The 72089-nt window shown below is 37.1% G+C and overlaps 1 protein-coding gene across 6 annotated transcripts; it reads right to left on the bottom strand.

Annotated features, from left to right (window-relative positions):
* Positions 1 to 21055: 21055 nt before the first annotated feature.
* GALNT3 (polypeptide N-acetylgalactosaminyltransferase 3) lies at positions 21056 to 67627 on the bottom strand. Of its 6 annotated transcripts, XM_033231259.1 has the most exons (13): positions 67395 to 67533; positions 51018 to 51084; positions 47476 to 47518; positions 42731 to 43351; positions 38128 to 38300; positions 35151 to 35300; positions 32597 to 32831; positions 32010 to 32127; positions 30318 to 30518; positions 28194 to 28325; positions 27886 to 27987; positions 22992 to 23144; positions 21056 to 22157 (listed from the first exon to the last, which is right to left on the bottom strand). In XM_033231259.1, the coding sequence occupies exons 4-13, from the start codon at positions 43243 to 43245 to the stop codon at positions 22035 to 22037; spliced, it is 1902 nt and encodes a 633-aa protein (XP_033087150.1). In that variant the 5' UTR covers positions 43246 to 43351; positions 47476 to 47518; positions 51018 to 51084; positions 67395 to 67533; the 3' UTR covers positions 21056 to 22034. The 6 variants fall into 6 exon arrangements, with proteins under 6 accessions (XP_033087150.1, XP_033087149.1, XP_033087151.1 ...); XM_033231258.1 differs by lacking the exon at positions 51018 to 51084 and having other exon boundaries at positions 67395 to 67494; XM_033231260.1 differs by lacking the exons at positions 51018 to 51084; positions 67395 to 67533 and adding an exon at positions 56182 to 56203.
* Between the last annotated feature and the right edge of the window lie 4462 nt (positions 67628 to 72089).

The raw sequence follows: 72089 nt of genomic DNA, 5'->3' as shown, positions 1-72089 counted from the left end.
AATAAATTTGAATGCCAAAGGGCAGGCACACTTCCACTGTTGAGACAAACAGATCTAAAAATAAGTAGCAAGCAGACAAGAACGAGCAATGAACATGAGGAGAACCATGGTGTCTACTTTTAGGATAACTATGGAGGCATGTAGGCACAGATGGAGGAAGTTAGTTTATCTTTGCTGCTGCACTTAAAAAATAAAAACCAAAAATATAAATGCCATCAAAACGTTGACTCTTCTTTAACCAAAATGTTTGGTTTTATATTTAAGGCCAAGCCCATTTAGAAGAAAAGCACATTCATTTGGGTTTTGTGGTTTGGAGAAAGGACTGCCATAGAGGAGGTAAAAGCCACAGTGGAGCATTCCTGGACAATCCATTGCAGGCTTGGGAGATCACCATGCAGCCATGCAGGCAGCTCCTGCTCCGTAATAGTCAAAATAGCAACATGACCACAAATAATTCAAAGGTCGAAACATTTTGTTCCCACCAGTTCAAACTCTCCTGTTTCTGTCAAATGGCTGGTAATCCTATCTCCTCTACTAAGCCTTTCCTAACTGAAACAGTGGCAACTTCTTTTGAATTCTACTATTTCTTACATAAACACACAATTCCTGTGGTTCCCTTATCACTCCATTAAATGCTCTCTGATTGAAACACATTGCAAATCCTTTTATGCTACATTTGTTCAATGCTTGTTGCCTTGACTGTATATAGCCTTAATATCCGGTAGGTGCTTCTAACTAATCCTAAGTTCCACATCTAATTTACAAAGCATTTTGCTTGGCAATGCCTCTTATGATGCAAATAAACTAGTATTTATCATGAATGCTTTAGGATATAGACAAGAAGACTATTTTAGAGAAAATAAGAATTAAATAATGGTAAGGAAAGCAAACCAGCCCTGTGATGTGCATGCCCTCTGCCACCCCCACTTTTCCCTCCTTGGGCGGTGTCTCACTCTCCACCTTCTCTTTGTCACTTGTCCTCAGTCACACATCAATCTGGCCTCCGCCCTCCAGAGAAGACTTATTCTCCCTGCCTAAAATGTTATTTCTGCCTTCTTCATCTAACCTTGTTCCTTTTCATTATTAAATGCTTCCTATATACAGAAGACTACATAAATTATGTCTTCACGGTAAATAATAGTAATACAATGAATAGCTGTGCATCCACTTTAATAAACAGAATGTATTTTTGAAGTCTTTGTTTGTACTGTCATGCTCGTGTCCTTCCACGTTCTGAGGTAACCATATTCCTAGTTCACTAGTCCAACTCTTACTGTTCTTTAGAGTTTTACTACCTATTTCTCCCTAAAAAATACATACATTTAGTTTGAAAAAAAAAAAAAACTCAGAGCAATCGCAAGCCTAGTGGAGTAAGAGAAAGATCAACATTGTCACTAAGAGAGGACATCTCCCAGAAGATGAACTGACAGAGGCTCTCCGTTACAGCATGGCTTCAGTTTCCCTGGGAGTTTACAAAAGTCATTTGCAGGGAAGTCAGGAGAGAGACTGGGGATGTAGGGCTCTCTGAGGCAGGGCATTGAGGTGTGAATGTGAATCTGCAGCTGGAGGTCTCCAACCATAAGGCCAGGAGAGGTGGCAACTCTGCCTTCTCTGCTTCGGAATTCACCACAGCCCACCTCCTGCTCTTCAGAGTAAGTGGAAAATCACCCTCTTTTGTCCATCTGAAGAATAAACTCCAGATTACTAATGGGAAGCTGAAGGGCAGTCAGCCAGGCAAACTCTGAGTTGTCCTTCAAAATGCAGCTCAGGGTTTCCTCTTCCAGTGGAACTTCTCTGACACCCACATGCAATGACCAGGGTCAACCTTTTAACCCCCTGTGCACTCTGTGCTAACCCCTATCAACAGCTCTCCCTCCTACTGTGATCATAGCTTCAGCTGTCCCTCTTCCTCTTCCAACTGGATGTTCTTCGAGGGAAAAAATTATTTTATCAATTTTACTAATAATAACAGTATCATCTGATATTTGTTTTATTTTATAAATGTGGACAAACCTCATTAACATTAAATACCAATATTTAAAAATTGTAAGGCAGAATATGTGTTCTTGTTATTCCAAATTTATTGGAAATAAAGAATTTAGAGTGTTTCTTCCGTTAAAGAAGTTCTGTGAGTGCTCCTTGCATTTTTCTAGCTTCAGACATGTGGCATCTCATAACATTTCGGTTACTGTGTCATTTGCGCAGGTGAGGAGACCTTTCCACATGGATACATGTGAAATAATGGTGTTACAAAAAGTAGTACTTTTCACTTTACTTTGTGCCTAGAAACAAACACATGTGCATGGTGCTACATAAATTAAAAATATGATTTAATTCTCTTCTACTTTTTATAACACAACTGGAAATTGTTTTTACTTTCATAATTAGGAAGTGAACAGCAGGTCTACAAAATATTAACAGAAAAAGCTAGTAACTTTTAATTAACCTTTTCTAACTATAACTTTCAAGATAAGCCCCTATACTGTTTTCAAGTAAGCTATAAAATTAAAGTTAGTAAAAAGAAAAAAAAAAAAGACATTAAAATATCAGACATTACCTCACCATCCAGAATTAACCAGGTTATAATGCTGCACATCCTCCCTGAATTCACGTATTTTTAAATAAAATAATTCTGAATATTCTGGTCTTTTACCTGATTTGTTTTATTCAACATATCCTGGTTATCTACCCATTTCAATAATTACACTTCTAAAGCCATAATGTTTAATGTCCGTATATGAATCTCTAAGCATGTACTACAATCACAATGCAAAATAAATAAAAAAATTTTTTTTCAGAAGACTGGGTGTTTTGTAAATGAGAGAATTGAATTTGTTAAGGGTTTAGCCATGATTCCAAACACACAAATATTTTTTATTATTTATATACCATACATGTTTTATATGTAAAAATTTCCATATGAATATATTATTTCATAATATATGAAAATACATTAAAGCAGTCTCATTCCAATAAGGGTTTGTATTCTTTCCAATCTTCCACTGAACAAACCCCTGACAAATATTCTTCTGTTAAAATGTTGCAAATATCCTCTTTTTTAATTCTAGGATAAATTTCTAGAAATAGGATTGCTGAGCAAAATGGTTTGTACAATTTTAAGGCCATTAATATATATTGCTAAACTGCCACCCAGAAAGGTAATGTCAGTTTCCATTCCTGCCAGCAATGAATGAGTGTCATTTTCTCTCGTTCTTTGCCTACACTGAACATAATGAAGAAGAAAAAAAATCTCTGCCAATTTGATAAGTGAAAATTTGTGTTTCATATTTTCTCTAACTTGCATTTCTTTAACTACTAGTGTGATTAAACATTTTAAAAGTTTTTACCCATTTTCTACTTTTTCTTTCATTAATTGTTTATCAATCTTTTTTTTCTGTTAGGGTATTATTATACTTATGTATTTATGAGGTTATATAATTAAAGATTTCAAACTTTTGTCTGTCTCACTTGTGGTAGGCAGAATAAGACTGCCCCCAAATGTCCACATCTTAGTCCTCATAAAGCCTCTGAATATCTTATGTTACATGACAAAAGGAAATGGAGGTTATAGATGGAATTGAGGTTGCTGATCAACTGACGTAAAATAGGGAGATTACCTTGGATTATCCAGTGGACTAAATGGAATTATAAGGTTTTTAGAAGTAGGAGAGAGGTGCAGGAGGGATCACAGACAGAGAGAGGCTTGAAGGTGCTGCACTGCTGGCTTAAAGATGGAGGAATGGAGCCACAAACCAAGAAATGCTGGGGGGCTCTAGAAGCTGGAAACAGCAAAGAAACAGATTCGCTCTTCGAGCTTGCAGAAGAACACAGCCCTGACAGCATCTTGATTTTTTTTTTTTTTTTTTTTTTGAGGCGGAGTCTCGCTCTGTCCCCCGGACTGGAGTGCAGTGGCCAGATCTCAGCTCACTGCAAGCTCCGCCTCCTGGGTTTACGCCATTCTCCTGCCTCAGCCTCCCGAGTAGCTGGGACTGCAGGCGCCCGCCTGGCCACCTCGTCCGGCTAGTTTTTTGTATTGTTAGTAGAGACGGGGTTTCACCGTGTTAGCCAGGATGGTCTCGATCTCCTGACCTCGTGATCCACCCGTCTCGGCCTCCCAAAGTGCTGGGATTACAGGCTTGAGCCACCGCGCCCGGCCTAGCATCTTGATTTTTGTCAAATGAGACTCATTTCGGACTTCTGATCTGCAGAACTGTACGATAAACAGATTTGTGTTGCTTTAAGCCACCTATTGTGTGGTAATTTGTGTAGTGGAATCGGGAAACTGATTCACATGTTGCAAATGTTTTCCCGATTTTTATATACATAATCTTTACAAAGCAATCAAAATGTCCCTTATATTTAGTGCCATTTTAAGATGTATTCAGTACATCTCTTCTATGCTCAACTACAGCGATGCAGATAAAATTTGACCAAAAATACAATTTCTTTTTCTTTAAAAAAGGAGGGTGTTTCCTCTTGGCCCTTTCTTTCTTCTTTTCTTTTCCCTTTGCTTGGAGGTGACTGGGGGCTGAGGAAGTTAGAAGAACAAGGAGAAAATGGCTGAGGAGATAGTCATGAGGTCAGGAGCCAAAAAAAAAAAAAAACTGATGACATAGTCAGTAGATTGGTTACATGCAGGGGGATTAAGGAAACAAGCAAATATTGAAGATAATGACAGCCAAGTTTCTCACTGTCAAAGAAGGGATTCATAAAAATGCAAATGAGCTAGTGCTTTGGCTCATGCCTATAATCCCAGCACTTCGGGAGGGCAAGGTGGGTGAATCACTTCAGGTCAGGAGTTCGAGACCAGCCTGGCCAATATGGCGAAATGCCATCTCTACTAAAAATACAAAAATTAGCCTATTGTGGTGGCACATGCCTGTAATCCCACCTACTCAGGAGGCTGAGGCAGGAAATTGCTTAAACCCTGGAGGCAGAGGCTACAGTGAGCTGAGATCTCACCACTGCACTCCAGCCTAGATGACAGAGCAAGACTCTGTCTCAGAAAAAAAAAAAAAAATATATATATATATATATGAAAATGCAGAAGGCTAAGGTATTAGGCTGTCATTGAGGAAGAGGAGGGAGGGAGAAAGGTACAGATGAAACATATATATATATATATATATATACACACACACTTTTATAATTAGATGGATATATATATATAGAGAGAGAGAGATGATATATAAACACAGCTCTATCAGCCTGGTAGTAATGAGTATACTAAGCACCCAGATCCGGATTTATAAATGCCTCTACTAAAAGGAACCAGACTGCAGAGAGAAATAGTTGATTCCAAGGTTGGTACAGGGAAAGTACAAAATTAGCCCGAAAGTATGGAAATGTTCTAAGAATGATGGAAACATGCAAAATAAACCCACAGAACTTAGCTTGAAGAAGCTCTCATGGCCAAATCTGAGACAAATAAAGTATCAGAATAAATGATGATAGTAACCAGATTATAACCCATTGAATAATGTAGGAATCCATCAGACCATAATGAATAAATAAATGAATTAAAGGAAAAAATTCTTGCAGTATAATGCCAACGAACTAATGTAGAAGATGACATGCGTCAGAGAGGAAGTTAAATCAGGTAGGAGTCATCAGTGGATACCAAAGCCAGTGGGCAGAAATTTGATGAAGAATTATATATTTGCATAGTCTTGAGTATCTCCCCAAAAAACTTTCACTCGCAAAGGGGAAAATGGTGGACCTATGGTCCAGGAACCTGTCAGACACCAACTTGAACAGGTTGTCAATGTTAACATCTCCAGGGTTCAGATGAATTAACATTGAAGGATTCCTGATATACTACTGGAAGTACAGTATCATTTCAGTGCTATTCCTGATAAGAATGTATGGTCTGATTGTGAACATGAGGAAATATTAGATGGCTCCAGGTTGATTGACATGGCTTATACTCTAAAACTGAAAACTATATGAAAGTCAAGGAAAAGACTGTCAAGTCACTCCATGTTGAAGGAGACTAAAATATATGACAACCAAATGTAATGCATGATGCTGTTTTGAGTTCTAGAACAAGAAGGAGAAAGAAACATTATGGGAACAGGAATATTTGGATGAGATCTTTGGAATAATTGGATGCCAGCATTGTATCAATGTTTATTACTTGATTTTAGATAGTGGTATCTCTATTACGTGGGAGAGTGTTTTTTGTATGAAATGTACTATGGGGTGTTAGGAATCATGGGACATGCTGACTACAACTCCTATGATCCCAAAATGATTCAGGAAAAAAAAAAAATGAAGTGTGCCTGCATGTGTGTGTGTGTGTGTGAACTTTCATGCCACAAATATTTATTCAAGCCTATAAGAGATGCTAATCACTGTAAACTAAATATTGAGAATCCAAGAATTTTTAAAATGTAATAGTTACTCCTTTATCTTAGTGGGCAATTAAAAATATAAACAATGCCTAGAAAAGTAGTTTTACACAAGAGGTAATTTAAATGGGCCTAGAAGACCATAGATTTCAAACATTAAGGAAAGTAATAAACAATGGGCAAAATATGGTAGTGTAAAAGTGAATGGCATTTCAGGGAATAATGAGGTCAGTACATTAGATGTAAGTGACGAGAAGGAATATAGTGAGGGGAAGAAATCCCTTAAAAAAAAAACAAAAAACTAGAGGCCAAATTATGACACTGGAGCTTTTGGACATTATCTGACCAAAGAATAGAAAGCCACTGTAGCTTGGCATGGTTGCTAGCGCCTGTAATCCCAGCACCTTGTGGGCAAACGCAAGAGGATCACTTGAAACCAGGAATTTGAGACCAGCCTAAGCAATATAGTGAGACCTCACCTCTAAAAAAAAAGAAAAAAAATTTTTTTTAAATTAGCCAGATGTGATGGTGCACACCTGTGGTCCCAGCTACTTGGGAAGCTGAGGTGGGAGGTTGAGGCTGCAGTGAGCCATGGTTGCCTCCTCACACTTCAGCTTGGGTGACAGAGAAAAACCTTGTCTCAAAAACGAGAAAGTCATTGTAGGCTTTCAGTGGGCAAATGATGTATTCAACTCTGTAAGTTATTAACCAAAAGCAGTTTCAATATAAAAGCCCATATAAAAATACAGTTTAAGAAATAAGCACCAGAACAAATAATTTCTGAAACATTTTCAGTGGATTATTCCAATGGAAATAGATAAAAATGTGTCCAAGTAAAGAATCTGTTATAAAAATAGGTTATAAAATAAAAATGTAAACATTCTTCACACTCAGCATCTCCAAGTACTCAAAGATCCCAGAGTCATAGTACTTTAAAACTAATGTGATTTTTAGAAAGGAGTAGAAAATGTGCTTAGCATGCAGCTTAAAAACATAAAAATATTAATTTGTGCTTTTTTAATATGGCAGAGAACATCTATTCTTTCATTTAAACTGGAGTCTCGCCTTCTCCACAAAGACACAGGGAGAGGAAAATAATTGGCAAGAATAGGAAGTGAAGAATTTATGATTCTCAATAAAAGTATGTATTGAAACAAAGTCGGTACTACATATCTTTGAAAAATTGCTGCTGGATGGCCTAATAAAGGCTAGGTGCACGTAAGGCAGCTGAAAAATATATTTGTTACCACAAGAGGGAAGGTGTTTCTCCAAGTGCTTTGCAACAATCTACCAAAGTTTGGAAGTTGGGGCAGTAGAGTTGACTGACATATCCTGAAGCCATCTCAGGTATCAGTCTAGGGGTAGGGCAGGCAAGCTGAGAGAAGTCCCTCTGATATGCACTAGAACTTCACCTGCTGCCCATTGAAAGTAGTTGCAGAAAAGTGGGGGCCATACTACAGAGAAAATATAACTCCCAAGTGACCTAAAGAGCTGGACAGTCTAGTTGTAAAACAGAAAGACCTCTTCCATGATTTGAAAAACAGGTGTTTGTGCCATAAAGTATAAGGAGATCTGAAATCTCACTGATATACAATCCTTAAGCTCTGCTGAAGACCCTAATTCTGCCCTCAGAATGTCTTTATACAATAGTGAGCTGAATCTTATTAGAGTTATAAAAAAATTCAAATGTTGCTTAAGAACAGATTAGATTGACCCAACTCCAGCAGCTTAATAGAGGAGCATGCCCTTTTCTATAGATAAACATTGTCAGTCTCTACTGTTTTTCATACACAATGCTCAGTATGAGATCAATAACAAAAAAGACAAACAGAAAAGTGTTACCCCCATGACATACAATTTACTCATGTAACAAACCTGCACATGTACTCACTGAATCTAAACTAAAAGTTGGAAAAAAAAAAAACAAACCCAACAATAAGATATTTAGAATATCATCAAATTTGGAAATTAAGCAATATACTTGTAAAGAGTTCATGAGTTGAAAAGATAAACTGAAAAATAATTTGAACAGAGTGATAATGAAAACACCATATATCATAATTTGTGGTGTGCTGCAGCTGAAGTATTACAGGAGAATTTACAGCTTTGAACAAGAAAAAGGGTTTAAAACCAATTACTCCAGTTTCCACCTTTAGGGATGCACCACCATGCCTGGCTAATTTTTGTGGGTTTTTTTTTTTTAAGAGATGGAGTCCCACTATATTGCTGAGCCTGGTCTTGAACTCCTGGCCTCAAGTGATCTTCCTGCCCCAGCCGCTCAAAGTGTTGGGATTTTAGGCATGAACCCTTACATCAGCCAAGAAATAATATTTGTATTACACATTATCTTTCAGAAAATAAAGGTTGAGGAAACAACTTTCCAAATGGTTCTATGTGCAGCATAACTTTGATAATAAAACCTGGCACATTAAAAGAAAATTCCCAACTAATATCTTTCACAAATACAGACACAAAAGTACCACACAAAATCTTAACAAATTAAATCAATCAAAATATAAAAAGTATTTGTAACGCAGGTTGTAGTCAGGGCAACTAAGTGAGAACAGAAATAAAAGGTATCCAGATTAGAAAGAAAGAAGTAAAACTATTTCTACACACAGATAGCATGATCTCATATATAGGAAGCCCTAAGGAATCCACTAGCAAACTATTAAAACTAGAAATTCAGCAAGGTTTCAGACTACAAGATCAGTATATAAAAATCAATTGTATTTCTATACACTTGCAATGAATTAAAAAAAAACTCAAAAACAAAACTAAGAAAATTTATAATTGCAGCAAAAAGAAACACAGGAATAAATTTAACAAAAGAAGTGCAAAATTTATAGTCTGCAAACTATAAACATTATTGAAAGAAATTAGGTATTACAATAAATGGAAAAGCATCCCATGTTCATGGATCAGAAGACTTAATATTGTTAAAATGGCAATCTCTATCAGAATCCCAGATATCATTGTGGAAATTGACAAGCTGATGCTAAAGTTCATATAAAATTGCAAAGGATATATAAGAGCTAAAACAATCTTGAAAACACAGAAAGCAAAGTAGAAAAAAATCACACCTCTCAATTTCAAAATTTACTCCAAAACAATGGCAATCAAAATAGTGTGGTGCTAACACAAGGACAGAATATAGATAAATGGAATTGAATTGAGAGACCATGTTTCTATGGTCAACAGATTTTGACAAGAGTGCCACAACCATTCAATGGGAGAAGAATAGTCTTTTCAACAAATGGGGCTGGGACTATTGGATATCCACATGCAAAATAATGAGGCTGAGCCTTTACTTCAAACCATATACAAAAATAAACTTAAAATGCATCAAAGACCTAAATTTAAAACTGAAAACTATAAAAATTAATTGAAGAAAACATAGACATAAATCTTCATGACCTCAGATTTGGCAAAGGATTCTTACCTATGGCATGAAAAGTATGAACAACAAAGGAAAAAAATTGATAATTTGAACTTAATAAAAATTAAAACCCTGTCCTTCAAAGGAAACCACCAAGAAAGTGAAATGACAATTTCACAGAATGGAAGAAAATATTTGCAAATCATATCTCTTATATGAGACTTTCCAGAATATATAAATAACACAACTTACTAATAAAAAAGACAATCCAAATTAAAAATAGGCAAATAATCACAATAAACATTTCTTCAAGGAAAATATACAAATGACCAATAAGCACATGAAAGATGTTTAACACAATTATTCATCAGAGAAATGCAAATATAAACCCAAATGAGATACCAATTCAAACACACAAGGATGGCTAGAACCAAAAAGTTAGATAATAAAAAATGTTGGTAAGGATGAGGAGAAATGAGAACCCTCATACATTGCTGGTGGAGTTGTACAATGGTGCAGCCATTTTGGAAAATAATAGGTAATTCCTAAAGTGATTAAATATAGAGAGACCATACGACCCAGCAATTCCACTCCTAGATACGTACTCAACAGAATTAAAAGCATGTTTTCAGCTAGGTGTGGTGGCTCATGCCTGTAATTCCAGCACTTTGGGAGGCCAAGGCAGGTGGACTGCTTGAGCTCAGGTTTTAGAGACCAGCATGGATGACAAAGTGAGACTCCATCTCTAAACAAAATACAAAAATGAGCTGGGCATGGTGGCATGTGCCTGTAGTCCCAGCTACTCAGGAAGCTAAGGAGGGAGAATGGCAAGGCTTCAGTGAGCCGAGACTATGCCACTGCACTCTAGCCTGGGCAACAGAGCCAGATGCGGTCTCAAAAAACAACAAAACAAAACAAAAACAGGTATTCAAGCAAAAACTTATGAACTAATGTTTTTGTGTATACACAGTAGAATTATTCATAAAAGTCAAAAAGTGTCAAATGTCCATCAGGTGATTAATGAATAAACAAATGTGGCTTATCCATATAATGAAATATTATTTGGTCATAAGAAAAAATGCTGATACTTGCTGCAATATGCATGACTCTTAAAAACACTGTGCCTAAATTAAATAAGCCAGTCACAGAAAACCATATATTACATGACTCTATTTATACAAAATGTCAAGCATAGGAATATCTCTACAGACAGACAAGTAGATTATTCTTTTTTTAATCCTATGTTATAAAAGGAACACTTGTTTATGACCAAGTGTAGGTTATCCCAAGTATGCAAGGTTGGTTTCACACATGAAAAGCACAACATGAGTAGGATAAAGGATAAGATCCTATCACGAACTCAATACAACAGAAAACATATTTGACAAAATTCTACACTTATGCATGATAAAAACTCTCAAACTAGGAATAGAAGGAAATTTCCTGAATTTGATAAGTGCAAAATCTATAGCAAAGACCACGCTTAAGGGTAAAACAGTGAATATTCTCCTCTTAAGAAAAATGCAAGGATGTTCACTATCACTTCTATTCAACATTGTGTTACAAGTTCCAATAAATGTAACAAGGTAAGGAAAAGAACTACAAGTCATAAACATTGTGGGGGAAAGGTAAATTAACAAGTAGATTCCAATATTTACAGGAAAAATGCAAATAATCTAAAACAGTCAAAATAATGTTGAAAACAGAATAAGAAAGTAGGACAATACACAATCTATAAAACTACAGTAATCAAGACTGCATATTCCCATAAGCAAAGACATCTAGACCAATAAAATAGAAGAGTCGGTTCAGAAATTGACACACACAAGCATAACATCCATTGATTTTTAACAGTGGTACCGACACAATTCCTATATTAGTCCATTCTCACATTGCTATAAAGAACTGCCTGAGACTGGGTAATTTATAAAGGAAAGTAGTTTAATTGCATGGCAGGAGGGGAAGCAAATGCATTCTTCTTCACATGATGACAGGTAGGAGAAGTGCAGAGCAAAAGGGGGAAAAGCCCCTTGTAAAACCATCAGATCTCATGAGAACTCACTCACTATCACGAGAATAGGATGGAGGAAACCGCCCCCATGATTCAGTTATCTCCAGGACATGTGGAGATTATGGGAACTCTAATTCAAGATGAGATTTGGGTAGGGATACAGCCAAACCATAACAATTCCTTTGAGAAAGCAAGTTCCCAAATGGTGTAACATTTTACCAAAAAAAAATGACTGTTTAATATGAACATAAAAAGGTGCTTATTAGGGAAATAACAATTAAAACCACCACAAGATACATACTAGAATGCTTAAAATAAAAAAGACTGAAAATACCAAGTTTTGGCAAGGATGTGAAACCACTGGGAATATTGCTGGTGGAAATGTGGAATATCAAAACCATTTAAAAAGACCTATGGCAATACCTTTTAAAGTTAAACATACATGGTATCCATGAATCCATTCCTAGGTGTCTACCTTTAAAAAAAGTGAAAACATTTTTCACTGGAAAATGTTAAAGATGCTTCACTGTAGAACTTTTTCTCCAGTGAAAAAGTAAAACCTTTTAATGTCCCCCCTCCCTTTTCTTTTTTTTGAGACCGAGTCTCTCTCTGTCGCCCAGGCTGGAGTGCAGTGACGAGGTCTCATCTCCGGGTTCAGACCATTCTCTTGTCTCAGCCTCGGAGTAGCTGGGAGTACAGGCAGCCGCCAACACGCCTGGCTAATTTTTGTATTTTTAGTAGAGACGGGTTTTCGCCGTGCTAGCCAGGATGGCCTCGATCTCCTGACCTCGTCCTTGTGATTCGCCCGCCTCGGCCTCCCAAAGTGTTGGAATTACAGGCGTGAGCCCCCACGCCCCACCACGTTTTCACTTTTTTTAAAGATAAAAAGACTTGCATATGAATGATCATAGCCCCCGTATTCAAAATATTCAAAAATTTGAAATAACTCAAATGTCTGTCAATGAAAGAATGGACAAAGAAACTGGTATATCTATATATGGAATAATACTCAGCAATTGAAAAGAAAGTCTACAAATAGACAAAAACTTCATGGATTCATATCAAAAAACATTATAATGAACAACCAAAAGCAGGTACAAAAATATGTAATGTATTATTCCATTTAGGTGAAACAAACGAATAATTGGTGCTAATGCATGCTGATAAAAATCAGGATGGTTGCTTTCAGGGTTGAAAGTTTGAGTAGAGGGAGATGCAAAGCACTTTCTGGTTTGAAGGAAATATTCTAGATCTTGTTTTGGGTGGCAGTTATAAGGATGTCTGCAAGTCAAAACTCATTAAACTGAACAAATTCTGTGCATTTTATTATATATAAATTATTTTGCAATAAGAATTAATTTTAAAAAAGCAATAATAATTGCTGCTTGGAGAAAACAAAATATTAATATACTACCTAACACACTTTGTGGTGTGAAGGAAATATTCTAGATCTTGTTTTGGGTGGCAGTTACAAGGATATCTACAAGTCAAAACTCATTAAACTGAACTTTCAAATTCTGTGCATTTTATTATACATACATTATTTTGCAAAAAGAATTAAAAAACAATAAAAATTGCTGTTCTGAGAAAACAAATTATGAATATACCATCTAACTGTGCAGAGTACAAAATAAAAAATATAGTAATATCTTTGACCTATTTGAAAGTCAACAAAAGAAAAGCAAGAAAGTGCCTACAATATGATAAAGTGAATGGCATTTATATATGTGTATAATCATTTAAATGTTTACAGCTTAAAGGAAAAAATAGTGAGGAAAAGTATGCTATGGTTTTCGAATCCTAAGGTTTGTACTGAAGTTGTTTGTCTTTTTTTTTTTTTCTTAGCCACCTGTCATCTGAACTCCCTTTCTGTGTCTGTGAAATTTCCACCTTCAACTGCAGAAGCTACAAAGCCAGATAGATACTTGCTTTCATAGCCTCCAGTGCCTTGAGGGCAGGGCACATGAATAGGCTCAGTTACTCTGAATTCAGTTTGGATACTGACTTGGGAACTAGTGAGAAAAGAAGCACTCAGTGGAGAATTCGTTCTGGCAGCAATAATGGTAGCAGTTACTTCGAGGATCTAGTCACAGCTATAGCAGGGGGGTCATCCAGTAGCCAATGTCAGCAGCAAACAATGCCAATGCCAGGGAAATGAGAGGTACAAACCATTCATCTAGCGTTTGCTGGCAGTAGAAAGAAAGAATATTCTCACCAGTCAAGTTCTGCAGCATAATTTTAGCTTCAAAGCTATGCGCTTTGTTTTATCCTGCCTGCCCATTTTTTAAGCCTTTTCTCTAGTGTTCCAAATGACTCTGCGAACTACTCAATATCCTTTCAACAAACTTCTTTTCCACTTAAATCATCCAGAGTTAATTTCTATTGCTGGCAATACTAACTCTGATGGAAAAATAAAATAATAAATGCACTCTAACACAAAATAACAGAAATAATGCTCCACCTAGTTAACAAGGATTTTACAAACAAGTAGAAGCTTTTGGTCTTCTTTTTAAAAATACATACTTAAATATAACTTTTTTGACACCATGAATTCCACGTGTGCTTTCAAAGAAAAGTATTTTTCACAGTTAACATCATGTTTTAAAGGAGATACATTTTCAAAAGATCCACTGGAAAAAAAAAATAGACTTCTCCTATAATACTTTACACAATGAGTGGCTGAGATTCTAAAGGAATATCATAAAATTATGATAATATTAAATAAAAGCAAATACTCTAATAACTAACATTCAAGGGAACATGCTATGACTGATGTAGTATCAAAGGGATATGTTTAGGAAGATGCTCTCTTCTATGTGACTCTGAAAATAGGGGGATTTGTTATACATTCTATTTTTTCTTATTGTGAATTTGTTAGTCATCAATTTTGTTGAGTCTATTCAAAATTTCCACTTACATAAACTCTTTTGAGTAATGAGTTTCATAGATATATTGTGTGCTATGCGAACTAGTACCTCTATTTCTTGGTTCCATTATTCTTGTACTATAGGATATTGTAAATAAACCTGTTTTTTGTAACATATCCTTTGAAGAAATAATGCATCCTCTCAGAAAACTTTTCCTATCAAGAATTTTTGTTGTTGCTCTTCATCAGTCTAAGAAAAATCTGTCTTTTTTGTCCTTTTTTATTTTTGCCCATATTTTTCTCTTCATCCTCCATTCCTATGCTCATAGTCCATCCTCACTGGTACCAATTCTGTGTTTATTGTAAACATCCTTGAAAAATAGTGTTGTTTTATTTCGAGGATATACTGAAGTTACCTAAATTTGAACATGATATGGATTTCATTATTTCTTATCTTGCTTTTGTGAAGATGACATTTAAGGAGACAAAAGATAAGTTCACGCATAAAATTTCAGGTAGTGGTAAATGTAACAAGGAAATAAACACAGTGATTCAGTAGTGATTGGGTTACTTTATAGAAGAAGATGGTCTCTTCTCAGTGTTTTATTTGAGCAGAGAACAGAAACATGTAAAAGATACTGTTACTAGGGACATCCAGACAAAGAAAACGTAGGCTCTAATGCAAGAATCAGTTTGATACATGAGACAAATCCAGGAGGCAAGTACTCTGTCTGAAGCACACTCAGCACAGATAAGGTGGTCCTAGATGAGGCAGGAGAAATTGGCAAGGAGTTGGTCACATAGGTCCTTGCAGGCTATAACCAGAAGCAAGAATTTTACTCCAAGAACAATTTGAGAGCCATTGGAAGGTTACAAAGCAGAGGAGCAATGTTGTTTTTTATTTAAAAAGTTAAGTTGCTGTGAAAAAATCAACTAGGGGAATGACCCAAAAATAGAGCAATTAGTTAAGACATCATTTTAGTCCATGTGAGATTGAATGATGGTTTGAAGCAGAGGTGAAGATAGAAGCTTGTGGTGCCATAGAATCCCAGAGGGGAAAGAGTCTCAGAAATTTCAGAAGTGTTAGCACAATCAATTGTTTCAAATGCTGCAGAGATTAAGTAAATGACAGCAGGAAAGGGGGTATTGAATGTAGCAACTTGCAAGTTGTTTGTGGCGGAAGATATATTGGAAGTCATGGAAGAATTAATGGGGATTTCTTGTCAAGAATATCAGATTCTATCTCATTTTCTTCTGCTCTCTTCCAAAATCCCATTAAAATGACAGTAAAGATGTAGGAAAAAAAATATATCCATGGGGAGAAGAGTAGGAGAAGTTTAATGACAACATCATTTTGAAGCCTGGAAAGCAAATTAATTAGTAGTTAGTCCAAAGCTATCATTGGAGAAAGCAGGGTAGTAATGCATTTCATACTACAGAACCACAGAAAGAATCAAGAACTAGTGGAACCAGGAGCCTCCAAAAGTGAGAAAGATTGAGTTGGGGAGGAAGAGGAGTTGACACTCCATTTACGAATCAGTTAGACTCCTCATTCCTCTCCCACACCCAAACAGAAGCTTAGACATTCACTCACTGGAGAGGATAAAATAGAGTATTTGTAGAACAGGGGCTACCAGCACAGTTAAGGACAAGAATCTTATGCTGAAAATGTATCCCCAGTCCTCTTCGCCCAGTGATACTCAGGTTTACACCTTCCAGGGTGATTGGAAGATTCTTCTCTGGGGATCTAACTTGTCATTTTGTTTTCCAGCACAATGGCTGCAGTTGGGTCAGCCTACAGGAAAGACTATAGTCAATAAGCCCTCCTCAGACTAAAGAGCTTTTTAGTATGTATTCAATCCTCTGTTCAATATAAACAATTATAAATCACCAGACATTAGAGGAAAGCATCTGTTATGAAATGCAAAGAGTAAATAGTGGGGAAAAAGCAGCTTGGAGGAAATAGACTATGCAAGTAGATGAAACCTTTAAGAAAAGAACTACCATTAATATTTTTATTGATAATCTCAGAAAGACAAAAGAAAAAAAGTCACATTCACAAAATAATAGTGGTATACAAGAAAAATTCAGAGAACAAGAATGTGCTCTTGGAAATTACAAATGACAGAAAAGCTCAATAGAAGGCTTAAAGGAGTACATTAAGAATACATCCTGGAGTATGCAAAGATATGAAATATAGGTCAGAAAAGCTTCCCTCCTATATAGATTAGAGAATCAATATGTTAAGGATCTGATATAATAAGATTCCCAGAAAGAAATTGAGACTACAAAGGATAAAATTAATAAATATTTGGAAAAGATTTTCATAATTTATATACATGAGTATTTAAAGAGCACAGTAAAGCATACTGTAATATGAGACTTACAGTGAAATTTAACACATTGGGGCAAATGGGATATCTGTAAGTATTCGGAGTGAAAATAATAAAATCACTAACAAAGAATCAAGAATCAAAAATAGACTGGAGTTTTCAATACTGAAATTTAGAAAAAAAAGAAACAAACAAAAAAGCTTTTAAAATACTGAAAAAAGAAATTTCATCCAAGAAATCTATACTCAGCTAATCTTCTAACTGTGAGGGTAGAATACAGGTATTTTGGATATAAAGGTTTCAAAAACTGTATGCATCCTAAACCGTTTCCCAGAACATTACTGTGTAATATACTCCTCCAAAATGAGGAAGTTAACCAAGAAAGACGAAGTTATAGTATACACAAAACAGGAGACCTAACATATGAAAGAGAGAGAGGAGACAGGATATCCCCAGAAAGATGGTGAATGTGCCCAGCATGACAATTGTTTGGATGCAGAAGTAGTGGTTGCAAATATTTTGGTTTATCCAGGGTTTGGGGTTTTCTAGGTAAGCACGATGGAAAACAGACACACGAATTGACAGTGAAAAAGAATTGTTACAATGATGAAATATTAAAACCATTCTGGATAAGAATAAAAGTATAGACTAGAGGAGAATGATGGTGAACAAGTAGCAAAATCAATCGTTTAGAAGTCCTGAAGAGATATAAAAAAATTTCTAGAGAGCAAGAACTAGCATAAATGAGCTAGGAAAGGAGGTGGTAGTCAGAGAGGTTAAGGTGATCAAGATGTTAGAGAATATATGGTTTCTAGTGATGACTAGCGAATGTATGGTTGAGGGAAGGAAATGTGGATCAAATACTGAGAGCTCAGAATGCTGGAGTTATCTGCACCGATAATGAAGTCACCCACAGAGTGATACAAGTAGAGGTATAAAGAAAGAAAGACCAACAGGAACTAAAGTATTCAATTAATGCAGGGAATGAATTAAGATAAATGACCTATAGATTCATGGTTGACAGTACCACGAAGGGGCAGGGCATAATATATCCACATGACATGGCTTCAAATAAGCTGAGGCATTTTTGAAGGACACACCTATCCCAAATCCTAGCCTTGAAGTACAAGAGGAATGACAGAAAACAAAAACAAAAAACAATAACCCTCACTAGAATTGGAAGATGTATCCTTAATTAATGTCCAGTTTCAGTTAGGGCAAGAAAATAAATAGAATTTTCAGAGACAAAACTGCTGATATAAAAGAGTTTTCTAATCAAAGAAGTTTGCAGAGCAGAAGGTAATCAGAAGGTGGGGGATTTATCAACTTAGAGATATACAAAGGATGTAGGAGCTACCAGGGGAGAATAATTATGATAATGGTTGATAGAGAGGCATTGACTTCTGGTGGTACTCGAAGTAATTATGGATGTCAAGCATGGTCAAAGTCATCATGGTAGTCTCAGAGAACCCTGGGCATTAGTTCACTGGGTAGCCTTTCTATTCAAAGTGTGGTACCAGGGCCAGCTGCTTTGGTATCACCTGAAAGTTTGTCAGAAATACAAAATTACAAGCTCTATCCCAGGCTTAATCAATCAGAATCTTATTCAATCTGATTGATTCTTAATCAGTCAGAATCTTATTCAATCTGATTAATTCTTAATCAGTCAGAATCTTACTATTGTGTGTACAATAAGGTTTAAGAAGCATTACTTTAATTATTTACCTCTAAAATATGGGATGCGTGTTTTCTCCTCTAGCTCTTGTCAGTGGACTCACCAGAAGGTGAATATGCTGAATTCATCATGAGACTATTTCTTTTTAAAACATCATTATGAGACCACACTGACGAGCACATTACTAAACTCTAACTTTCTCTGCCTTCAGATGTGGACTATTTTGTGTATTATTAGTGCCTGGTGCCTAATAAAATCCCTAAAACAGACACAAAAAAATTTCCTAGATATTGTGGAAGCCTGGAGAGGAAGAGGGACTATGTGTGCAGGAGGAATCTCTTTAGCAGCAGGGCTGGTGATATGGAGAAGGTAGGACTGTAGGATTGCAAAAGGGAAGATTGGGTAGGCTGATAATTTGGAAAAGGTAATTAAAATATAAATTCATAAAAAAGATGTCAAATATTTTAATTTCAAATATACACACTACACACACACACATACACACACACACCGCTACATTTGTATGTATATTAATTCCTTCACAGATATTCTATTGTAGAGTCAAGGCCTTTTATTGGAGTATGAACTGGTTTCTGAGAGTTCTGCAAACATCTTTCCTGCACAAAGCGTACTAAAAATGCATTGTCTAAAGGTATTCATTTCTGCTGTCTTTAAAGTGAATTGTGAAGCAATCTGAGTACAGCATCTTTCTAGATTTTTGTTTTCCCTATCTTTTAAAATTCTCATCTACACATAACAGCATTTTAAAAATGATTTGACTTTTTTCTAGCCTTTCTTATAAAGTCAACCTTGTTCTCTTTGCACTTATATTTTGATGGTATATAAAGTACTTAACTAAATTGTCCAAGACTAGTCTCTGGTAATATAGGGGCTTAAAAAAATCCATCATCATTGGTTATAGTAATGGGCAATTTTAGTGTGTTGCTTATTTTCTCCTATAGTTAACTGTGTGATCCCCTCTCAGATTTCAGTGGACGCCCATCAGGTTAACCCTAGTGGATTTGGCAGTGCAGCTTACCAACCTAGAGTTCTTAGGACTTGGTCCTCTGAAATGAAGGCAGCATGCCAGGTCTTCTGTAGCAACCAGACCATTTGCCATGGCAGTTTCAAATTGAGCAAGAATTCCACAATTTCACACTTGAGTGCAGTTAAGTCTCAGGTGGATGGCAGCCAGGCTCCATAAATAACTCCCTGTTATCATTGTTCCAAAACTCAGACTTTTAAAAGGCACTGCCTACCCTAAAGGTCCAGTCCTTAATGACATGATTTGTATGAAACTTGAGCAATAGCCTGAGGCTGCCAAATCAGGTAAGAAGGACTTTCTCATAATAATATCAACCTAATCTAAGTAGATTTCAGTTGGATCATGATATGACAACATATGAGTGATACATGCAGGGAACTCACTTTGGCTTTTTTTTAAATATTCTTAAGTTCATTTATAAAATATATTTGATAAATAATTTTGTGTTCAGGGATATAAGCTCTAAGAGAAATATATGCTCATGGATATTCATGCCTTCTGGTACTATCTACTTTAAAATTATTTGCCTTTCTTTCTGACCCATGAGACATAGCTCAAAAGCAGTAACAAGTCTTACTCTGCCTACCAGCACTTCTGATATGGTTTGGCTGTGTTCCCACCCAAATGTCATCTTGAATTGTAGCTCCCATAATTCCCACATGTTGTGAGAGGGGTCCAGTAGTAGATAATTGAATAATGGGGGTGGTTTCCCCCACATTGTTCTTGTGATAGTAAATCTCACGAGACCTGATGGTTTTATAAGGGGAAATCCCTTTCACTTGGTTCTCATTCTGTCTTGTCTCCCAACATGTAAGACATGCCTTTCACCTTCCACCATGACTGTGAAGCCTCCCCAGCCACACCGACCTGTGAGTCCATCGAACCCATTTTTCTTTATAAATTATCCAGTCTCAGGTATGTCTTTAACAGCTGTGTGAAAATGGACTAATACAACTTCTGGTAGAAAATTAGGCACATAATACACATTAGTTGAAATAATCAATTGGAGAATGTAGGCTTTGTTGTTTTTTTTTTTTTTTTTTTTATTTAAAGAGTCTTGCTCAGTCACACAAACTGAAATGCAGTGGTGTAATCATAGCTCACTGTAGCCTCAATCTCCCAAGCTCAAGCAATGCTTCTGCCTCACCTTTATGTATAGCTGGAATTACAGATATGTGCCATCACACCTATCTAATTTTATTTTTAATTTCATTTTTTTTATTTTTATGTTTTGTAGAGATGAGATTTTGCTGTGTTGCCCAGGCTGGTCTGGAACTCCTAAGCTGAAATGATCCTCCCACCTTTTCTACCAAAGTGCTGGGATTAGAGGCTGAGCCACCATGTCCAGCTCAGAATGCAGGTTTTTTAATACAAATTCAAACACTTAATCAAATAATTACAATAGTGTTGAGGATTTTTTATTGTGTTTTCCATATAGATAAAAAATAAGGCTTTTTGATGAAAAGAATCCATTACAAAGTCAAAAATCCATTACAATTATTATTAAATCAGTAACAAAATTTAGCTTTAAATGAGTCAAGTATTCTGCATTTGAAACTTAATATCACAAACATTCAAGATTAGTGAATTTTGGTAAGAAAAAAAACGCTAGCAGAAAGGAAAAGGGCACCTTTTCAACAGATAGTAATTTATAAAAGTGTTTTTAAAAGTGCTTTGGGAAAACACAGTATCGTTACTTAAGAAAAGTCATTTAAGGAAGACTTAAGTGCTTCAAGTGGAGTGGGTTGCAGACTAAAAAATGTTTTAACAATTGCCAAGAAATTTAAGTGTTAAAAATACTCCTCTCCTTATTCAGTTTCATGTTTAAAGAAACATTTAACAGACAAGTAAACCAAAGGCAAAAAAAAATTCACCTGCATTTTAAAATAATAAATTCTGGATCTGTAAAAGCTCTTGGTTTGTACACAGAGGCCAATGCTGACCTTCATTGATCTATTTCTATATAGTTAAAAAAATACAGTAACAAATCTTTCTTCCTATCCCCCAAAAAACTAGGGGAAATATTTTAAATTGTGAGTGTGTGAATGTAGCTATATATATCCCTAAGTGTACAAAACACACAAACATCACTTTACTTCGAAAATTATTTTCATCATACTGTAAACATCTCTTCCCCTACATCTGGACATTTTGAAATAGTCTTTGGTATTACTAGTTACTGTGCTTTGAAACAGAAACTTGCAGAATTTCTGTAGTAGTGCTACATAGATATTTTAAGATATAAATAAGAAAAATGCACTTGGAATAAGTTACATTTAGCTGCTTTTGCATAATTTTCAAAACCTACAGTGTATGCCTAGTCACAGTTTTATGAGAAAGAATGTCTCCTTTTTCAACTTAATTTTAAGGAACACTTAATCATTTTGGCTAAATATCCATTTTTGGAGTGGATCTGATGGGTTGCATGACACTAAACTTGGATGCTCTCCATTTGCTGAAAGGCACATTTTTAAGAATGGATTGTATAGAAGTTGATCCTAGAATAAAAGGAAACGACAGACATTAAATTTCAAGACTCATAGTTAAGTGATAAATATGAAAAAGATTTTATGGCTTCATTGAAGCAAACCTAATAGTAAATCTTTCTAAGGTGAGCCATGTCTGATAAACTTTTTGGCTTCTAGTGTAAATGTCACCTTTTTAAGCTACTACTGTTCAATTAATAAGGTATGACATAATGAAGAGAGGCAGACAGAACAAGGTTTGAATCACATTTTCAAACAAGAAGTATTCCCTTGATATATCCGTAAGTGACAAACTCTTAAAAACATCATAAATCATAAAAGCTAGTGTTAAGGTTTTCTAGTATTGCACAAAACAATGTTCAGGTAAGAATTGCTACGATACAGCTAAGCCTTAAACATGTTTAAAAACAGAATAGACCTGTTATGTATTCTCTCAATTCTAGGTTCATGAAAAAGTGCTAAAACAGGGTAGAAAAAAATTAATCTCTTCAAGCGAGAAGATATAATAATTTTTCTTCTCTCTGCCAGGAAAAAAAATATGACTGTTGCCAAAAGCATTATAAGAAACCCTAAATAGTAAAAAGCAAGCAACTAATAATAATTCACAGAAGTGTTGTTCTGCGTATATCATGGTTCAACCAAGCAACTTAATTTTTTGTTACTAAGAGTACTTAATTCATAGATATATTCTCTTATCACATGGGTAGAAACACATAATAACAAAGTTAATAAAGAGAGAGAAAGTCTGATAGATAATATTAATGTACCATATTCCACTCATTTTCCCAGATAAGCAAGAATGCTAAGAAAAACAGTTAAAGAGATGAATTAATTGCACTGAGGTACCTTCTGGATCTCCCATATCTGCTCTCCAGTGACAACTGTCTTATGACCTTTGTAGGTACATGCCTTCAGCTGAATGAGACCTTGGGCAGCATGAAGACATAATTCCTTCTGGATGTTGTGCCGGATTTCATGTTGAGCAGAGTATTCAAAGTACTATGGAAGGAATACACTGTTATTGACAAAAGCAGCCGATGTGCTCAGTTGAAAAATAAATAAATAAATCAGCACCTCATTAAATAATGAAGTCATTTCTATTTCAACAAAATAATACAATAAAAACAGTTATCAGAAACATACGCTGAGTTTTTATGATAGACGATACAATAGCCTTCCTTCATCAACAGTTGGTTACTTCATTAAGAAGGTACTGTCTTCCTCCCATACCACAAGTTGGAAGTTATCAAGGAGAATGGAGACTACCCCAGGCATTCCTCAGAAAAGGGAATGAAGAGCTAACAAGCACCTTAATTGCCTCTCTCCCACAAGTGTTCCATTGCTCTCCTTCATCTCAATTAAAGGTGTTTTCACTAAACTAGTTCAGGGTGTTCACCATGCCTCAGTTTTCTCACTTGAAAATGGGTAATTTAATAGTTCCTACCCCATAGGGTTATGAAGATAAGTGGGTTAATACGTATAATACAGTTAGAACAATGACTGGCACATGGTGAGTTTTCATACATTTTAGCTATTGTTACTATTGACGCTTCTCTTTCTCCACATATCCAAGTAATTCGTCCCTTAGCTATACTATTTCTCTCAGATGTTAACATCCCATCCATTCTTACTTCTGTGTACTCACTTCTGTTACTCAGACTCTCAGAATTTTACTGAAACACCTACAGCTACCTCCAGTTTCTGTTCCTATCACGCAGCAATCCAATCTGCTGCCAGATAGTCTTTTATGGCATTGGTTTGATCCCTGACTGCCCTTGTTTAAGTGAATCACTACTGTTGCTGAGATAAAGTCCACACTCCTTAATTGGTACATGAAATCTTTCATTTTTGATCTTGCATCAACCATTGCCCCAGTTATATATTATGCTTCTTTCACACAATTCTACCAATCAGAACATGTGTATCTATAATTCTAAGACTTTGCTTTACAGTCTGTCCTCTGCCTGGAATATATTCTTGACCCTTTTCTGCCTGGCTAACTCCTTTTTAATCCTTCAAGAGCCAACTCAAATATTACCTTCCTTCTTTGGCTTTGCCTGAATTTGCCCTGCTGCACAAAATTACACTCTTTTCAAGGTTCTCATAGTACATCAGACATAACTTCTCTAGCACTGTATTAGAATTGTGTGTGGTATATAGTAGAGCGGGCTTCCCCATAGACTGAAGTCAGGTAATTTATCGAGTCATAAAACCCATTACAAATCCAATATTTCATAATATTGACATTATAAAGACAAAATAAGTTAACATAATTGATTTTCAATAATGAAATAATTAGTAGGAGCACTAATATTTGTTAAGTCCTTATTATATGCTAGGCAGGCACTGTGTTAAACTCCTTATGTATATTAGAGCAGGCACTCTACAAACATTTGCTGAATTCACAGAGCCACATATCTTGAGTTTCCCTACTCTTAGTCTCATGCTTAATTTATCTCCGCCCACAAGCAAAACATCAGTCATTTTTATAACTAGTAGTTCTTCAGATGGAAACACTGGAAGAAAATGGGTTTAGATGATGAAAATAGCATTCTAGCTATACTTGGCTAAGAAAGAGAAGCCTTAAGATCTCAAAGATGGTAACAAAGGCTGTCAAGTATTTTATCCATTATTAAAAAGTCATTAAAATAAAAATGATAAAAAATGGAAAATATTGAAAGTACTTTAGTAACAAAAAAGAGCACATAAATGAATAGCTAAGAATGTTGGAGAGGCCCATTACTTAGAATGAGTAGAGAAAGTGGAAGAGGCAAAGCAGTAAACATAATCAAGTTATAATGACTCAAACTACATTGCTCTAGTAATATTGGCCAACCTAGTCACATAACCAAAATATTTATTTTTACTTGGCATACATGAATACTGTTACAATGAAGTTTTATGCTATAAAGACATTATCTGATCAAAAGTAAAAGGAAACATGAAAAATGATCAAGTTATATAATATCACGAAATTTTAGCACTCAGGGAACTGAAATTTTAAAAACGGTTTAAGTGCAATGCTTGATTAAAAATAAAATGTCAAGGAAATGAACCAAAATAAAATCAATAGCTGTGTTAGGGTAGCAAAAGTCAAATTTTTCTATTTAATATGTACACCAGATAACGTTTATTCTCCTGTTCAAAACTCTTCAACCATTTCTGTCAAACTCAGAATTAAGTCCAAGTTTCTTAATGGGGCCTGTTAAGCCCTACATGATCAGGTCCTTATCAATGTCCCTGACCTCATTTCCTACTCCTCTTTGCTAGACCACTCTGTTCTAGGCACACTGGCTGTCTGCTTTCTCCATGTATCTCCTCTGGGCCTCCACCCTTGGAAATCCTTCCCCCAAGATGAGCATCTTTTCCTGGAACACTCTCTCAAAGTATTCAGGCCTCTACTCTAAGGTCGCTTTTCCAAAAAGGTCTTCCTTCACCTCTTAAAATAACCACCCCACCCCAAAACACACTATTCTCTTACCTGCTATATTTTACTTCATGCCCAAAACTACATATTTTTTTCTTTGTTCCTGTGGAACATAAGCTCCACAAGATCAGGAGCTTTGTCTTTTCACTACAGTAACAGTCAGTACAAGCTACTTTATAGGTTCTAAACAAATATTTATTGAAAGAATATGTGAATGTTTCCCATTCCCCAATTTCCAAAAGATAACTATATTCTATTTAAAATGTAAACATATTTTTGATACAGAGCTATCATAAAGCTGCTATTATCTTTACGACAATAACAGAAAAATGGAAAAAGGCAATGTGTACAATATATCTTCAGCTTTTAAGATAAAATAAATGTAATGCTAGAAGAAGCCTAAGAGAAATTTATAAGGATTTACATTTAGTGATAAGATGTTTACAAATGCAGAGATATTTCCTTTTGCTCAAAATCTTAATTTTTACAAGCATAGATCAGTGTTATTTCCACAGATGCAATTATTTATGTAACTATATTTCTTCTAATATATGAAGGGTAAGAACATTAACAAGATGCATATAGATTTATGCACATACACATATATGTACAGATATATGTATATAGACATAGGTATTGATGTATGTATGTCTACATGTGTCCATATATATCTCCATCCTATTTCAGAATTACACCTTAACCATCCAGCAATAGATCCAGTTCACCAGCTCTGGTTTCTGGGCATCTGTATCATCTGCCCTCAGTAGAAAGATTGGTTTAGGTGAATAAGGATTAGAACTAGATTAAGCTGAGCCTAATGGGTAGGAAGAAATACAGAAGAGGATGGACCAGGAGATTAACTGGTTCTTTTTTCCTAAAACTGACATCTCAAAGTTTTGTCCCATTAAAATAGGACATCATGGATATTAATTATTGCAAAACTCCTCCACACACATCTTGGACTCTACATCGAAATAGCTGCAATGCCCATAAGAGATACTCCAGGCTCTTCTCCAGTTCACTTTCCTTCACACTCTTCTTATTCTGTTGCCATTCCCAACAGCCACCTCACTAGCTCCTACCTACTTTTTTTTTTTTAATGTTTTCAAATGTCATCTTTCTCAGGAGAATGTGTGGCACCCACTCTCATTCAGATGCCCTTTTCTATACCCCGAGAACACTCTGAATGCTTTATCCTCAGGAACTGCTGGTTTACGATTTCCTAAAGGAGTTAGAGTCTAAATAGCTTGAACTCCTCAGAGTATATGGCATGCAGGGCTCACTCAATTAATTTGTTGAATGAACAAATGAGAGAAATAGTCTAATCTTTCCAGGAGTTAATTTGCAAAAGGTAAGGAAAGGAAGCTTTAAAAACCAGAAACTTTGTATATAACACGTTCTCTACCCATTGGCACGTAAATAGTAATATTTGACGTTTGAATCTTAATCAGTAAAATCGTCAAAAGGTAGTAAAGCAGGGATGTCACTAATCAAGGAGAATCGTCCTCTTTTGTTGGAGAAGGAGGAACATATTGAAATAATATTGTGGCCCACAAAATTAATTTATAATGCTCCATTTTGTTATTAACACTTGAAGTAATTTGTGATTCAATCCAGTTATATGTGGCCTTTATGTGTAAACTTGCAAAATTACAATGCCAATAGTCATGCAAAAGTCAAAGCATCAAAGAGCTACATAGAAGTTTCTTTTTTAAAAAAAAAATTCAAATGGTATTATTCCATTATTTTCTCATTTTCCTTTTCTTTCTTTTTTGGTTTGTTTGTTTGTTTCTGAGACAGAGTCTCACTCTGTCACCCAGGCTGGAGTGCAATTGCGTGATCTCGGCTCACTGCAACCTCCACCTCCGTGGTTCAAGCAATTCTCCAGCCTCAGCCTCCTGAGTAGCTGGGAACACAAGCATGCACCACCACACCCAGCTAATTTTTGTACTTTTAGTAGAGATGAGGTTTCACCATATTCTCCAGACTGGTCTCGAACTCCTGGCCTCAAGTGATCCACCCACCTCGGCCTCCCAAACTGCTGGGATTATAGGCGTAAGCCACTTTGCCCAGCCTCCTTTTTTTTTCTTCTTCTCCTTAGAATGGTTAAGCTACTCCAATTGTTTTCAGAGCCAGAGTAAAAACTAAAAAAATATTCATCAATATCAATTGCCAAACTCAGTCCAAAAACATTTCACACACCAGCTTACCCAAGTATAAAGCTGCTTTGGGACTTCTGAAATATAGGCAACATCTCACTTGTGCTTGTAAATGCTTTACAAGTGAAGGACTTTTAATGCAGTGAGTGCTCACCTGGTTTCCCCCAAGTCCATGACATGTATACATAATTAATGGTTTGCCTCCTTGATTGTTTTCTCCAACATCCAGACATAGAGGCTGACCAACGCTTTTAATCTAAAGGAAAATTTTCAAGTTATGAAAAGTTTTTTAATCCATGTGGTTTATATATTTTTAAAATAATTTAGAAAGTAATGTTAATGATTATAATGTAAAATCTCAAAAGCAATAAACCAGAAAGTATTTCAGCAATTTTCTTAGAACCACATAAAGGTTGGTGGCAAGGAGTATATTAAGTACAAAAGGAACAGGAAAATACTCACATATCCAGATATAATGGGATTAAGGTCTGGCACATACACCTCTGGATAAATATTGTTCAGATACCATGTAAAATTTTTACAATGAAGGCGGTGTTTTATTTCAAATCTTTTTGAAAGATCACCAAATGCTTTCTGTAGAAAGATGAGAAATGAAGGGAATGCTTAATTAAAACAACATTGATAAAGTACTTAAAATGCTACTATTTGTATTTCTATTTAGGTATTTAAAAAAATCCATGCTAAAAATTCAAGAGGTATTCAACAGCCTTCATCATTCATTCAAGTAAAAAGTATGCCTGCCTGTTCATTTCTGGCTTTAAAAGACAGTCAAGACCACTTCAGTGCTGATTAAAATACTAAAATGATGCTATCTTATTCTTCATTTGTGCGACAAACATTCCCTACAAGACAAAGATTTCTAGTAAAATGTTGTGAGCAAAGTAATGGTGGTAGGCGCATCCAAAATTGGTCCCAACTTTATACCTAAAAGTGATCTGCAAAGTGAGGTGTGAGAAATCAGGTAAAGATAAACTGTGCCAATACACAATACAACTTCTATCTCTTCTCCATCGAGATCACAGAAAACCACCAGCAAGAAATAACCCACTGGGAGTAATTTTTCTAGTTTCAGGATGTTGCTTGTTCTTAACAATATCCCCAACTGAACCTTTAGTATAAAAAGGCAATTTTCAAGTTAAATGAATTTTATTTTCCTTTATTTTAAGGGACTAAGAAAATAATTTAAAAAAAAAACTATTATTAAACCTCAAGGTATCTGACCTACAAGCAAAATATTAGAGAAAAAGTACATGTAATATCTAAATGTATGCAAAAGTAAATACTCAATCTTATCAGTTCAACTAAAGAAAATATTTTCTTATGCCAACTTTGATGTCCTGAACCCAGGCATTTCAGCAAAAAGTATGAGTCTTTAGGACTTCTGGCTAGCTTATTACATTTACCATGTAGATCTATGTGTCCTGTGGTAACAAACAGGTATTTGCTGACTCATGTGCCCCTTCGTGGGGGACAAGCAGAGCATAAGCTTCATTTAGTGCCCACTTGCCTGCTTAGCCAAGTGCTATTGTGCAGTACACAATCTGCCCAATTTATCTTCACGGCCTTGGGTAAAAAGATAGCAATCTAACTCAATAGTGCTCTGAATTTGCATCCTAACAGGGAGATACTGGAGACCAAAGAAAAGGCGAAAGAGGTAACCAAATCATTCTTTACCACAACAGTCAAAATATTGATACCCTTGACTCCCAATAAATACTCCACCTTCCCTCGCCCTGCAAATTAGCACTATTTCCTATAAAGAGATGAGTACTATTCACTGAAGCATGCTCTTAAACTATCTACTTAATTTACCTTATCTAATATTAGTAAGAGTATTGGAACTCACTTCTAATATATTAGGTTTCATGATTCTGCAGAACAGAATCCATTTATGGCAGGTTAATAACAAGAGTACCATACATTTGTTAGCACTTATCACTTCCTTATTTCGCAGCCACTCTGGGAGAGAGGCAGGATGTATATTTCATCTCTTAAAACACGGAAGGAGAGAAAAGCAACATGTTAAGCATGCACTCCATGTCCAGTCACCTTGCAGCCACTCTATGAAGTGCCTTCCCTATTTTACATTCTCAAAGGCTTTGCCAAAGTAACATCTCCAGTAAGTAGTGAAACTAGAGCTTGAAAAAAAAAAAAAAGGCTTGACACTCCTGGTTTATTCTCATGCCACATTAAGACACTGTATCTCCAGTGCAAAAAGTCACTTAGAACCTTTATTTAGGTGTTTTTATTTAGGTGTTATATCTCCTAAAGCCAGTAAAAACAGTTCTACTTAATTTTCTTCGAGTAAAAAAAAAAAAAGAAAAGAAAGAAGTATCTTTCATATTAAAAACATCAAGTAGAATTCCTGATTTTTAAAAAGCAGTTTATTTAGCTTTTTTCTTAAAAAAGGAAACTCGGATTCCTAAGTCATGTACTTTTAAGAGTTAAAATTAAAAATCTACTTTCAAATTTTTTGATGTTTTGTACTTGAGATGAATTGAAGCAAAAGGACATGTGAACTTGTTATAGGTTTTATTGCAATTTAACTACCTAGCTTTAACTTACTTGTTTAACAATTTTTGCTGCATCTGTATTTCTCCTATAAAATATTTCCTTGTATTCATCCATCCAGACTTCTGCAAGGCGAACTTGGTTTCTAGCAATCACCTGAGTGCCTTTTGGAAAGCTATGAGGGCTTTTGCTGCGAAAAACATGTCCAACAACAGAGCAAGGCATAATCTCCAACTGCCCACCACATTGCCATACCTGATAATTAATGATATTTGTTTAAATTTACAGTATTTTAGAAAAATCAAATTGTTGCTTTTAAGTTCACCTTTAAGATATTATGAAAAACAAAATTAAAGAAGAGATTACAATATTACAAATAGTCTCTGTCCCCTGCCATTTCAACTTAAGTTCTTAAATGTAAGGAATTATTTCATTAAATGGCATAGACACTAAAGATAACAGAAGTGCATTTTCAGTAAGTTAACAAAATGGTGATTTCAGATTTTTCATAAAAATGAATTCCAGGCTTTTGTTTTTGCAAATAATTATGTAAGCTCTCTAATATGCACAGAAAACTAAAGGCTCTTACGCATTTGACTTCGTCTGAACTACTGACATAGTCACTTCACTTAAACTAGAGTTTCTCTTCTAAGCTTGGGTAGAAGTGGACTCAGACCCTATTTACCTCTTGTATATTCAATTTTGTAACCAAGAAAACAATTCCAGATGGCTATTATCACCAATGACCATTCTATTGAACTTGCAAAGTAGTGGATGATTATTTAAAAATTCATGCCAATTTAGAGATAAAATGTCAAAAAAACCCTTATTTGCATTAATGTTAAATAAAATGGCAGATCATGAAATCAATGCCTTTTCACTTAAATATCTTAATAATTGACTCTGCCATAGTTACCAAGCAAAGAATCAGAAAATAAGTCATATTTAATACTATGTGCTAGTAGTAGAGCAAGTGATTACAATCTCTTTCTCTCCTTTCTTTCTTGAACAAATGAGAAGACTCAGTGATATGTTCAATTTAACAAACTGTGCTTGTGACCCAACATGTGCTAGGGGTTGGAAATACTGAAATAAATAAACAAGACCCCGCCATAAGCAGTTCAAACTTGGCTGAGATCATCACTGCCAGTATGTGATGGAGCCAGAGCCAAAACTTAAATCTTCTAACTCCTAGTTCAGTTCTTTTTCCACTACATTCCAGCCTAAGAGATGAAAAATGAATGATAAAGTTACTGCAGAAAATGAAACTCATGAAATCAAATACATAAGGTACATATGGAGTCTACCCAAAGCCTTTTTTCATATTAACTTATGTATAGAAAAAATCCAGCTCATTCAATCCAAACAGTTAAGTCCAATGTCCTTTAAAATTATTCATAAATGTTTTTCCATTCTAACTCCCTTGATGATCAACTCATTTCCTGAAGCACTAGATTTAATTATATTTATCTTGGCTGGAATTCAGTAGCTACAAGTGCATTAATTGGTGCTATTGCCTGGACACAGGAGTTTAACTGATTCCTCTTGTTACATTGGCAACAATGAACAAATATATTAAGTTACATATTAAAAGAAAATATTCTTATTCCAAAATTTCCAGCAATTAAGTTTTAGAAAGCACAAAAAGTAGAGTGTGCACATCTGTAATCATCTGTACCAGCCAATTAGAACACAATGTATTTCATTGTTTAATATATCTGCAATATTTAATTTCCATAAACTTACTCTGAAAGACATTTCTATATTTTCACCTCCCCAGATTTCCATTTCTTCATCGTAACTTCCAAGATACTCAAAATATTCTTTTGATATGGAAAAAAGTCCTCCTGCAAAAGTGGGTGTTCTGAAAAATAATCCATTGTCAAATTTTGTTATAAAAACTAAACAAGATAAAAAAGCATATTTTAAGAACTGAATCAAATTAAAAAAATTAAAGCCATATCACATTTTCAAAGCTTTTATTCAGATTAATAAATACTAGAAATGCTATCTTCAAAGTCAAGATTTTTGGGGTGGAGGGGAGTAGCTCGTGTCTGCTCCCATTGGAGCACACACTTCTCCCAATCATGCTTTAAGATTTTTAAGTAATGATTGATGAGGAGGACATAAGAGCTCACTTACTGCTACCTCTTACTCAGCAACATCATGTGTAAGTGAGTACACAAATGAATGACTTTTAGATTCTCTTTATATAGAATATGTGTGTTCTTTATCAATTACCTCAGCGGCAATTGCTATAAAGCAAACAGTGTGTACGTATTCAATGTATGGTACAGGGTGTAAATATAAAACTCTGAGAGCAATTATCTTACTTAATTGGGTAGGTTTCATCTTTCCTTCTTTGCTTCTCATGATCAGGAAGTGACTCCCAGCCAAATGAAAGACTCCAGTCAAAATTTCCACGGTTATGGTTACTTCCATAAGGAGAAGGTTTGCTGAATTCAAACGTGTTCAGATCTATGGATGCAATATCTGGACTCACGACAGCTGTGTAGTTCTCAGCTATTCTGGCCAACAGAGGTTCTAACCAACCATAGAAACACTCACCTGGAGGGAACAGAATTTTAACTAATTCAATAAAAACAATGAAGTTTTTTATTTAGTTATTTAGGTGAAGGTTTACAGAGAAATGTGAATAACAGAGTCAATTTGTGTTTTGAACATGTATATAATGGAGACTTCTTTCTCCCTCAGATTTATTGAGATATAACAGACAAATAAAAATTCTACATATTTACAGTGTGCATCATAGTGTTTATATATGTATACATTGTAAAATGATTATTACAATCAAGCTAATTAACATATCCATCACCTTATCAGCTTATGGAGTGGGTGGTTAAGAACATTTAAGATCTACTCTTAGCAATTTTTGAGTAGACACTACATTATTATGAATTACAATCACCACATTGTACAATTGATCCCCAGAAGGTGAGATTTCTTAAAGGTTTCTTATGATGAGATGAAGGTAGGATGAAAAAGGTGAAACAAGATTCAGTACAGTTAGAAAAACTTCCCTACAGATGATGACCTTCTTTCTTCTACAAAAGATGCAAAATAACATTAGTGTATTTAAAGTTTAGATGATGTGTTAAAATGACCTATGAATCAAAGGTAGCTTTTTGCTGTTCCACATCACCTGGCCCTAAACGTGTTCTGATTTATATAAACTTGTGTCTGCCTGAGTAAAGTACGGTAATTGAAATTTTCATTTATCTGACTGGGTCTTAGGAGAAAATAAGGAGTCAGTATAAATTCCTATTTTAGCAACTAGAGAAGAAGGATCATTCAAAGCTGCCCCAGACCTAATATAAAGGGAGGGCCAAGGAATTTCATGCTGTGATAGGTCTAGGCCCTGCTCACAGGCCAGGCTGTTTTATATAACACACAGCAAGTTCAGCCAATGAATGTGCTGTCCTATTCTGGGCTCCACACAAAGCAGTATTTGGCAGTCACGGTCCAGGAGGACCATCAGACACATTCACCCAGTGGGTAGTGGGTAAGAATGTCCAGTATGATCTTATTGTAATTTTGAACAAGGAGAAGAAACACCAGAGGATGGTATTTTCCTTTTTAAAACACCTCTCTAGGATTACCTTTAGTCTTCTCTTCATTTTCTAAATGTCTGGTATTAAAAGAGAACTGAATGTGATGGCTCTAAGCAACCCAAGCACATGCAAAAGCCCTTCTGTAATGATCAGTGTGTGCTCAAAACCAGTAATTGGCTGAAACATAACCTAAGCACTGGCCAATTCAAAGCTAGACATTCATAGAGTATAGCCCACTAAACTCAAAGCTCAAGGGACTAAATGACATTTTAGTAATAACTAGCATGCATATGACACATTGACTCTAAAAATGCTTTCTAAATACTTAAAAAATTTTGACTCTGAAAAAAATTAAAGGACAAAGATAAACCAACAGCAACAAAGTCAAACAAAAATTGACAATGTTTATGTAACGGATACCAAAGAAGATGGGATGGGGCACCCCTAACCTGGCATAAAAACTATATATATAAACATATTTTGGTTTTGTGGGTTTTTTTGAAAATTCGCAGACTCCTTTTTATGCCAAGGAGTCTGCAAATTAAAAAAGAAAAAAACTAAAATATAAAAAAGCAGCAGTACTAGGACAAAGTTTAATGATAGGGTGGATTACATTCATTCATTCATTCATTTTGAAATGGAGTGTCACTCTGCCACCCAGGCTAGAGAGCAGTGGCACAATCTCAGCTCAATGCAACCTCTGCCTCCCAGGTTCAAGTGATTCCCATTCCTCAGTCTCCCTAAGAGCTGGAATTATAGGCACACGTCACCATGCCTGGCTAATTTTTGTATTTTTAGTAGACATGGAGTTTTACCTCACTGGCGAGGCTCATCTTGAACTCCTGACCTCAAGTGATTCACCCATTGTGGCCTCCCAAAGTGCTGGGATTACAGGCATGAGCCACTGTGCCCCGCCACATTTAAACAGTAAATAAGCTTTCACTCAAAGTGTGGGAATCAAGAAAAACAAAACAACAACAAAGAAAAAAAAACCTTTTTTTTTTTTTTTTTTAAAAACAGAAAAGAAACATGAAAAAAAATGAAGCAAGGATAACTGGCTGGAACAGCTAGTAACTGGAGAACATTAAAGTTGAGGAAACTTAAACACAAAGGAGGTAAGAATTCTGCATAAGTGAAAGGAATTTTCTCCACTGAGCTGTTATCTGCTTGGGCTGTCATTGCTATAATCACCAGTTGAAAACGCTGTTAAAGAAAATGCAATTAGGCATTTAGAAAAGAAGAGGCTTCCTTACCTTTCAAATTAGAGAGAGAGGGAGGGAAAATGTTACAACCATATCCATACATATATACTTACAGTGAGCATCTAAAAATGTGAGCGTTTCAGCTGTTGCGACTGTTGCTCCTAGCAACCGAGCAGTGATCAGACCTTTTCTTTCTCTTTGTCTGACTATTTTTACTATAGAAAATTGTTTTACATATTCATCTAGTTTATCATGTAAGTACTCTGTAAGGAAAAACAAATCGGGATTAATTCTTTCTAAGTTTATTTTCATATATAGCTTATGAAAGCTAATGAAACCACAGAGTAATGATCCTTCCAAATTCATAATCTTAACAGTTGCATGTGTCCTTCCAGTAAAATGAAAATTTTAACTCCTTACTGGGGAAAAAGGCTAGCTATGCAAATGATCACTACTGTAACACATAACACTGTAACACATACTTATTCTGTACACTTCCTATCAATAAATATAATGTGTTGGGAGGGAAGTGAGAACCTTCAAATGGAGTCAACCCTAGCTGTTCAGAAGACTCATTTAGAGGTCTGAGAAGACTGACTATAAGAGTGAAAGATATGGAATTTGGTCAAAAAGATATTCAATGCTTTGATATTAGTATTTAAATCTGGAAATCTTAAAGAATATATCAAATATCAAAAGACCTCCGATATTTAACTAAGGATCAAAATAATTTAAGATCAATATGTTGAGACAAGTCAGAAAGTCCACGGCTATAGCATTTTGGGACGATTCCTACACAGAGTCAGCAGAAAAATTTGTGAAAGCTTTGGAGTCTCCTGACGGAGTTTTATTTAGTAAAATATGAACAAGGCAAATTTTAGTATTGGGTATATACTTTAAGATATTCAATATCCCAAATTGGATAAGGTTTGTAATAAGCAAAAATTGAGATCATAGGTTTTAAAAGAGTTATTAACAAATGTCAATCAAGTGTTGTTTTTTGTTTGTTTGGTTTCATTTTGAGACAAGGTCTTGCTCTGTCGCCCAGGGTGGAGTGCAGTGGCACAACTCACTGCAACCTCTGCCTCTGGGCCGCTAGCAGTTCTCCTCAGCTTCCCAAGTAGCTGGGACCACAGGCATGTGCCAACACGCCCAGCTAATTCTTCTTTTCTTTTTTTGAGATGGGGTTTCATCATGTTGCCCAGGCTGGTCTAGAACTCCTGAACTCAAGCTATCTGCCAGGCCTCAGCCTCCCAAAATGCTCAGATTACAGGTTGAGCCACTGCGCCCAGCTGTTCGTATTCTGAAACAACTTTTTAAGCCTGCTTTTCACAATTACATTTTTGATTTCTTATTGAGTACAAAATGCAGTTCTTCAAGCAGCCTTCGTGGGCCCAAAACATAGCCTCAAAAAGATTTGGGAATGTTAAGAAAATCAGTAAATATCCTGGGGTAAAAGTTTTCTTCTGCCAGATTTTAGAAGCAAATGCAGATGACTTTGACTTTATCTGTGATAATATAACCTTTTTTTCAATTCTCCAGTAGCTCAGTTAAGAGAGCTGCTTATTTAAAGCTTAAACATTCATAAGAGAGGTAAGTGCAGGAACAACCCTTGTGGAAAAATAAATCTATCTAAACACTGTTATCTCAGAGTGATAGATTAACTTTTTAACACCTTCTAACTACCTCAAAATAATTCTCAGATTAAGCTTTTAACACCTTCTAACTACCTCAGATATAATTCTCAGAAAGACAAGCAGAATTGTAACTCATCTTAAATATATAATTATAAACATTTTCTGTTTCAAGAGACTTGTAAAAATTTCAACATTCTTGATTAGAATTATTTTAAATGGAGTTACTACAGATTCCTTCAATATACCCTCTCACTGTTGGAATTTGTGAAAATAAAAATTTTAACTTACCCACAACACATGAACTTTCTGTAAATTTATATCTGCACCCTAAATTTAGCTCCCATGCACACCCTTTATTTGGGAGGTTGAGAACAGAAAGCTACATGAAATCAGATCCCCTGATTTCACTTTATAGCACAGTTACTTTTAGCTGTGTGACCTTGGGCAAGGACTTTTACCTTTTCTGTGTCTCGGTTTATTTAAGATGAGGATAATAGGACTTATCATCACAAGACATTGCTGGAAGGATAAAATGAGACATCTGCCCTTCAGGAATCTGACTCCAAACTTGGATTTATTAAGGAATAAATTTTGTAATCATTGAAATAATATGTATCTGTTTGATACAATATTTAAAATACTTATGATGTTTGAAAATTTACAAGTTAGAGTATTTGTTAAATTAGACTTGTGATTCCATTTAAAATGTGTAATTTAGTATTTGACTTCCAATTTTAAGTGTAAATGTACTAAAGAATTTGGCTAACCTGGTAAATATTGGAATATTTAAGAACAATGAAATAAAGTAGAACACGGTGACTCTTTAGTGATTTTTAACTATTCATTTATATTATTTATTGATACATTATTTATATTAATGCATTTAGACTTTAAAACAACTCTAGAAGTTATGTACCAGTTTTGTATTTCCTCAATTTTAAGCTACACAATTGGATTCTTCTTATAATCAATTTCTTATAATCAGTGGCATGTTACGTGTAATTAGCTGTGGGTTTTCTCTAGTAATTTATAAATTAACGACATATAATACATTTGATGAAATATGGTATTATTCCCATTTTACTGATAAATCACGGCAGAGAGGTTTAGTAACTTGCCCAAGTCATATAGTTGGTTAGGAAAACAGCTGGGATTCAAATCAAGGCAGCCTGACTCAAAGGCTCAAGTCTGTGCTCTTAACCTCTATGTCTTACAATAACAGTCTCACATTGAGGACTACACAGTTATGAATAATGGTGTTTCATACATTTCTGCATTTGAAAATATTTGAATATGTCCATCCTTGGATTCTAATTTCATTCAGCATACCCACTATCCAAACTATTATATTCAAGCTCTGAGATGGCATAGAGAGAGCACCATATAATCAAGTAGACTTTGGAGACCACCATATGGATTTGGGAAACAATCTAATTTGCACGTGCTTTCTTACCATCTACACTAGCATCATCCACCAAAATGATTTCCTTCAGCAGTATTGCAGGTGAAGAATAGAGCACACTGTGGACAGTTCTAAGCAACGTGGACCACGCTTCATTATGAAAAACTATTATGACGCTGGTGGTGGGCAGGGGAGGGCAGCGCTTAAATTTTTGTTCAATACATCTAGAAGAAGTCAAAGAAGTAGAAAACAATTATAAATTTTATTATTTTATTTCACAGCTATACCATTGCTAACAGTATCATTATTGAATACTTATCACTGAAAAATGATAGTTTTCTTCTATGTAATATAATCTCAATGCTATATAAAATGTAAATAAATCAAAACAAATTTTTTACAAGCAAATCACTCACCCAGAGATGATGTCCACCAACAGAGATGGCAACACATCAAGAATTACAACATGTTATTATAGCATTCCCAATAATATAATTTTAAATACAAACAACATCTTAAATAATGAAAATAACCTACAATGAGACAGCATGTAAAAATGACAAATCCTTATAATTGCTCAAATAAAAACCAAATTTTTCTTATTTCATGCAGAAATCATCCATTTTTCATATTTGCAACTTTAAAAATTGTACCACCTTATTAAATTTTTCTTTTTCTTTTTTCTTTTTTTTTTTTTTTGACAGAGTCTTGCTTTGTTGCCCAGGCTGGAGTGCAGTGGTGTGATCTCGGCTCACTGCAAGCTTCACCTCCCAGGTTCATGCAATTCTCCTGCCTCAGCCTCCCAAGTAGCTGGGACTACAGGCGCCCACAAGTAGGACTACCACGCCCAGTTAATTTTTTGTATTTTTAGTAGAGACGGGGTTTTATCATGTTAGCCAGGATGGTCTCAATCTCCTGACCTTGTGATCTGCCCTACTCGGCCTCCCAAAGTGCTGGGATTACAGGCGTGAGCCACTGTGCCCAGCCTATTAAATCATTTTTATAAAGATCATCTTTAATGACATATTTACCTAAGTATGTAATGTAGATTTCTTATTTCCTAGGCTTATTGAATCAATTTACTTAATCTGCATACAGAATCAAAAGGGAAAAAATAGCTTTACTGTAAAACCTATGTTCTTCTTAATATTATTTAAATTTACTCATGGAGATAAGAGCCCAACACCCTTCAGTTGCTCTGCCAGGGCCAATGGGGAAACTGTAGCTTCCAGTGTGATATTAGGGGCCTGAGAAAACCACCCTAAAAAAAGATACACAAATTATCCCATTAATTACTTTCATAGTCATACCTCAACAGGAATGTCTCTGATACCCTTTTCTAACAGCAAGTCTTTCGAATGGAATATTTGTGGTGATAAAAAAAGGAGTTGGATTGGAGCAAAATATCAAGAGAAGATGTCAACAACAGGTTAGAAAAAGGAGAGGATGGGTTCTGAGTGAAAGTGGCATTGCTCTTCAGTTTCTTCATGATTTCAAAGCATGATACAGGTGCATGGGCAGAAAAAATAAGCACCTTCATCATTCATAAATAAAAACAAATTATTTACTCTAAATTGAATTTTTGATAAACTACCAATTTAAAAAAAGCTCAAACACAAACTATTCATATACACACTTGAACCACAATTACACAGAAATAAATAACTAAATATAAGCTTATATTTTGAACCCATAAAAGTTTATAACCAACATAAACTAGAAGGAAAAATTACGAAAAATTCCATACTATGGTATTTTATTTTTAAAGGAAAAAAAAAAAAGAGGAAACTCTTGATTTGTTATAAGCATTTTGAGGAGAAAGTGAAATTCTAGTTTAAGATTTTTTTCCTACCTTTATTTGCTATGTGGTTAACTAATATAGTATTAATCAATAATTATAAAATGGTTTTGAAGATTTAAAGTGTAAAATTTCACAAAAATTCATACTAGTAAAATGTTATCACTTTAATCTTACAAAAGTTTCCGTCAGTTTAAACTAGGATTTATTTGCTTAACTGACAATTACCAATATCAAGTAAAGATGTCATGTTATATCATTAATATAAGTAATAAAATTTCACAATATAATTTCATAAACTCCATTCATTTTGAAACAATTAACATGTTAAATGTATGCTTTGAAAATTATTTTACACATTTAAAATAGTCCAACTAAAATAACTTGCCAAAGCGACTGTCTCATTCCAGTCAAACCATTTTAAAAACCTGGCACATAGAAACATGCCTAAATTATCAGTCACATGACCATCTGGCTTTGGAAGAAACTAGATCTATATTTCTAATGAGCATGGAAAACATTAGCAGTTCTTCAGAAAACGTGTTATTTGCTGATACTGGCTACATTCGAAGTACAAAACAAAACTTTTTTTTTTTTTTTTTTGAGACAGAGTCTTGCTCTGTCACAAGGCTGGAGTGCAATGGTGCAATCTTGGCTCACTGCAACCTCCGCCTCCCGGGTTCAAGCGATTCTCCTGCCTCAGCCTCCCAAGTAGCTGGGACTACAGGCGCACATCACCACGCCCAGCTAATTTATGTATTTTTAGTAGAGATGAGGTTTCACCATGTTGGCCAGGCCAGGCGCGGTGGCTCATGCCTTTAATCCCAGCACTTCGGGAGGCCAAGGCGGGTGGATCATGAAGTCAAAAAACAAATCTTTACCACCTGTACAAACCCTGTCCAAAGTAAGAAATAATTAAATCTTCAACTCCAACCGAAAAATGTTGTTAATGTGCTTACTTGTTTTTCACTTACTTAGTGATTAACACTATTGAAAAATTATTGCAGCTTCTTAATGCTATATTGGGAGAAAAAAGTTCATTTTGAGCTGTCACTGATTGTCATGTCAAAAGAATAAAAATCAATCAGACTAGAATAGCTCAACAGAAATCTAAGTTACACAGTTTCAACGTTAAGGGACTCATATAGTTGGATCCGGTATTGATAATCCTAAATCTAGAAAAACCTCAGTGAAACAATAGACCAAAAGTTATCTTCAAGTTCACTGCCAAATGTAATTCTCTAATATCCAGAAAGTAAAGCAAAATACATAGGCATTGTTTGCTTCCAGTTTGCTTATCTTGTACTCTTTTTTTTTTTTTTTTTTGAGATGAAGTTTCATTCTTGTCACCCAGGCTGGAGTGCAATGGCACAGATCTCTGCTCACTGCAACCTCCGCCTCTCAGGTTCAAGCGATTCTCCAGTGTCAGGCTCTCAAGTAGCTGGGACCACAGGCACACAGCACCCTGTCCAGCTAATTTTTGTATTTTTAAAAGAGATGGAGTTTCACCATATTGGCCAGGCTGGTTTTGAACTCCTGACCTCAGATGATCTGCCCTCTTCGACCTCCCAAAGTGCTGGGATTACAGGTGTGAGCCACCGAACCTGGCCTATCTTGTACACTTAAAAATCTACTGAGGGGCTGGGTGCAGTGGCTCACGCCTGTAATCCCAGCACTTTGGGAGGCTGAGGTGGGAGGATCACTTGAGGTCAGGAGTTTGAGACCAGCCTGGCCAATATGGTGAAACCCTGTCTCTTAAAAATACAAAAATTAGCCGGACAGGGTGCTGTGTGCCTGTGGTCCCAGCTACTCGGAAGCCTGACGCTGGATAATCGCTTGAACCTGGGAGGCGGAGGTTGCAGTGAGCGGAGACCTGTGCCATTGCACTGCAGCCTGGACAACATGGTGAAACCCCATCTCTATTAAAAATACAAAAATTAGCCAGATGTGGTGCCGCATGCCTGTAGTCCTAGCTACTCGGGAGCTGACGCTGGAGAATCGCTTGAACCCGGGAGGCAGAGGTTGCAGTGAGCCGAGATCACACCACTGCACTCCAGCCTCAGTGACAGAGAAAAACTCCATCTCAAAATAATAATAGCAATAATAATAATAAGAAGAATGAATAATCTGCTGAGGGCGGGCCGGGTGCAGTGGCTCACGCCTGTACTCCCAGCACTTTGGGAGGCCAAGGCAGGCGGATCACCTGAGGTCAGGAGTTCAAGACCACCCTGGGCAACATGGTGAAACCCCGTTTCTACTAAAAATACAAAAAATTAGCCAGCTGCGGTGGCAGGTGCCTGTAATTCCAGCTACTTGGGATTGTTCACAAAAAATAGGGCATTCTGAAATATAATTAGGTACTTAAAGACTTTGAGTCAAAGTAATCACAAAGACTGTGAATTGGTTTACAAATCTATAAAATATTATCCAACGGTTCCAAAATCTTGGCATATTTTTAAACATTTTTATTCTAAAGAAATACACAGAGAAATGGAAACAATTCTTCTACCTTCTGCATTTCCCATAAAAATTGTCCAATAATTCCCCCTAAATAGACGAGAAAGCTATGGTATTTAGGAATAAAGGATTTCCTTGTGGATAGCAGTCAGATCTAGAAATCAGTTTTCTAATTTCCAAGCTAATAATTTTCATATCTGTACTGCCTCACCAAGCGCAAATAGGGATATGTAGCCTCAATCATTATAAGCAAAAAATAAACACAACAGGTTAAACAAACAGTATTTGCTGATTTTCTGCCTTAGAGTAGCTAAAGAACAGGCAACTTCCTTAGCTCACCCTTCTGTCCCCTGCAAAGCCTGATGATAAAGAATAAACAATAAATATTCTTCAACATACTCAGGAGGTCGAGTGTCTGGTCCAAGATCTCGGTGCAAAGAAATCCTGTCACTTGCGAAAGCATTAAAACAGTGTTTAGCTTCCCCACGTTCCTTTTCCTTTTGCTCTTCAACACTTAAATTGGTTGTCTTGAATGCTTTACCAGAAGCACCAGGTGCATTTGAATCCTGAGGTGGACGGTCAAGAACAGGCTTCAATTCTGCTGCTGTATAATATCCTTGCAAACAAGGTCTCTCACCAACATCAATGTTTTGCCTGACAGGTGCTCCTATTTGCATTTTTGGCATTGCGTCCTTAATATTGTTTACAGCTTCTAGCATTAAATCTAACATCTTGTTTTTGTTTTTTATGTTTCTTTCCATCCTTGATTCCTCTTTGGAATATTGAACACTTACTTCTCTTTGCATTAAAACCAAAACTATAATAAAGAAAAAAACTACTGCACCAAGCTTCCAGAACTTTTTATGGTAATGTCTTTTAATGTGTAATTTTACTAGTCGCTTTAGGTGAGCCATTCTGACATTAAAAGCTTGTCGCTTGACAGATAACAGTTATTTCTTCTGTTACTTATATTTTTTATCATAGATTTGCTGAGAAGAAGGTATCTTTAAATGGTAGTACCTATAAACAGAAATGATAGATGGTATTAGCAGCTATTCAGTCCTACAGGCATGGCTCAATGCATTCATTTAACCAACAACCGAACATAAGCTACCAATGTACTCTTATGGTTAACAAGAATACAAAGATATCTCGTCCTCAAGACAATTACACTTTCGGAAGAAAATAATTGTTACGATTTACTACAATTTATTGAGGTTGCAAAATATTGATATTCGTCTCCATTCAAAAATACATTCTTTTTAAACTCTAATATCCACTAATTATAAAATTAATTTTATAAATATATTTTGAGTCAAAAAAGAATATCTTCACTTGATAACCAAGGAATCAAAGGACCTCATTAAATGAATTACAAAAAAGAGAGCTCCATAAGGAAGCAAGGGTATACTGATAGGTACTACCAGGCATCCACCTAAAATAGTGGCCTTCATTTTATGTAGTTTACTTTCAAACTAAGGTCTACTCCAGCTTAACCAAAGACGATAATACAGCAGTTTCATCAATAAGTAAACTATCATTCTCCCAGATTTTCTGACCCAATAGTACTTGTGAATCCTGAAGGAACCCCTAAAAACAAGAAAATCAGTGGCATTTAATTTGTTGTTTTATAACAGCTAGTTTTAATAGCTCACAGAAATATAAGATCTAATAGTAAAAAGAGAATTCATTAGCTTTACTTGCAGTGTCTCTAGGGAGCCTATAGAGGTCATTAAGTTAAAAAAGCAGAATTTGGTTTGATAAAATATTGCTTGCAATTGACCCCAAGAACAGGATAGCAAGTTTATTAAACCCTAATATAGGACAACAGGAACAAAGGAAAAGAAAAATAGGACTTTTCAGGAAACGATTACATACTATGAGCTGTGATAGCCAGTCAAGAAATTTGCAGGGACAAAGGGGAGGGAAAATGCTTGTTCCTCCTATGGTCTAAATACATTTTAAAGGAAATATCATCTATAGCAATGAAAATTAACTTTTGACACCTTCTTTAACTTCTCTTCCAAAGTTCTCACCAAATTTAAAGTAAGAAAACCAGGTTCCAAGATGGATTCTCTGGTTTTTGGCAGGAAATTTTAAGCGGAATAAACAAAATAGGCAGAACTTAGTTCTACATACTATTTCTAATTCTATATTCTTTTCAGTATGGAGTGGACACTTCTGCTCCAAAAGATAACCCCAATTCTGGCATATATTGCTCATAAAAGTGAGATTCCAATATTTGTGAGCTTTGGTTGCTTTAAGAATTTCATGTAAAAAATGAAATGACTGCTCAAACCTTTGAAAAGAATATAAGAAGTTACAGAACCACATGACAGTTGTGTAATTAATTATGTGTCAAATGTTGTGCTAGGCTGTGGTTACAAAATTAAAGATAGCCCTTACCTTCAAGAAGCAGAATTGAAATATAGGAAGTCAGAGGCCAGTCACAAAGCAGTGTGATATGTGTTATGACAAGAGACAAAGCTACACAGGCTTGGAACAGCGGCTCATGCCTATAATCCCAGCACTTTAGGAAGCTGAGGCCAGAGGATGACTTGAGACCAGGAGTTTGAGACCAGCCTGGGCAACATAGCAAGACCCCATCCTACAAAAAAATACAAAAATTAGTCAAATGGGGTGGCACATGCCTGTAGTCCCAGCTACTCAGGTGGCTGAGGTGGAAGGACGGCTTGAGCTCAAGAGGTTAAGGCTGCACTGCTGTGATTGTGCCACTGCACTCCAGCCTGGGTAGCAGGACAATACTGTATCTCAAAAAAAAAAAAAAAAAAAAGAACGAAAGAAAAAAAAAAGAAAAAGTAAACAGCGTAGAGGGTCAGGAGAAATGTTAGAAAAATTTTCTTAGAGATGACACTGTTGAGCAAAATCTTGAAGTACAAGTACATTTTAGGCAGGTAGACAGGAGGGAAAATAGAGAGGGAATGTCAGATGCAAAACCATAAAAGCAAGAAAAAGCATGATCAGTCCTTCAGTACAGCATAAGTGGAAGGCATAGGGAGAGAATGACAAGTGATGTGGCTCGAAGGTCAGTTAAAGATCAGTTCATAAAGTCTTGTACATCTTTCAGTGAATTTGGAAATTATCAATTTTTTCCAAAATAGATGGAATAGAGAAAACTGTTTTTAAGAAAAGACCATAATCCTCATGCCTGTAATCCCAGCACTTTGGGAGGCTGAGGCGGGTAGATCACAAGGTCAGGAAATCGAGACCATCCTGGCTAACATGGTGGAACCCAGTCTCTACTAAAAATACAAAAAATTAGCCGGGCAAGGTGGCAGGTGCCTGTAGTCCCAGCTACTTGGGAGACTGAGGCAGAAGAATGGCGTGAACCCGGGAGGCAGAGCTTGCAGTGAGCTGAGATAGAACCACTGCACTCCAGCCTGGGTCACAGAGCGAGACTCTGTCTCAAACAAAAAAAAGAAAAAAGAAAAATAAAAGATCATAATCAAATTTCTGTTTTAGAAAAATCACAAGTTTTTAAGCCCCAGTAAAGGTGATGGATATTAATGAGATGAGGGGGGCCAAAGGATGGAGTGGAATGATTTCAAAAAATCCAGGAAGTGGAATCAAACAACGGTCTTGGTGAGAGAAAGGGAAGAATGGGAGATGAATGGTGATATGGTTTGGCTGTGTCCCCACCCAACTCTCACCTTAAATTGTAATAATCCCCATGTGTCAAGAGCAGGGCAGATGGAGATAATTGAATCATGGGAGTGGTTTCCCCCATACTGTTTTCATGGTCATGGATAAGTCTCACGAGACCTGGTGGTTTTATAAATAGGACTTCCCCTGAACATGCTCTTTTGCCTGCCATCATGTAAGACGTGCCTTTGCTCCTCTTTCACCTTCTGTCATTATTGTGAGGTCTCCCCAGCCATGTTAAATTGTGAGTCCATTAAACCTTTTTTTCTTTATAAGTTATCCAGTCTGTGGTATGTCTTTATTAGCAGCATGAGAACAAACTAATACAAATGAGTAAAGTGATAACATTAACAAAGGCAAGAAACACAAGAAGCAGCATCGATTCAGGGTAGGAATTAAGGAGATAATTTGTTCAGTTTTGGATGTAGCAAATGTAATATGCTAAGGGAACTTCCAAAGTGAGTTTGGATGAGCAAAAAGATATATGGGACAGGAAATTATGAAAAAGCTCTGCAGTAGAGATGAAAACTTGAGTCAGTCTTGGGGTAAATGTAATGTAAAACAAATAGGACAGAGAAATACCTACATTTAAGGGTAGAAAAAAAGAGACTGACTGGAAAGAAAGTCCAATTTTTCCAATCCTATGAAGAGGGGGGGTGAGCAAAAAAATAAAAAACACAAATGAAAACACAGATAAATTATCCATGTCAAGTGGAGGTAATTTTACAATCTTACCTCACACTTGAGAGATGTTAAATGTGTAATAGTTGGTTGACCTTTAAAACTGAACTTCATTAGACCTGGTCTAATGGGCTTTAGTGAAAAATGAGAAGAGAACCTTGGCAGAGAGAGTAGTTGTAGTCATGCCTTCAAGATCCTAAGGCTTAGGATTCAGGGCACTTCCAGATATTAGGGCAGTAACCTCATCTATGGGGTTCCAGGAAGGTAAGAATGGGCAAAATGTTGGGGTCTCACAGGAAAGTGGTTCCCAGTTGATGAACTACAACCTCATCCTCTCTAACTGTATCTTGACGAAAAGTAGACATTCATCAACCTGTGTTCACCTCCTTTCTGTTCCTAAGAGGACTAGCCCTCCCCCACCCCCGCCAAAAAAAAAAAAGGCAAAAATAGATAGCCTTCTCCAGGGCTATCTAGTCTGTAGCTAGAGGTAGGCTAAATTAGGAATTTGAGAAGAATTGAGCTGGTTTCCCTGAGATATTTTGACAGAACATGGAAAAAGAGTTCAGAGAAAGCACAGAATAGGAGGATATGACAGAACTAGATTCTTCCACAGTAGTGATAGTTTTCCCAAAACATTTTATGTCAGAAATCATATCTGTGGGTAGGGTGGGAATTGAAAAGAAGGATAGAATTAATGATGCCGATGGAAGAGAGTTCTTTTTAGGAATAAATCATAAAGTAGAGGAATTCTTCATCAGAAGGACAGTAATTCTATTCATGGCTGTTTTTCTGGCACTTACCACAAAGTTGGTAACACAGTAGGCACCCAGAAAAATTTGTTCACTGGAAAAAAGGAAGAAAGAGGACAAAGATTTTATCAGAAACAACAACAAAAACAATCCTTAACTTGTGCTAAATGTTAACTAGGTCCCTGGTATTAAATGACATTTAATACATAAGTTCTCACTCTCTCAGCAATATTGTGAAGTATTATTTTTTTTTTTTTGTAGAGATAAGATCTTGCTATGTTGCCCAGGCAGACTGACCTTGACCTCCCCAACCCTCCTATCTCAGCCTCCCAAAGTGCTGGGATTACAGACATGAGCTACTGCGCCTAGCCCTTGTTATTCCAGTTTTACTGATCAATATGGAGAGTCAAAGAGATTAAGTGGCTTGGCCATGACAGTTCAGTTTAAGACCAGCATTTTTCTAACTGTGTTCAAACTCAGGTTCAATGTAAAATCCTGAGCTTTTAACTGAAATTATCTAAAATAAAATGTTTAAGAGTCAAGAACTGATATCCTAAATAAAAGGGATAAGAAAAAAAAACTGAGGAAAAACCATAAAAACTATAAATAGCTTCCTATCATTGGGTAATGTTTTACAAATAAATGATTTTAAAACTTTTCAAAGTACCTTTTCAGAAATAAAGATTGAAAATAAGGTTGTAGATCTTAAAATGGAAGATTAAGAAGTTGAGAACCTTACAGAGGCAGAGCCTAGAAATAGGAAGATGATGTTTTGATCTTTTCAGACTATTTCTGAATCTTCTCTTATCAACCCTGATCACTTAAAGATTCCAACATCGATGGGATTTTCATTATGACTTTTCTGTACTTTGCTGTTAACGTGCAATATCAGGCTTCCATTAATGCTGAATGACACTCAACACTAAGCATCTCTATCAGTTGTCTTCAATTCTGGATATACATTAGTGGAAAGCTCTTAAAAAGTAAAGTGCCTTAGACTTCACCTCTGATTTAATTGGTGTGGGGGCAGGGCATATACTCTGCTTTTGTTGTTATTTTAAGCTCTCCAGATAATTCTAACAAGCAGCGAGGGTTAAGAACTACTTGTCTAGATCACAAGATTTGGGCAAATCAAAACTAGCATCTGATAAGGGTTATATCTGTCCAAAGGCAGTTGCATTACTAATTTCTAATACGCCGAAGATGAGTGTTTCAAAATAGACTCTTGATGTAAATGAATAGAAGTTATTTAGACTTGGAGATATATAATAAAATCCAAAGCAGGAATGACCCACAGTTTTCCAAAAGGACACAGGGACTTATGCTGATATAAATGAGGCACTGAGGTTTTATTGCAAATTATGATTCTATAAAATCATTTTATAAATATTTTATTCCAATCATAAAAATGGGAAAATTGATACCTGAACAATGAAAGACATAAGCCAAAAGACACACAATAAATGAATGAGTAAAATGAAACCAGGATTCTTAATTCCTTTTTCTGGGAATAATGCCATGTTCCTTGTCAGTACTACCTGCCATATTGGAAGACCTATGTAAAAACAGCTCATGAAACAAAACAAATCTCTCCTACAATCAACTTCCAGTTGGACTCCGAAGTTTGAGAATTGATAAGAAAAAAACCAGCACAACAGCAAACTCAGGATAAAACATGTCATATTTGCACATTAGAAATGATTAGCAGATAAAAGGTTTGTTCTTCTTGTACACTTTCTAAAACCTTTAAACGCTGTGTCCAATATGGCTATTTGCTAATTACCAAAGATCAGATTCACAGAGGAAGAGAAGTCAAAAATCATAAAACAGTTTTTAAAAACTAACAAAAAAAAAATTCAGAGATCTTCTAAATTCTAAATTCTTATGAATTTCTAAGAGTGAAATTCAGAGACCTGGTTTTAAAAAGTTATTAATCTGTATCCTGGTATATATGTAGACATTTAAAAAAGTCATTAATAAAAATATTCATAAAGTGAAAAGCTAAAGCAATATACACAATTTTAACTGGTTGTGACACTGTGTTAAAATCAATGGATTATTCTCAAGGGTAAAAATATGCTTCCATCTGAAATCTTACAAATTTAAAATAATCTAATTAAAAAGTGGTGGCTTCCAGTTAGCTAGACTACAGCTTCTCAAACTTCAAAGTGACTATGAATTACCTGGGGATCTTGTTTAAACACAAATTGAGAAGGGAAAATATCAAGGTAATATCCATCATGATTGTCCCTCTAGATGGAGAAGCATAGGTTGCAGAAATACTAATTGTTCATTTAACCTAAAAATTCCAACTGAAGCAATTTTCTGAAGTAGTGGAAAGCAGAACATTGTAATTTTACATGAAAGTAACATTTAATGAAATAAGATAGTGGTTCCTTTCACTTCTTTCCATGTTTGTGACAATAAACCATTACAACTCCAGGGGTTTAAAGTCTGGTTCCTGATGAATTTAACTGCCATGATGTCTAATTTGGTATATAAAACTTGCTTACTACTGAATTAAAGCATACTGTAAATAGTTAGGGGTAACCACACTAAGCAGAAAAAAACACAAAATTACATCCGAATATCCTAATACAGATTATAGATTAAGAAAAGTACGGGCGCCTGTAGTCCCAGCTACTCGGGAGGCTGAGGCAGGAGAATGGCGTAAACCCAGGAGGCGGAGCTTGCTGTGAGCGGAGATCGCGCCACTGCACTCCAGCCTGGGCGACAGAGCTAGACTCCGTCTCAAAAAAAAAAAAAAAAAAAGAAAAGTACACTATTGTGAATTATTATAAAACTCATTGGATCTTTGCCACACATTATCTATCATCTGTATTTCCTATCTATCATCTGTATTTCCTAACTGAATTCAAAACAAATCAAAGAAAAACAAAATTTAAAGACCTTGCCCTGATAATAAACCTTTAAGTGCTTGAGTAGAAGTTTTATTATGTGCCCCTCATCTACTGGTTAAAGTGTTAGGGAACAGAGGAGTGGCAGAAAGTCATTTCTGCTTACATTTATTGGTCTATCAAATCTCATGGTGTTTTGCTGCTGTAATTTGTTAGTTTTGATCATGTTTAAGTTCATGTTTACACCCTTGGCAGCATTTCTTCTGAGCAGGAAGTGGCACGTGGATGTATGACAAGAGACAAACACTGATGCAAAGCAAACTGCATGGAGACAGCCACATTCTGTCTCAGAGTGGGTAGCAGTAGACACACCTCAAAGATCTCAGCTAAAGGCAAAGTAGAGTTACTCTGGGTGGCTGGGCAATGCCACCAGTGGATAACTAAACTACATGCAATTGTTATAAACTAAGAACAGCTTTCTGAACAAAGATATCTGCAGGTTGTGAGACAAAAAGCTGAGTGACAGAGTTAACCATCAGCAACTGTGAGGCACAGGTTTCAATACTGACAAGGACAGGGTGAGACATCCAACTTCTCAGCTACCCCTAGTCAGACAGACATCTCCCTTGTCGTCATCTCTGAATGTGAATGGTTGCTGATAGAATCTGGATTTGTGAGCTAGCCAACTCTACCTCGACAGTTTGACACAAACCAGTAATTATGATACCACATTACCTGTCAAGGGAGTCACAAACTCAGGGTCTCACATGCTCTTTCCTGCTACGTCTGCACCTGTGAATGACTTTTACATTACGGATGAAAGATATGCATTGATTACTTATGGCATACTATGGAGTAGAGGAATTTTGAGAAGTGATTTAGGTGGATCCAGAGATTATTCATGTAACTGGTATTCCCTCCCCCCAAGGCAGAGGCACTGCATTTTAAAACATTTGTCCATCAGCCGGGTGCAGTGGCTCACACCTGTAATCCCAGCACTTTGGGAGGCCAAGGCAGGAGGATCATGAGATCAGGAGATCAAGACCATCCTGGCTAACATGGTGAAACCCCATCTCTACTAAAAATACAAAAAATTAGCGGCGTGGTGGCTGGTGCCTGTAGTCCCAGCTACTCGGGAAGCTGAGACAGGAGAATGGCATGAACCCAGGAGGCAGAGTTTGCAGTGAGCTGAGATTGCGCCACAGCACTCCAGCCTGGGTGACACAGCGAGACTCCGTCTCAAGAAAAAAAAACAAAACTAAACATTTGTCCATCTATTTACCTTATAAACATAGTTGGTGGCTTGAGGCTGTTCACAGCCGGGGACAGAACCCCAGAACTAGCTAAGTGCTGAGGAAAACTGCCGGCTGCTGAGGGAATCTGGAATCACAGAGGTTGTCCCCTGCAGGAGTTTAGTGCACTTTCATGTGCCACACAGGCAACAACAGCTCTGGGCTGGCTGCCTGGGACAAAGGTGGGCAGCCGGGTCCCTAGACACCCAGTCTTGTGGGTCCCCCAGTTGGCATGTGTAGATCTGAGGTGAGAGTTTGGGGAGCAGTGACTTGGGTGACAGAGCAGGTCCATGGTGTCTGTGGCTCAAGGGTACACCACTGCTGCCCAAATTAAGCTCTAAAGAAAGTGGAGTGTGTGGGGAACACCAACTCTAGAAAAAGCTGTGTTCTGCAGGTACCTAGTACTGGAGAAAATCATACTGGGGAGTGAGCAGTAGAGGAAAACCATGCTCCAAAGGAGCTTAGCCAGTGAGCATCACAGAAACCAGAAAGAGAAGCCTCAGTCACTTCAGTGTCCCTCCAGTGCCCTCTACTGACAAGGCTTAACAGTGAACAAGCCAGCAAAAAACAAATATTTACAAGGCCCAGCTCCATTATTACAGAGCAGGCTAATACAGTAAATTTGGAACTAAGAGACAATAAACTGATAAGCAGCAAAGTCTACACTTTCGACTACTCAGCTTCCACATGCACCCTCTCCCACACACTTAAACTCCTGCACAATAACAACGCAATTCTGTATTTCACCTAACAAAGTCTAACTGTTGTTCTTTATAAGTGAAGAAGTTCTATTGCCTCAAAAATGAGAGACATAGAGTCCTAACAGCCATTGTAGCCACTGCTGTGACTCTAAGTTACTCCTTAAATTGTGTCACAGTCTCACTAAATATTCTGTTACCTAATATTTTACTATTTTGTAAAGTTGATCTCCAATGGCTTCTATTTAACAGTTTTTAAAATGAAAATGAGAGAGAATAAAATTGTTAATATATACCAAAAAAAAAAAAAAAAAACCTAGATACAAGAAGCAAAGAAAAAATGTGCATTGAACCTGGGAAAGCTGATGGAAAAAATTAAAAAAAAAAAAAAATGCAAACCTACAATAATCCTCACTTACCTAATTGGCTGCGAGGTCATAATGAATATCTATGGCTTCTTTCTTACACTAACTACTACTCTGTATTCACCATGCCCTTAAGCATTCTAGGAGTCCACAGACGTTGGTGATGTCAAGGAAGGGCAAATCTGTATCTAGAATATTTGTCTATTCTAGTGAGGAGAAGTCTCTGCCCCCTTAATGAAGGAAGAAATCCAGTATAATGAACCTGCCACCCAGAGGCTGGCTGATCCCCGCAGGGGCTCAATGTTGGTCTCTGCAGATTAGGAACGCAGCAGCAGTGCTATCCCAGTCAACTTTAGAAAGGGGAAGCCATGTTGCTGAACCCATGCATACACAGCTCCAGTCTTGTCACAAAGACCCTGTTTATGGGCCCACTGAACAAGCACTGAGACAGCTGGAGAGAGAGGCTGACTGATGTGCAGAATGTGTCATTTTGTCCACTTGATTATTAAGAGCCTCCTCTGCAATGGATGTGCTTTTGTGGGCACTCAGATGGGATACAAATTTTTTCAGGGTCTTTTCATTTTGAAAGATTTGTTCACATACCTCTTCCTCAAACTAATGACCTTCTCACCAATCTTCCAATCCTGTCCTTCCAACTCTGACCATACACACCATTAACGACTACCTATCGATGATCAATATAGATCTGTATTTGTAGGCATGTCTCATTCCCAACATAGTGGACAACCGTATTGACTGTTCAAATTTCTGCCTACAGAAAGAATGTTCCTTATTGAGTATTATTCATAGTTACTCATGGGTAGAGCTGTAGTGCTATACAGTCTAATCTTGGGTAGTGCTAGTGTATTCTTCAGATTCAGATTTGTCTGCAAATCAGATTTGAGGTGTTTTGTTTTGTTTTTTTTCTTCTAACAACTGGACTAAGGGAATTGCCAAGAAGCTACAGGCATGAGTTGAAGGAGACGAGGCAATGCCATTAGAGTTGCTACCAGAGAAGTCTGAGTCCCTGGTTCATACAACTTATTGGTACTATCCATATCTGCTCTAATTCTGTCTCATGTACTATTTCCACTCAGTGATATATTGCTATTGTACATCGCCAACCTTATGGCACGATAGGTCAGATTTTACCTAATGATGGGAAACTTGGTCCACATGGTAACCCATAATTATACATTCAATATCTACCTAGTAGCAAGTCAGAAGCTGTTTACCAAAAAGTAAACAGTTATCTGAAGAAAATATTTATTTCAAAATCCTAGATGTCTGCATTGTGATTTTGCTATCGGCACTTTCCAGAGGCTCCATAGAGCATTCCTCTTTGGCACAGATACTAAGAGAGTCATTGAGTTTGCTAGATCATAAAGCTGAAGTGGTAGCACAGCCTGTACTGCTGGGCTTGCTGCAGAGCCTTCTTCTACTTTGATCATCATTAAAAACTGGTAGCCTTATGAATTACTCTGTAAACAGGTTGAGGTAGTATATTCAAACGTTGTAAATGTGGCCCCTAAATTCAAAAATGACTATTGAGGCTGGGTGCAGTGGCTCATGCCTGTAATTACAGCACTTTGGAAGGCTGAGGTAGGTGAATTGCTTGAGCCCAGGAGTGCAAGACCAGTCTGGGTAATATGGCAAAACCGCATCTCTACAAAAAAAACACAAAAATTAGCCAGGTGTGGTGATCACCTATGGTCCCAGCTACTCAAGAGGCTGAGGTGAGAGGATTGCTTGAGCCCAGGAGGCAGAGGTTGCAGTGACCCCAGACCCACCACTGCATTCCAACCTGGGCAACAGAATGAGACTCCCTTTCAAAAAAGAAAAAAAAAAAAAAGTCTATCGAGCATAGTGGCTACTGAATGCCCAGAAATTTTGCTGAATTTCTCTGGGGCTGATTTGTCACCCTCTAATTCTTATATGCTCTACAAGGATAGCTAAAGTATTTGCTACTTTCTTCTCATCAGAGACAATCAGCATAATATCATCAATGTAGTGGATCAGTGTGATGGCTTGTGAAATGTTACGATGACTAAGATTAAGAATTGATCTAGTCCTGAGGCAAGACTGTGAAGCCATATTGTTGGCCCTGCTAGATAAAAACAAATTGTTTTGGGTGGTCCTTGTAAATTGGCAGAAAAAGATATTAACTAAGTCAATAGCTACATATCAAATGCCAGGGGCTATGTGGTTTGATAAGGATATTACATCTGGGTCAGCAACTACATTTGGAGTCACCCAATAATTAAGTTGAGGGTAGTCTACAGCCATTCTCTAAGATCCATTTAACTTCTGCCTAGGCAAAATAAGTGAGCTAAATGGGGATGTGATAGATATCACAAGTCTTATTTTAAATCTTTGATAGTGACATCAATCTTGACAGTTTCCTCATGGATATGTTATTACTTTTGATTTACTATCTTTGAAGAAAGGGGAAATTCTAAAGTCTTCTACTTAGCTCTCCTACCACATGGTCCTCCGTCTATGGGTTAGCAGGGGTGTCTAATCTTTTGGTTTCCCTGGGCCACATTAGAAGAAGGATTGTCTTGGGCCACACACAAAACACACTACCATAATAGCTGATGAGCTGGAGGCGGGGGGGAAATAATTACAAAAAAAAAACTCATAATGTTTTAAGAAAGTTTACAAATTTGTGTTGGGCCACATTCAAAGCCATCCAGGGTCACATGTGACCCATGGGCCACAGGTTAAACAAGCTTGGTTTAGAGAGTCAATATGGAGATTCTGCCAGTTACCCAGTATGTCTACTCCGATTATTCATTAAAGAACAGGGGAAATAAGCACAGGCTAGATCTGCTGACCCCCTGGACCCACTATGAGTACAGCTGGAGCTAAGACTCCACGTGTTACCTGAGCACTGTAAGTCTCCACTTTGAACAGTTGGCTGCAATACTTTTGGGTCCCCCTAGGAATTAGTATGAAAGGTCTGATTATTTTCTTTTCCCCAAAGCATAGTCTCCGGTAAATGGCTACAGTTCCCTTTGGGGAAAAGCTCTGGGAGTGTGAATTGACTTAGTCCTGAAAACTGAGTAAGATGCTGTGACTCTTGATTGTAGCAACTAAAGTTAACTTTTTTGCTACCAGAGTGTGTGTGTCTGTAGTGTGTGTGTCTGTGTATATCTACTCATTTCAAAAGGAGTTTATTTTAAAGCAAACTATGGGTATATCATGATAATTATTTTTAAATAATATGCTTTATATACAGGTGTTAATTTAAGTTGTGCTAGTGGCCATATTTCTAATGAATGCATTTGGCTAGAGCTAGAGTTTTTCCTATTATATAGATGAAGGGATGCTATAGTACTACTTACGTAAATCATTCATTAGCTACCACTAGGCATATACCAAAGACAGTATCTCAGCTCTCAAAAACATCTGCAAGCCAATGATTTCTGATACCTCTACGTCCCAGCTTTTCATTGTGGGAGATGTACATACTTGGTGGATAATATGTATATACTTGTATATACATATTTGGTGTATATATATTTGGTGGATAAGGGCTTACCACCACTTGGCTTTTGCTGCTATGGAATTTCATCATCTCCAGTGAAATCAGAGAGCCAATTTCAATGGTCTACAAAGGAGAGCAGCCACAGATTTTTTTCATGGAAAAAGGAAATCCCTTCACTAATGTACTACTTAATACTTTAGTGAAAGAAGTATCTACTGGGCCTTTTTATGGCATGTGTTTGGAGGATGGATAGATTGCATTCAATTAATTCAACCAAACATTCCTTTTTTGAAGGAGTCCAAACACATACAAGCAGTAGGCAATTTCTCTCCATTCATTCTTCCTTTGAGTCCCCAAGAACATTAAGGAATAGGGAGTGAAGGAATAAAGAAGATCGCTTGCTCAATTGTTATCATTTTGCATTCAACTTTCTACAGGTTTATCAATGCTGATGTGATAGATACTCCTCCCCCACCTCTCAGCTTCCATTACCCTATAGAAAAGTGTCGACAAACTTTTGGTAAAGGACTAGATAACAAACATTTTTTTTGCTTTGCTGGCCATATTGTCTGTACTGCAACTATTCAATTCCGTTGTAGTACAAAAAAGACAGTTTGTAAATGAATGAGCATAGCTGCATTCCAATTAAACTTGTTTTCAAAAACAGGTAGTGCATCAAATTTGATCTAAGAACTATAGTTTGCTAACCCCTGCTGTAGAAATTCTAAAAGACTTCAATCTCAAAATTTATAAGTCTCCCCATATTTACCGCTTCCCCATTAGTTGCCGCCTCCCCAGATGTAAAACAGAATTCTTTTCAAGTCTTCCATAACATAACTTTTTATTATACATAAAATCTGTGTCTACCTTTAAGATTAGGCTATATATGTGCCTAATTTGAAGCAAACAACATCCTTCCACTTCTCCAGCTACCATCTGAAATTCCTACGTTATCCACTCTTCATGGTTAAGGTACAAGAAAAACTCCTTTAATATAAAATTTGGGTTGGAAATAAACCAGTCTCAGCCTAAACTTTAATTCTTCTATCAACAGATGGCCTCAAGTAGGGTAATTTTACCCAGAATCATGCATAGTCAATTACCGTATACAGTGAGGCCTACTAAACACACACTGAATGCCAAGCTCCAAATAAGGGAGGGTGGGGTGCTTAATTCCACGGGATTTACACTTAATTATTTAGGCAAAGGGAGAGGCCCTGATGAGTTTTAAGTAAGGTGATGACCTAATGAGAACTGAAATTTAGAATGATTATCCTTGAAGTTGTGCTGAACACGGAGTTTTGGGGGAGGTAGAAAAACCTGATAGGAGGCTAAAGGCATTTAGGATACCCTTAAAACCAATCCAGGCAAGAGATAAATATAAGGGGCATGGAAGCTTGGAAACAGATTTTGGAAGTAGAGTTAGCTGAGCTCAGCAAATGAGTCAATGTGGAGGCTACAGAGGTTGTTAAGTTGTGATGGGTGTCAAAGATGTGTTCTGGGCTGGGCGCGGTGGCTCACGCCTGTAATCCCAGCACTTTGGGAGGCCGAGGCGGGCGGATCACGAGGTCAGGAGATCGAGACCATCCTGGCTAACACGGTGAAACCCTGTCTCTACTAAAAATACAAAAAATTAGCCGGGCGTCGTGGTGCGCGCCTGTAGTCCCAGCTACTCGGAGGCTGAGGCAGGAGAATGGCGTGAACCCGGGAGGCGGAGCTTGCAGTGAGCTGAGATCGCCCCACTGCACTCCAGTCAGGGTGACAAAGCGAGACTCCGTCTCAAAAAAAAAAGATGTGTTCTGGACTTGTTGAAAGGTGCTAGCTAGCTAGGTGCTTGTAATCCCAGCTACTCGGGAGGCTGAGGCAAGAGGATTGCTTGAGCCCAGGAGTTCAAGACCAGCCTAGGAAACACATCAAGATCCCATCCCAAAAAAGAAAGGTGCTAGCTAATGGAGTGCTATCTCTTCTGCATTATCTTCAGTGGTAGACCTAGAACTCAAAAATATGAGACCAGAGGCCAGTGAAACTAATGGAGGCAATGATAGAGGGTAGAGTACAAGAAGGAGACTGAGGTCACAATAGAAACAAGTTTTATCCAGTTCAAAATGATGGGTCACATCTGAAAAAACAAAGGTCATGTTCAAAAAGCTCAAAGAAAACAATTTCTATTAGAAACCCTGTCTGCTTTATTAATTGTCCTCTAGAAATGAGCCCACTCTGCCATTAAGTATTTACTATCAGATGTTTTTCCCCCTTTCTTCTTACCTCATTTGACTTAGAATTATCAAACTTGCAGGGCTGCTTACTACTCTAGTCTCTGTCAAAGCATAAATCAGATGTGAAGATGACTTCTAGAAATCCCATAGATATGCTAATGCACTAGTGAAATGGCACACCTGTAACTTGCACATTAATGCATTGTTCTAATAGCAAAGGGTTGAAACAATCTAGAACTCTACCAGTAGGGAAAGAGATAAATTATGATGGAGTAATATGATTAAATATTTTGCAAAATAAAAAGCAAAGCTAATTTATATCCTGATATGAAATGATCCCCACAATATAGTTAAATGGGAACAAAAAAAGCAAGCTTTGTATTTTAAAAAGAAGGAAAATACATATGTATTGTTTTTATATTTTTAAAAAATAGCATTGGTTACCTCTGGAGAAGAAAACTGGTGTCAGAGGACAACAGTGAAAGGAAGATTTATCATATACTCTTCCTAACTTTTGAAAATTGCGAACTTCAAACAACTGGAGTTCACAAACAACTGCAACTACTAACACATGTTTAAGAATTAAATAAAACAGAAAGGAAAATGTGTAAAGGTAGAATAAAGAGTTTTAGGCATGCAATATCTCACATTTCTTAATTCCATGCACCATTTTTCAGGAAGCTAGTGGTGGATATGTGTTTCATCCAAATGAGGGTGTGAATAAAAAACAAAAGTCATAGTACCTAAGGAATAGCGGCTCTATCAGAGATGTCAGCAAAAAGAAATTCCAAACAACCACCATGGAACAGGCCTAGAGAGCAACAGTCCAAATGGGGACAAGAGCACAGATTGCTCCAGTAAGGGACCAATAAATGTTACGTTAGACTACATGTAAAACCAAGCTGAAAAGATGTTAGAGTACACAGAAATTGCACTCTAATTGACATATGGAAACACTAAGCCAAGTGTTTTCTTAAATGAGTTCATTATTACTCCTAGGATTTAAAAAAAAAAATTCTACAAGTAAAGAATCCTACTCGTAATATGCTTGCTTGACTCAGTAGTAAACAATATCTATGTAATCACACTAAATAAATACTAAAATGCAAACAAAACAATGTGAGAATTATATTGGGAGGTCAAGGAGGGAGAGTAGAGGTGGCTGTGTATGAAAGATCTAAATATTTATCTACCATAATGGGAAGTCAGTAGATATTGCCAAATATTGATACATTAAGAAACAGCAGTATAAGTATATTATTTGAAAAGGTAAGTGCTGGAAGAAACATTTAAATAAATGAAAGTAGTTGCTTTTAGGCAACAGGACTGGGGAGACGAGAAAGGAGGGGCAGGGTTGACTGGATTTTTATTGTTGTTGGAAGTCTTTTAACAACCCTATTTTATTTTATTTATATGTAAGTAGGACAAATGTACAGTCATGTCCTGGTATCTGCAGGAGATTGGTTCCATAACCCCTGTGGATACCAGCATCTGCAGATGTTCAAGTCGCTTTTATAAAATGATGTAGTATTTGGATTTAACCTACGCACATCATCCCAATTATATTAAATCATCTCTAGATTACTTATAATGCCTAATTCAATGTAAATATTGCATAAATAGTTGTTATACTGTGCTTTTTATATTATTTTTATTGCTGTATTACTTTTTTTCTGAATATTTTCAATCTAAGGTTGTTTGAATCTATAGACACAGAATTCATGGAAATAGAAGGCGAACTGTGCAGGATTTGGAATTGTATTGCTTGGACTTGAGTCTTGGCTCTAATCTTTCACTAACCTTGTAAATAGAGGCAAACTACTTCATCTCTCAATTTTCCTATCTTTAAAATAGGGAGAAAAATAGCATGCACCTCATAGGGTTGCTTTGAAGATTAAATAAGTAAACTCATGTAAATTGCTTAAAATATGCCTGCCATCTAAGTGTTCAATAGTAAATAAGGACCAATACTTATTATGAGAATAAATATAAACTGTTATTACTTGATAAAAATATAAAGGCATTAATAACTTAAATCTATTTTAAAAAATATGGGCCATATATTAATGTCTGCCTCCTTTGTGGGGAAACTTTTGTTTTTATAAGTTAATGCTCTCAGGTACTAAATAGGACTTTATTTCTTTAGGCTACAGTCTTCACTCTAACCCATAGTTAGGGGGAAGGATGTGGTGAGACTGTTGAAAAATTCCAAGTTACAGTTAGGGATGAAAAAGTGGGAGCTCAAACTGGAATTTGAAGACTGCACGTTAAGCAGTTAGGCCAAAAGGGGAGGAAGAGCCTTCCAGGCAGGGAAGACCACTTGCAAAGACCTATAGGCAAAAGGAACATAGCAATATAAAAAGATTGGTGGCGCTGGAACAATGATGAGTGTGCTATATGTTTGATGGGAGCCAAATCATGCCAGGCCTTTGGGCATGTTAAGGAGTTTGCCTTATCTTAAGGGCCATGAAGGGCTTTATGCAGGATATAACATAACCACATGTTTTGAAAACATCACTCTGGGTGCAAGCTGAGGAACTAACAAGCAAGAAGCCAGAATTAGCTCAGATAGACAAACAGGGAGGCCATGGCAAAAGTCCAGTCAAGAGATGATGATAGAGATAGGAATGAATAAAAGTAGATGGATTTGAGAAACTTCTAGAAAGTAAAACTGACAGAACTTGGCATAGGACTAGCTAGGAAGAGATGAAAGGAGGACTGCTAATTCCAAGAAATCTTTTGCCTCATTTTTGTTTTTCTTTGTTTGGGAGAGGGTTTCAGTCTGGTCTAACTCAATTATATTTTTTAAGTAAAGGCTGCTCCTTTTAAGCTCCTCAACAATAATAATATACTCAATTGTGGAATATGTATAAGCAAAAGCTGCAAGACATTTCAATTACAAAGTTAACTTTTCACTTTTAAATGATAAAACCCCCAGATCTTGGAACAGAACCAAAAGGCCCCAAAATAAAATAGAATTCAAAGTAATGAGATGGAAGTAACAGCAAACCAAATTAAAGACTAATTAAGTCAGTGAAACAAGTTCGCTACTCCCCAGTTTCTTTGGTTACTTCCCATTAAAAAGGCAGATTGGGTTGGGCGCGGCGGCTCACACCTATAATCCCAACACTTTGGGAGGCCGAGGCAGGCGATTCATGAGGTCAGGAGATCAAGACCATCCTGGCTAACATGGTGAAACCCCGTCTCTACTAAAAATACAAAAAAAATTAGCCAGGTGTGGTGGCAGGCACCTGTAGTCCCAGCTACTTGGGAGGCTGAGGCAGGAGAATGGCCTGAACCCAGGAGGTGGAGCTTGCAGTGAGCCGAGATCGCACCACTGCATTCCAGCCTGGGCGACAGAGCAAGACTCCGTCTCAAAAAAAAAAAAGCAGATTGACTTATACTGCCTGCCGATGCCTCTCCCCTCTCTGTGACACTTCTACTCCAAAATTTTTATTCCACAAAAGGCTTAATGGAAAGGGAAATTTTGCATATTTTGCAAATAATCCAAAAGGGGTGTGTGTGTGTGTGTGTGTGTGTGTCACAGACAAGAGCAAAAGCAGAGTATATTTATATCATGTCAAGCAAATAATAGAAGTATACACAGGACACCTCACACTGCTCAGATATATGTGGAGACGTGGGTGAGGGGACACAGTTTCCCAAATGAGGCAAGACCTTCTTGAGTCTTAAGAGTCATTAAGAGCTATAGATAGAGGTAAAAGTAGAAGGAAAGGCACTCTCTGCAGTGAGAAGTGCAAAAGAAAAGCACACACACACAAAAACAAGAAGTCTATTGCTAGGAAATAAAATGTCGGCTTATGGAGTATCAATCCAGAGTTAAGCAAGTGTCAGATCCCATGGGACCATTTTAAGGGATATCCTGTAAGCAACAGAAAATTGTTGAAGGATTTTAAGTGACAGGGAGAATTTACATTTCTAAAAAGATCATCCTCATCCTCCAGATGATGGACTTAAGGATGACAACACTATCTGCCGAGATAACAGGTAGGAAGCAGCTATGATACCCTAGTTAAGAGAGGTTAAGACCCTTAACTAGAGCAGTAGAAGTGAAAGAAGAATTTATGGCTTGGAGAAAGGTGTAAAATGTTAAGTGGATTCAGTGTTCTAATGGTTGTTGTCTTAGTTCATGCTATAACAAAATACCTTAGACTGGGTAACTTAAACAACACAAATATACCACTCACAGCCTGAAAGCTGGGAAGTCCAAGATCAAGCTGCTGGCAGATTCAATTTCTGGCGAGGGCACATCCCTCATAGATGGCCTCCTATGTGACCTCACATGGAGGAAGGGCAAAAGGCTAACAAGCTTTCTCAGTCCTCTTTTATAAGGACATTATCTTTTATAAAAACACAAGAGGCCAAGGCCCTCATGACCTAATCACCTCCCGAAGACCCTACTCCTAATACCAATACACTGGATTTGACTTCAACATATGAATTTTGGAAAACACAAACATTCAGACCATAGCAGTTGTAGAGGCTAAGAAAAAGAGTTTAAAATTACCTCTGGATTTTTGGTATGGCACCTGGATGGTGGTACACATCTATGATTCACTCCCCCAAATCCCTGCAGCAAAATGTGTTTCAAAATTCAGGATTTGACAGCCTGTAGTCTCAGCTACTTGGAAAGCTGACATGGAAGGATCACTTGAGCCCAGGAGTTCAAGATCAGCCTGGGCAACATAGTGAGACTTTGTCTCATTAAAAAATCAGATTTTTTTTGGATATTAGAAAGGTGATATGGTTTCCATACCCAATGTAAGAGTGTACCCCAGCAGGGCCTGGGGCAGTATTATGTAATCAAATAGCACTATTTCTGCAGCTGGACATAACCCACTAAGTTGGATACACAATCACAATAGCCTCCTGACAGTTCACTCAGGTTTTGCTCCAATTGAGTTCAGGTTTTGCTAACAAATGAGTTAAATTTTGTTTTGCTTTGTTTTCAGAGGCTGATTTTGGAATTATAGACAAGAAATGGTACAATGTACTGCTATCTATAGATAGAATACAGAAAGTGAGCAGGTTGTTTGTTCATTTGTTTGTTTTTTGATGAGATGAAGGTTCTGGTTTGAACATATACAATCTCTGGTGATGAAGAAATGTTAAGGATGTCCCAGAGACAATCATATAGAAAAGAAAATTAGTTTGGACAGTTTGAAACTGAAACAATTATAGGGAAAAGATTTACTTGGGGGAATATTCTCTATTCAGTGCCAAAAATAAGAGCCCAACTCTGAGAATGACCCAAGGAAATGTCATATAATTGTCAGTAGTCTCTAATGACCTATAATTCAGAGTCCTACTTGTCTTTGCTTTTCAATAAGTGAATGTACTTTCGTCTCCTGCCACTGCTGGAATTGATTTGAATTCATTTCTCCCCCTGAGTGTACATGAGTTGTGTTACATTTTACCCAAATTACATAGTATGAATTATTTTGATACTAACTAGATGCATAATTGAACAGGTAATTGAAAATACCTTCCTTTTCAATAGGATTTTATATCCATAAAGTATCCATCATTTCAAATGTATTTTTACACTTGATGGACTAGAGAACTGAATACATGTGAAGATGATTCAGGCACTGATCGTTTCCAAAATCCTAAATATAATAATATTTTCCTTAGGAGAAATATTTCACTCACCAAGAATGTAAAGGCAGGTTAAAATTGAAAGTGTCTACAGAAGGCTTAATTATCCAATCAGAGCTTTCAAGACTACATTCCTACAAATCATTTAGGGATCTATTTTAATCTCTCAATGTAGTCTTTTGGTGGAGAGGGGAAGTGTAATTCCTATAATTTGTCTCTTATACTTGTTTCATAGTAAAAGAGAAAAGCATTAAATATTAACAGAATATAAACCAAATAATAAACTGGCTATGTTTTTGCTAATAAATTTTTTAGACTCCACCCAGGACTCTAACTCAGTCATAAAACTTTAAGAGTTTAGAACAGAGCTGGACAGAATGTTTCTCCCTCAAAATTTCACTTAATTCTTACCATCAAAATCCCCTCAGAAAAAAAAATTTCTAGTTTTTCCTGTTCCCAAATACACTACAGAATGATGAGAACCCATTCAACACAAAATATGTATAATGAACAAGGCTTCATACAGTTCTTAAGATTTTAAAGGTTTAATCTAGCACCAAGGTCCTGGAGCCTCAAGCCCTACAATACATGTTTAATTAGGATTACAGTACAGTTTTTAAGAAATAATTTATTTTCTTTCATGTGAGTGGGTATATGCCTGTGTGTGTGTGTGTGTGTGTGCGCGCGCGTGCATGTATGACACACAGAAAAAGAAAGCTGGTAGAAAAATCAGCCTTTAAAAAAACAAAAATTCAACAGAATAGTGCTATTTTCACATTGTAGGCTCCAGCACATTCGTGGTCATAAAGAGGTCTAATGCGTTTAGACCAATATTTTAAAAAATAAAATAATAAAGAACATCCAAGTTGTAAGGTTAAGTACTGTTTTATATTAATAAAACTTGTTTCATTTATATACACTCACATTGGAGTTTACGGAGTTGAGGCAGAGGATAAATTAGTTATTGAGGATTGCAGTAAAAGAAAAAAAAGTTTAAAGAAACTTAGTGTTAAGGATGTGTGCTTGAAACCAAAAATCTGGAGTGTTGCAAACGGATGAAAGGCACTGGGTAGCTGCCTCATAAAATATATTTTAAGCCAATATAATAAAAAGATCGAAAGACTAAATAATGTTATCCACATTGACTTAAAAAATTAACTGTGGCTTGGAAATACCAAGAAGGAAATAAAAATCTCACTTGACATGACATCGTCAATACGCATGCTATTTCACAATGAGAGGAGCATGATGCCTTCACTTGGTAGTCTCCATGAAGTCAGGCATCATTTGGACAAGTAGAAATGAGGGTAAATCAGAGCTGAAGAAAGAGCAATAGACTATTCTGTAATTACAAAGGCCTTACAAATTATATGAAAGAAAAAAGATAAATATCTTATGATAAGTGAGGATGTGGGTGGTAAAAAGTAAGATAAAGGAGTCATGAGTCAAGCCACTGGAATGATCATGCCATCTCTGGGTGAAATGAAGTTAGAATACCTCTCTTGGCTTCAATTTTTCACAAATGAATGGTTTCACTACTGAATCTCCAAAGTGAGAAAGGGATCGCGAGAAGGCTAGGGCTGGAAGATATTCCTGATTGTTTTTAAGGCTTTATTATCTTAATCTAGGAAAGCATTATTTTTCCTATTTAACAGATAGATTAAATCACATCGTTACTCTGGCTAATGAAAACATGTTACATTTCTCACTAGAGGTTAAGAGGAAAGACAGTCTGATAACATCTGCCCAGTAAGTAATGAAGATTAATATTCAAAATTCAGGGAACAACTCCTATATCTAATATTTAAACAGTATTAAGCATATTTATTTCTCTGTATGGAGATGAGATTAAGAGGTCAGGTGAGAGTCTTTCAAGAAATGTAGAAAATTCCTGGTTGAATTAATAATTACGTCCTGTTATGCTGTGGTTGGCTTTTAGATTTCCATCTAATCTTAAAAAGAAGAAGAAAAAATAACCCCACTACATGTTGCATAAGGCATTTTAAGATAAACGTACAACTTAAAATATATTTTTAAAATATGCAGAGATAGAACAAAACAAATGTAGTGGAATTATTATTATTATTAGAAACTCCTCTGTAAAAATGTTGGCTAAAGCAATTCATAAAGAAAGATTCTCGGTACAAACTGCTCAGAAAGTTTAACATGCGCTAGACTTCAGATACTAAAAGTTAAATTTAAAAAAGTCTGATGGCATGGTGTGACTTCAACCTCATGGATTTTAGCCACAAACTCAAAGAAAAAATACATACAATAAAAGAAGCAACAGAGTTTCCCACAGGCAGAGATTTTTCTAATTAAAATGCTGTCACTTTAATAATTTTTTAGCTATAGAATTTGAGTGTAAATGTCTTCATTATGTACTGTAACTTCTCTAGCAAGTTATGTTAACTTAATAACGTTTTCAGAATCAGAAATATTGGTAACTCGATGGGATTCTTAAAACAGAAATAGTTTCTTTGATGAGTTGGAAAGAGAAGGAAATAAAAGTCTAAGGTAAGCGCCAGTTTCACCCTCAATTCTCAGGCTTCAGAAAAGCCTAATTAGGCAGGGAAAGGAATTTGGGCCTGGCACACCCAAGCTTAGACGTGGCAGGATCCTGAAACAATTTTTTTTTTGAACCTTTGAGTCATATGCCACAGGCAAACCATAACCGCGATATACAGGTCCTTAAGTCAACAGGTCCTCTAAAGAGATGGTGTGTGGTTGGTGCGTGGCAGTTGGATTTCCTCCCGCCACGGAAGAAAAGAACTCTTCTCCATTGGACAGGAAAGTGGGCCCAACTCTGGCTTGGAGAGCGCACCCGGAAAAGTGCAGAGTCGAAACAGAGAGAGAGGGATGTCTGCGTCCCGGCCACAGAGCCCCTTCCAAACCACTCGGAAACCATTTAAATGGCTCAGCGGCCACGGTTTGCTGCCTAGAACTGTTTGGGGTCCCCGGCTGGGAAAGTTGCCTGGCAAAGCCATGCCCTTCGCCGTCGCGGGATGCCCTCTCGGGCAGAGAGGCTGGAGGAGACAGGCAACCTGTTAGCCGGAGTGGAAGCGCGCCCGCCTCCCGCCGGGCCCTCCCTCTCAGGGTCCCCACGCTGCGACCCTCCCAAGGGCAAGTCCGGGGCCACCAGGTCTTTGATCTCGGTCCAGCTCCTCTGGGGCCGCCCCACAAGGACTGGCGGGGCACCGTGGGCGAGAGGGTGTGACCGGGCTCCCCCCGGGGCGCCACCTGCCCCTTGGCCGGGAGAGCCCCTTTCGGCGTCTCTCCAGGGGCAACTGAAACACTGCTCTCGAGACCGACTGCAACCGGCCACCTGGACCGTAGCCCTGTCCCCAACATGTGAACCCCCGCAGCTGTCCTCCCGCCTGCTTTAACGCAGCCCAGGGGTACCGCATCTCCCTCCGCCTGTCGCCGGCTTACCTGGCGGGCGGGCAGGGCAGGACGGCGGGAAGCGGCGGCCGGGCGGGCGCTGGACGTGGGCTGGACTCCAGGTGCAGGTGGCTGCCGCTGCGACTCCGGTTGCTGTCGCTACAGTTGCGGCTAAGTAGAGCTCCTCCTCCGCCGCCGCCTCCTGCCTTCCCGCTGGGCCTCCCGCGTTGCCTGGAGAGGCAGAACCGAGGCTCGGCTTCCTCTTGGAGTCTCCCAGGTGAGCTCCAGGCTGCGACGTCTGCAGGGGCGAGGCCCCGCTCCCGCGCCTGCGCGCCAGCCTCCCGCCCCGCTCCAGCACTACCTGAGCGCTCCAGGTGAGAACCGTTGACCGCGCGCGCGGGGTGGGGGCGCCGTCCGGGCCAAGCCTGGCTGTTGCGCGGCTTCTCTCTGCGCGATCCGCGAGGCTGCTGCTCCGCGCAAGTTGTGGCTCCCGGTCCGTCTACATTGGAGGAATCCTGCACTGACCTGGTGGCAGTGATCACCTTGTAGCCAGAGCAGTCTGCTGGGTCCTTGGGGAACCAGAAGTTCTAGATTTCCCCCACACGCTTCCTGCCTTCCTCCTCGGTTCGCCAAAATGAAGGGGTGCGCTGCCTCCGAGGACCACTTCGGGAGGGCAGCAACTGCTGGCTCATGTGGTTTCCTCGGGCAGGGTTCAGCAGCTTCTGTCACCAGTTAGGTTTCGTGAGCTTCCTTCCCGTGTAGTCTTGGTTTCATCACTTGACTCACTTCAGCGCAGCTAGTGGTTTCCGTTTCTGTACGCGGGCGCTCTGGTAGGGGCGCCTCACGTCCAAAGGAGGAGTCTCCTTCCAAAGAAGAGCCTTTGGTATTTGGCAGAGCCTCGCCAATTTGGGGCGCACCTCCCCTCCCTGGGATGCTCTCAGAAGGCAAACCAATTCCCAGAGGGAAAAACAGCCACAACAGAGAGAACCCTTGCTGTTCCTGTTCGGAAAAAGATTGGGATTTCCTGGAGAAGGCTTGCTTCTACTGTAGGTTCGTTTAAAAACTCCACATCTATTCTGAAAGGGGACAACGCAGACTCCAGGAAGATGGTGGGTTTTGCTGTTTTTAAGACAAAAAAAAAATTGTTAAACAGTATTTGTTCCGTTTATGACACAACTTTCTGTTTCAGCCTTCCTTATGCTGCTGTAACAAACATTGACACTCCCAAAACCAGGACTTAAAATGACCTTTATACCTTTCCATGAATTCATTTCTTTGGCTCTATCCCAAAGATATGTAGGGATATAAATCGAAAACTAGCTAAAAACTTTTTGGTGGCATGTTTAATCATATGGTGGCAGGTTTTACTATGAAGTTTAGTTGTGGCCTTCCTCCTACATTTTGACGTGCTCTTATGGTGCTTATTTACTGTTTTATTAGTGCTACGTGTGACCTAAAAATAAGGTTTAAAATACAGGTTAGTATAGTATCAACAAGTGTATCTTTAGTACTTGACTAGTCTAAGACATTGGTTTTAGCATCCATAGTACTATTTTATACTATGACACCTATGAGTTAGGTTTAAGACTTTAGTAAACTAGGTAGTTCTATGCTTGTTTTACATGTTGTGCTTATTTTGCAAGCACCAAGGAACCTTCATGTATTTGCAACATTTTAGTATCAGTACCTACAAGCAGTTGCCAAGCTCCCTTTCCCTCCAAAAACAAACAAAAAAATAGCTCAGGAGATACTTGTGCGTATTGATATACTAACTTGGTAGTGTTTTTCCTTAGGTCAAGGTCCAGAACTGAAAATACTAATTACTCAAATTCTCTTCTCCTTCTCCTTCTTCTTCTTCATTGTGCCACTTTGTCGTTTACCCCTAACTGGAGGTTAATGTCAGTCTTTGGAAAATTTGTAAGGTATCCTAAATGAGTAACCAAGAAACTTGTATCCTTTTTCACACACCACCCATCTCAGAATGAGACAGGAGCCAAAGATTGTCAGAGTTTGGATGTCCCACCAAGCAAAGAGCAACACTTTTCACTGACAATCAGGACAGAGCAGATGGATATAAAATAGCAATCTGGAATCCAAAGACTGAGATGCATTGACAGCAAGACTAGTAACGTCAAATAACAACTGAAAAGAGAAGATAGGGCAGACCTATAAAAAGAGAGAGCCAACAAACAGGACCAAAATGCTGGATGAGGAATGTAAAAAGAACAGAAGAAACATAAAAATGATCAGGAGTTACTAAAATTTGACTGTCAGTTTTACAATGGAGACAAACAATTTAAAGAAGGAAGCAGTTTTTCTGAGTGTGGCATTACTTGTGCATGTTGAGTGTCATATATATAGAGAGAGAGAGAAAGAGAGAGAGAGAGATCTTGGGGATGAGACCCAAGTCTAAACACAAAATTCATTTATGTTTCATATACACCTTATACACATAGCCTTAAGGGAATTTTATAAAACATTGTAAATAGTTTGATGCCCGAAACAAAGTTTGTGTAAAATACTTATGTGTGGAATTTTCAACTTGTTGTGTCATGTTGGTGCTCAAAAAGTTTTGAATTTTGGAACATTTCAGATTTTGGATCTGTGGATTAGGGATGCTCCATCTGTACTCTTTTACACAATATTACTTGTACTATTTCATAGCATTCTGAAAGCAAAGTCTTATTATTAATACAAATTTTTCTATGTCACAATAAAATTAAAATGATGCCACAGGCCCAAAAAAAAAATTATCATATTGAAATGTTTAATGCCCCAAATCTAATCAGAGGCAGGTTTTTGAAAGTACCATCCTATTCAAAATTATGAAATAAATAATTTATTTCATAAACAGAAGTTAGCATTTCACCATAAAATAAAACCCAGGAACCTTAATGTAGACATGCTTCTCAGAAATAAGCTAATTTTAATAGTATATGTTTGACATATAATGACAGTTAAGATAGAAAATTGGGCAGATTTTACACAGGAAGGAAACAAACATTCTCTATCTCTCACACACATACACATACACACACTTATTCCACACACACACACACACACACATACACACATTTATTCCACACACACACACACATACACACATCTATTCACACACACACACACACTTATTCCACACACACACACACACTTATTCCACACACACACATACACATACACACAATTATTCCACACACACACACACATACACACACTTATTCCACACACACACACACACACTTATTCCACACACACACACACTTATTCCACACACACACACATACACACACTTATTCCACACACACACACACACACTTATTCCACACACACACACACACATACACATACACACACTTATTCCACACACACACACACACTTATTCCACACACAACACACATACACACACTTATTCCACACACACACACATACACACACTTATTCCACACACACACACACACACATACACACACTTATTCCACACACACACACACATACACACACTTATTCCACACACACACACTTATTCCACACACACACACACACATACACACACTTATTCCACACACACACACACACACACTTTTTCCACACACACACACACACACACTTATTCCACACACACACACACACTTATGCCACACACACACACATACACACACTTATTCCACACACACACACACATACACACACTTATTCCATACACACACACACACACACACACGATTAGCCACAAAATGGTCATTTGTATGGATTTGAAACAATACTTACTCCTTAATACTTTCTGTTAACATTTAAATTAATGCCAAGATCAGCACCTGGCACTTAGTAGGTACTTAATAAATATGTGTTAAATGAATAAATTGACCCATCAAGTACGATAAAAAAAAATACGCCTAGTGTCTTGAGCAATGTACAGGTCTAAAGAATGGTTTTACCCAACAGTAAGGAGAAATAATCCAAGGCAGGTAAGAACACTAGACTGGTAATCTGAATTACAAAGTTCTAAGAACAATAGCTACCAGCTTTCACGTATCTACATTTCAAAAGACACTATGCAAAACAACTTACACTCCTACAAGTTACTTTATGTCTGGCTTAAATATTCTCTTCCACAAAACAAAATATTGGTACAAGATGATCTCCAGGCTTCTTTACATTCTGATTCAAATAAACTCCATGCCAAGAGAATTGGGCAAATAAATAAACAAATAAATAAAACCTTCTGGATATAGCAATAATAATTAATGGGACAACAAAGATGAAGAAACTGAAATTATTTAACTGAGATCAAAATTTTAATTCATAAACAATAGTTGTAATATGTAATGTAATAAGTAAATGTGTAAAGTTACTAAGCCCAACTTTAAACTATTTCAGTTTGTTAATTGTTTAATTGTTGGTTACCTAACTTTGCTTTGAAACATACTCTAGAAAGAGTTTTGCCTTATGAGGGGACTAGAGATTTTAGTGAGGATCTCAAAGTCAGACTGAGAGATTTGGCTCAAAGACTGAACAGATTGGAATAATTTCTTCTCAAAGCAGTAATAAGCGTTGAAATGTTATTGATTCAAGCAGAGAATAGAGGTAGTATCACAGTGAAGAGCCACAAATATGTGGGTATTTTTAAAATAATGACACAGCATAATTCTGCATTGTGTTTAAAATATTGCAAGAGTTAAAACAGTGAAAATATAAATAGGTTATTTTAGTATGAACTTTTTTGGACATTGTTTTCTATGATTCTT

This window comes from Trachypithecus francoisi, unplaced genomic scaffold (genome assembly GCF_009764315.1).
Source record: "Trachypithecus francoisi isolate TF-2019V2 unplaced genomic scaffold, Tfra_2.0 Lachesis_group13, whole genome shotgun sequence".
Taxonomy (NCBI): Eukaryota; Metazoa; Chordata; class Mammalia; order Primates; family Cercopithecidae; genus Trachypithecus; species Trachypithecus francoisi.
This window is presented reverse-complemented; position numbering and strand designations above follow the sequence as displayed.

Coding starts and splice junctions, on each gene's coding strand:
- GALNT3 (XM_033231257.1), bottom strand. CDS start 43,245: ATGGCTCACCTAAAGCGACTAGTAAAATTACACATTAAAAGACATTAC. Junction 32,128..32,596: donor GATGAAACCTACCCAATTAA/GTAAGATAATTG, acceptor ATTATTTTTCAG/AACACCCACTTTTGCAGGAG. Junction 27,988..28,193: donor ATCCCATTATATCTGGATAT/GTGAGTATTTTC, acceptor ATTTTCCTTTAG/ATTAAAAGCGTTGGTCAGCC.